General features: G+C 33.9%; 2 protein-coding genes and 3 pseudogenes across 4 annotated transcripts; 4 read left to right on the top strand and 1 right to left on the bottom strand.

The window, feature by feature from the left end:
• Positions 1-11,779: 11,779 nt before the first annotated feature.
• LOC134236662 (uncharacterized) lies at positions 11,780-13,719 on the top strand (annotated as a pseudogene).
• Positions 13,720-17,026: 3,307 nt separating this feature from the next.
• LOC134236653 (kelch-like protein 15) lies at positions 17,027-18,922 on the top strand (annotated as a pseudogene).
• A 7,045-nt stretch (positions 18,923-25,967) lies between these two features.
• Positions 25,968-31,762, bottom strand: LOC134236715 (THUMP domain-containing protein 2-like; annotated as a pseudogene).
• Positions 31,648-62,649, top strand: LOC134236740 (kelch-like protein diablo). 3 transcript variants are annotated; one of them, XM_062718926.1, is made up of 3 exons: positions 31,648-31,775; positions 34,698-35,008; positions 62,173-62,649. In XM_062718926.1, the coding sequence occupies exons 2-3, from the start codon at positions 34,720-34,722 to the stop codon at positions 62,613-62,615; spliced, it is 732 nt and encodes a 243-aa protein (XP_062574910.1). In that variant the 5' UTR covers positions 31,648-31,775; positions 34,698-34,719; the 3' UTR covers positions 62,616-62,649. The 3 variants fall into 3 exon arrangements, with proteins under 3 accessions (XP_062574910.1, XP_062574908.1, XP_062574909.1); XM_062718924.1 differs by lacking the exon at positions 62,173-62,649 and adding an exon at positions 39,192-39,951; XM_062718925.1 differs by lacking the exon at positions 62,173-62,649 and adding an exon at positions 39,192-39,951 and having other exon boundaries at positions 31,665-31,781; positions 34,713-35,008.
• A 2,942-nt stretch (positions 62,650-65,591) lies between these two features.
• LOC134236643 (kelch-like protein 21) lies at positions 65,592-67,651 on the top strand. The gene is made up of 2 exons (XM_062718820.1): positions 65,592-65,847; positions 67,194-67,651. Exons 1-2 carry the CDS (start codon positions 65,592-65,594, stop codon positions 67,649-67,651), a joined length of 714 nt encoding a protein of 237 aa, XP_062574804.1.
• The last annotated feature ends 4,438 nt before the right edge of the window (positions 67,652-72,089 follow it).

Raw genomic sequence — 72,089 nt, 5'->3', positions numbered from 1 at the left:
ACAATTATCAAAACAAAAGTTGAGTTTGATGATATTAGTTTATTAACATTTGTGCTGTAAAACAATTGAATCCAATCAACCAGACCATTAGAACCCTATCATATAAAATGTGACCAATTACTTGAATATCATAGTATTGACACTTTTTCTATCAGTTTGTAAAAGTAGTCGTCATCAAAAAGATTTTTTTATTCTGCATATAGACAGTTTAAAAAAAACTTGTAACAAGTAATACTTAAAATTGCAAATTTTAAATTCTATTTAGTTCTTAGGTAATTACTACCCATCTGCATTTCTTTGTTGTCTTGATAATTAAAATTGATGTTTCTAAATGTTTTACTCTGTAAAAATCACCAATCCTACCATGGAAAAAAGATTAAAGACACATTTATTAAATCATTAAGATAGTATCTTATTGAAAGTAAAACTATATGCTCTGTGTTTTAGTCTTAAGAATTGCAACTGATCAATAGAAAATCAATGAAAATAAATCAGATTGGTAGTAGTGTATTATCATTTTAATGTTCACATTTACATATCAACAGAAATATGTTATTTACCTGCCTAATCTTTGAAAAAATGAAAGCAATAAAAAAATCAATCAAATCAATCAAATTCTGAAAAAAGAAATTATTTTTGAGTGAGGCCAAAATTGAAGCCAAAAGTTTTTGCAGAGGCCAAATTTGAGGCCAGGCCAACTTTTGAGGCCAGGCCAAAATTTGGTTTGAAGCCAAATTAGAGGCCAAAATAGAGGCCAGGCCAACTTAGAGGCCAGGCCAGGCCAAAGGGGCCAGGCCAGGTTTTAGAGTATGCCGAAGTGGAATACACAATTTCTACCTCCGGATATCTTGAGTAATCATCAATTACCACAAGTAGATATTCCCCTGATGGAAATGGACCGCAAAAGTCTACACTTACTTCTTCCCATGGTTTGTCTGGTAACTTTGACATTTTCAAAGGCTCTATGTTGTTTGCGGGAACAGATGCTAGACAGGGGATACAAGATTTGCAGAGATTTTCCACCATCAAGTCGATTCCAGGAAACCAAACTTTTTCTCTCAGTAACTGTTTCGTCTTAACAATGCCTTGGTGTCCTTCGTGAGCTATATCGACTATTTTCCTCTGTAAGAATGATGGAATCACAAGTCTAGAACCTCTAAGAAGAATTTCTATATCTTCATATTTACCAATGCACAGCTCGTTTCTTAGTTTAAAAAATGACTGAATGGACATGTTTTCAGATTTATTTTGCCATTTCCCCGTCCTAAGGCTACGAATTGCCTTCTGTAGGTTTGCGTCATTTAACGTTCCTTCTGCTATTTCCTTCAAAGTAACAGTTTTTGGAACTGCATACTGTGCAACAAAGTTGACAAATTCTTCACCTATTTTCTCTTCTTTAGATTCATTGGTTTGTTGATCTGGATGTCTGGACATATAGTCAGCCGGATTGTCGATTCCTCGTTTGTATCTGACTTGAAAATCATAAGCTTGTAAACGCAATCGCCATCTTTCAATCCTTGCAGGCGGTTTTGATTTAGGATTGTTGAATATGCTTTCAAGCGGCTTGTGATCAGTAACCAACGTAAATTTAGATCCATATATGTACAAATGAAAATGTTCACAGCTCCACACAATGGCTAAAGCTTATCTCTCTGTTTGCGAGTAACGTTGTTCTACCGGAGTAAGTGATCTGCTCGCGTACGCAACGATTTTTCCTTCCTGGGAAAGGATAGCTCCGAGACCAACGGGGCTAGCATCGACGACAATTTCTGTAGACTTGTTCTGATCGTAATATGACATAACCGTATCACTAGTAAGCGATTCTTTTAGCTTTTCAAAAGCCAGTTGCTGTTTTGATTCCCACTTCCAAGCCATATTCTTTTGTGTCAGCATTCGTATTGGTTGCGTTATTGTTGAGTAATCTTTGATAAATCGAGACACGTAATTTGTCATCCCAAGAAAACTTTTCACTTCACTTGTATTTGTTGGACATTTTGCTGATTTGATTGATTGAACTTTAGCTGGGTCAGCTGATATGCCATCTGCAGAGAATATGTATCCAAAAAATGATAGCTTTTGCTTGTTGAATTCACATTTCGGTCGGTTCAGTGTTATGTTACGCTCCCTCAGTCGTTCCATAACTTTTCTTAGACGCATATCATGTTGCTCTTGTGTCTCACCGTATACAATGATGTCATCACTCATATTCTTGACACCTTGTAAACCTTGAAGTGATTCACTGACAGTCTCTTGGAAGATTTCGGCAGCTGATGAAATTCCAAAATTGAGACGTTTGTACCTGCGCAGTCCTGCATGAGTTGTAAATGTTGTAATGTACCTGGATTGTTCATCTAATTCAATTTGGTGGTATCCTGCATTCATGTCCAATTTTGAAAATATTTTGGCTCCATTTAAATCATGAATGATGTCATCCACAGTAGGTGTAATGTGTCTTGTTCTTTGGATCGCCTTGTTTGGTAGACGCATATCTACGCACATTCTTATTTCGTCGGGTTTTTTCGGTTTTGGTGCTACCACGATCGGTGAAACCCAGGGTGTAGGGCCTTCTACTTTCTCGATGATGTCAAGATCCTCGAGCCTTTTTAATTCTGCTTCTACTTTTCTCCGTAAATGAAAAGGTATCCGTCGGTGTGGCTGGACAGTTGGTTTTACACTATCGTCAACATGGATTTTTACCTTTACATCTTTTATCTTCCCGATTCCTTGAAATAGGTCTGCAAACTCATCACATATTTCTCCTACATCTGTTGACAAGCGGTTGATTGTAGGAATGATACCTAGCTCTACGGCACTTTCGTATCCTAGAAGTGTACCCGAATTTCCTTTCACCACATAGAATTTTCCAGTAGCTATTTTGGATTTGGTTTCGATTGTCGCAATGAAAAATCCTAGAGTTCTCAGGTCGTTTTTGCAACCATAAGCAAAAATCTTGGTATTTGCTTTTCGTAAGTCAGGTTTATGATGAAGTTTGGAAAATGTGGTTTCGTCCAAAATATTTACACTGGATCCCGTATCAATCAACATTTGAAAAGTTTGTCCATTTAGCACAACATTTGACTTTGGTTGCTTGGTGGATTTGTTTTTGACACTAAATACATATTCGTCATCCTCCTCAAAGTTTTGAATCTGTTTGACATGTTTTCCTTTAAACTGGGGTTTTGGCTTGCAAACGGCAGCAAAATGATTTTTCTTGCCACAATTATTACAGGATTGTCCTTGTGCTGGGCATTTTGTTTTATGGGGGAATTGACCACCACAGTTAAAACACTTAGAACTTTGCCTACCTTGCGCTTTTGGTTCCGAGTTCTGTCTTGGTTTCCACTGAGGAGTTCTTTGTCCTGTCCTTTTATGGTGTACTTTGTTCACACTGGAATTGTTATTATTTTCAATTCCCGATGCTTGTTTTTCTGCCAGTTCTAGAGTTCTCGCTGTTTCTAGAAGCTTGTTTAATGTCATATCCTCACTAAGCGCTTTTCTTCTTAGTTTTGATGAAGTGCAGCTTTGTATTATCTGAGACTTGATTTCACTATCATTGTCTCCAAATTCACATTTTGCGGCGAGTTGTCTCAAGCGGGTGTGGTATGTGTCCACCGTTTCCCCATCTGATTGTTTCGTTTGTCGGAAAACGTACCTCTCGTATTCCTTATTTACTTTTGGCTCAAAGTAGTTTTTCAACGAATCTTTGGCTTGGTCATAATTTTCATCATTCCCAGTATCTGACAAAGTGTCGAAAATATCATAAACTTCCTCACCAGCGTAATGAAGTAATAGAGCACGTTTTCTCTTATTGTCTGTAATCTTCATTCCAACGAATAAGTTCTCCAGACGTTGTACCCATTTCCTCCAACGAGTACCTATGGCTCCCTCAGCATGGACAGAAAATTTAGGAAAAACTGATAGCCCTGATTCTGCCATTGTATAATCCTTAAATTTGCGTACTATACTACACAGAATTTAAAGAAATCCTCGTCGCCATTGTAAAATTGCTATTTGTGAGGTATAACACAACACATCTGATCGGTTCTAATGCTATATTTATTCTCACTAAACTTTCACACAGAGTAAAACTTTCCCATGCTTTCCAATTCATAATATAAACAATATTGGCTTTAGTTTCAGAAACATAAACATAGTGTAATTAGAGCAGTCCAGTCCAATACGAAAATTCGTAATATTACGAAAAAACGTAAGATTACAAAAAAGCATAATATTACAAGTTATCGTAATATAAAACTTATATTACAATTTTTCGTAATGTAGTTAAATTACGAATACGCATAATATAGCAGATTGTAAGAGACTATATTACGAGTTTTCGTAATCCAAGACAAATTCAAGCATTGCAAGAAATTGAGTGGTGGGTAGCAAAGTATGACGTCAGTAATATATCAGATTCCACATCTACTGATAGCACGCGGTCAGTTTGGTCAGTTATGCTTATCAGAAAGCATGGAAATTCAAGAAGAAAGTACCGCCAGCGATGGGTGATTGGACAATTTCTTTTATTATTCTTTTATAGGAATTTTCCCAAGGATAAGATCAATTTTCCAGTAAATTTCAATATTCGCTTAAGCATGTCGCATTGGTCTGTATCACCCGAACTCCCTACTTTTCTTGCGAAGTCTACCCTAAAAATTACACCCTCGTCTCATAATACAACTGTTCGTGCAATTCTTATTGAAATACACAGAATTCAAATCTCAGTAAGAGTCGTACAAGTTATCGCCCGTGATATCTCGTAGTAAACGTCATACTTTGCTATCCGCCACTCAATTTCTTGCAATGCTTGAATTTGTCTTGGATTACGAATACTCGTAATATAGTCTCTACAATCTGCTATATTACGCGTATTCGTAATTTAACTACATTACGAAACATTGTAATATAAGTTTTATATTACGATAACTTGTAATATTACGCTTTCTCGTAATCTTACGTTTTTTCGTAATATTACGATTTTTCGTATTGGACTGGACTGTAGAGGGTAAGCACTTTATGGTTAACTGTCAGATTCAATTACAGATAATGATTTCAGTATGAATAGTTTCAATGGACATTACACCAGGGGACGATGCCTCTTTGCCTCTGCAAGGTCAACATTACTGGCAAATCCGTACCCTAACTACTGTATGTGCATTTGAAAAAGAGGGCTTCATTTTTAGAGGTTTTGGCGTTGAAAACAATGCGCTAAGAAATTATTTTCAAATACAATACTACTTTATGACTGCGCCAACAAATCCATACCCACGGCAGTGATTGCATTAAATTTTGAATACGCAAATTTATGTACACATAAATGTCGAAAGGCCCTTCCCTTCCCGCATTTTACTGCAGTGTAATGAAACCTCTCCTCTTAATGTTATCCAAATTTTTATGTGGAGAAAAGAGTTTGAATCTTAACCCCTTCCTCGAACACACACGCTTTCTATAAGGGTTTTTTTTTTTAGTGTTTCAATCGAGAATTCATTTGGTCTGTATGTGTGCATAATCTTTTAATAAAACGCATGAACATTTAATGTTATGCCGGAACATCAGAAAATTATGAATCGAAAGCCGGATAGGATCATATCTGAGAAGAAAAAAAATATTCAATGAGTTAGCATCTTGTTACAAAGAGTTAGTATCTCGTTACAACAACTTATTAGTTATCTCGTTATAACGAGTTACTTATCTCGTTGTAAAGAGATAATTTTCTCGTTTAAACGAGATACTGAAGAAGTTGCCCCTCGAAATTTATAAAGCAAAATAGGAAATTAAAATTGCTGTGATTTTTACAATGTAATGCCATTGAATTTTAGAAAATAATTATCAGTCGTACTTATCTTTAAAATTGATAAAGGGTTGCAAATTTAATTTGCGATATGTTTTATATGACTGTGTAAATATGATCCTGAACTCTCTTGCTGTCAATAATCACAATTTGATACGTACAACAATTTTTAGGGGAACACATTTACACATTTATTCGTGCGTGCCTCCGAGCACACAATATTAAAAAATATATATATTGCCAAATGTACTTGCTTCAAAGTTTTGCAATTTATTTATGACAACTTTCTCCGATAAAACCACTTAATATTTTTTTCTGTTTTGCATGACTTATAAGCCTTCATTATCAATGAATTAATTAAGAAATAAACAACAATGTTAAAGTTCACTGGGAAATAACTTTTAGTTGGTCACGTGATCAAATCCTGTGAAGCCCGAAGGGCTTCTCAGTAGATTTGATCACGTACCAACTAAAAGTTCATTTCCCAGTGAACTTTTTAACTTTGTTGTTTATTACTGGTATTTACATTAGAAACGAATACATTTCGATTTAAATTGTATTCATTACACGAACGGGTCAACGTATTGCTATGTAGTGACGCGCAATGACCGAGAAGTTGTTTGGTCAAAATATCACATCGCTCTGGGATCCAAATGAAAATCACACAGAATTGAACTTTATTTTTCTTCAATAGGTTCATCTTCGAAAGATATTTGCAAATGTAAATATTACATTATATTCGCAAGCGTTAAGGGGGATGTACGGCCACCTTTGGTGCAGTGAGAACAAAATGTAAACATTTCTTCAAATGGCTAAAATATATCATATTTTGATCAAATTTTAAGTCCTTATGATAAAGATACAATAAATATTCATAACTGAATGCATGTTGTGCATATATAATCTATACTTTTGCAGAAAAATGCTTTTGATATGCTCCTTAGAACTGCGCAGCTACAGAATTCAGCAGAGCCTTAAAAAATCCAAAAAAATATGCAAACTGTGCATCAATGTTCTCTCTACAACCATTTGTTGAGAAAATGTCTAAATTTTGCAATTTTAAATGATAATTTCAAGTTCAAAACAAGGTATCGTTGTCTTCAAAAAGAGTGTAAAGAACCATGAAAGTAGTTCATGGGTAGCAGCACGTGGTCTATTTTTAGCACAGAATTTTGTTTTCCAGACCTCTTCTTAATATGGAGGGACATAACAATCTTTAAATGTAGAAGAGAATTACAGTTGCAAAATATTTCAAATAGTATGAACACTTTTAAAAGAGGAAATGTGTTATAGTATGGCTTGAAGTAATATATTTAGTATTATTATCGAACAGTTGTTAAATAATGTACTTATTGATATCAAAGAAAAAAAATCTTAAACTCTTTGATTCCAGGTAAGGAAAAATGAGCACCATCAAAGTTAAGAAGTTTGCCACAGATAACTTATAATATATATCAAAATTTTAATTATCACCAATGAAACACAAAGAAATTAATCACATAAAATCGATATGAATGACCTTGATTTAGTACCTACTAGTACGAGGGGTGATCACAAAGTTCGCGAACTATCTCTATATCTACAAAACCACAATTCAGATTAGAAACAAATTTGGTGCACACATAACCAAACACAAGTTCTATAAAATAACATATGCTGAATAAAGTTTTGCTCATAATGACGTCATTATGCAGGTACTTGTGACGAAAAATGGTTGCCTCAGTAGAACTCGTTTAACAAACGACTAAAATATGTATGGTATATCTTAAAAATGCCTTTGAAGTAGCATAAAAGAATTTGTTCATAGTTTATTAAGACAAATGGCTTCCTACAAATTCAATCAATGATTGGATAGATCGTTTTAGTGAAGGAAGGCAGATGGTTAAATATGATACTTGTTATATTGCCCAGTGATATATTAGCAAGTTTGAAAAGGGATATGTGTTTTTAATTAAGCAATATCCTATCAAAGACCTCCAATTTACACTTTGAAAATCAAAGACCTCTAATTTACACTTTGAAAAATACTTGAATATTTCAACAATGATATACTGTAAATGTATTATATTTGGCGTGTACGATATTTGGCGGAAAATTGAATTATCAACAAGTTGGCGTAGATTTAATTTACATGTAGCACTTTTTGAATGTGCGTTACATAAACCTTTATACACAAAGCATTTAGCGATGTACTTGATTTAGCGGAGGCTGCTTTCCGCGAAAGGCGATAAAAAGAATACACAGCCAAATGTAATATACAATAATAATATATAATGTTACTTTTACAGTAACAATATAATAATAATATAATATAATATAATATAATATAATATAATAGTAATAATAATATATAATGTTACTTTTACAGTAACTATCAAATACCTAAGATATATCGTTTACTTTTTGATCCACCCTCGTATACTCTGTCAAATAAACATTTACAATTTTGATTTTAGCGGAGCAACATTTTAAAAGGAATGAAATCATTCAGAGTGGGTTAGGAGATTTAATGAATAAAAAAACTTTTTCTATTTGCCCTTTTTGTCAAAATTACAATTTTACAGAGTAAAGAAAATAAATCAACATTAATAAATATTTTATACCATCTTTAAAATGACGTTCGGTGGTCCTCCCAACTCAGGGAAAAATTATTGGGTCCGTATTTATAGGTGAGAAACATATTCGTTGACGGAAGAAAAAAAAACATGTAATGGGATGGCAAAAAAATTGAGTCGGGCCATTTCTAGGCAGTAGATCGGGAGAGAGGGCAACCAAATATTTTTATAGCAAATTGTCTTATAAGGATATTACATGTTCCATCATATACTTAGTAATGCAAATTTTTGAATCTTTGGCACTATTTTGAAAAACAAACATAGGATTTTTTCTAAATTTCAAAGAAACAGCTCAATATATTTTATCAAGCTTCGTATGTTCATTGAGCGAGAGCTTACAATGTTGTCAACATAATGAGACATGATACGTTTTTATGTCCAAACATTACTCCATACAATGTGTGGTTCATTGCAAACAATCTAGCTATTTATGTGAGGTGCCTGAAGGAAATCCTATAACTGCCTATTTTTTCTATCTAACTGCTAAACAAAATAGACACATGTACCAACTTTTCGAATGTAAGACATGTAATTACAATTTGTTTTTCATGCACCGCATATTGTTTAACATTTTCAAATTAAATGCTAAGCATCCTCCTTGCAGTGCCCCATTTGAAAATAACTTCTATCGCCACAGAAAAAAGACCCACCGTAATCACATATGTTTAGGACATGTTTTATCTTTTTTCTTGAGTTTTAAAGAAACCAACAAATCATCAAGACTTGTTCCATGAAAAATTAAATATAATCATTGTAATAAACGCATTTATCCACAGCAGATATATGCACATTCCAACCACGTGCTCAGTGGAATGATATTATCGAGGAAACTCGAGCTGTAAACTTAACAGTTTTTCCCGATTTGCTGAAGTGGGGTTAAAATAGCTTTTTTCAGTAATCAGACGATGCAATGCAACAAATAAAAGTAGTAAGTAATATAACCTAATGATAATTACTTAGTAATTTCTTGTCTTGATGTTATTATGGTCGCATTTATTCTAAAACCAATGTTATTCGTACTCTGTGTGACAGAGGAATGGCGGACGAAATAAACACATGGCCTCAGGAAGACACCCATATGGAAAATCAAATTTTCAAGAATTATGGATAATGACAAGAAAAAAGCGAAACAAATGGTTGTAGCCATATTATCAATGAATCAAACTAACACTATATTCAATGCATTTTTCATCTCGTGAATGCTGTAGCTGCGCAGTTCTAACATGATTAATTTCCTCCTAATTAAAACAAAATAAACTTAATCATTAACTGATTTTGGTCTCTAACAGTAGGTAATTAGTGCATTGGCACTTTGAGTAACTTTGGGCTAGTTTAGTAGAGTATTAAGCGCATTCTTGGTATTTCTTATTTTACACCAACTAGAGCCAATATGGCTTGTACATCCCCCTTAATACAACATAAATTATATACACTTATATATTATTTTGAGAGTCAGAAATGTTTTAAAGACGTGGGATATGGACACATCAGCAGTTAGATCATAGTGGTAGCTATGATAGTGTTCGGGGACTACCACCTACTCTTAACATCAAGAGGCAGTCATAAATTTCGATCCGTATACATTTGTCTTCGATCTTTTAAATAAACAATACAAGTCAGCTGCATAAGATTAAAAAAACAAGTTTGTTGTTTTTTCAATAAAATCTTTATCATACACACTTAAACAAACTTGATAGTTGTAACGAGTTTGTTATCTCGTTAAAACGAGCTAATTATCATGATATACCGAGTTAAATATTTTTTATCTTGTCAAAAATGAATGTATCCGGCTTTCGTAGAAAATAGCTGTATATCTAGCTATATTTTTATGCCTCCGTAAACGAAGTTTCGGGGGTATACTGTAAATCACTTTTTATTCGCGAGAACTTAATTTTCGCGTAATTACGCGAGACAGTGTGATCGCGAAAATTTAATTCTCGCGTATAATAGTTTTCTGTAAGATTATAAAGAGCAATAACCACAATTAGTGAAAATTTTGTCTAGCCAATTAAGAGATATTGACTATCTCGCGAAATAAGGTGTCGCGAAAATTAAGTGATGTACAGTAGTTTTGTCGTGTCCGTTCATCTGTCTGTCTCTCTGTCTGTCTGTTTGTTCACAAAAACTTTAATCTTGCTCATATTTTTTTATTTAGAGGAGCTATGACTTTGAAATTCATATTCCTTGTGACAAGACCTTTCTTTGGGTACCAACAATTTTGACCTTGGAGTTTGACCCACTTTTACACAAAAGTTTTACTTTGGTAATATTTTTTGAACAGTAGATACCACGGCATTTTTACTTCACATTTGTAATTTTTGTGACAAGACCATTCATTTGAAACCAACAGTTTTGACCTTGACCTTGGAGATTTCCGTACTTCTGAAAAAACTTTATATTTGGCCATAACTTTTGAACGGTGAGGGCTAAAGCTTTCTTACTTCTTATGTAATCCTTGTTAAAAGATCTTTCATTTGATATAAACAACTTTGACCTTGACCTTGGAGTGTGACCTACTTTTAACCAACTTTTACCAAGGCCATAACTTCTGTAAAGTAAAGGCTACAGCTTTCATACTTCACACATGTAATCCATGTGACAAAACCTTTCATTAGATATCAAGAACTTTGACCCTTTGACCTTGACCTTAGATTTGACGTACTTTTTACAAACTTTAACCTTGGCCAAAACTTTTGAACGGGAAAGGCAAGGGCTACTTCCCATATGAAATCTTTAAGACAAGGCCTTTCTATAGAAATCAACAACCTTGACCCTTTGATCTTGACCTCGGAGTTTGTCCTAACTTTAAAAACGTAAACCTTGGTCATAATCTTTGAACAGATGGGGCTAGGGTTTTATATTTCACATTTGTATTTCTTTTGAGAAGGCCTTACTTTAGGTACCAATAAATTTGATTTGCATTTGAGAAAGCTTAACCTTCGCTATGTTGCCATACGGGGGCATCAGTGTTTCACACACATCTTGTTTTTTCTGCTCTTAAATACTGGTATAAGTTAAAGGGCTGGGGGTTGTGTCCATTTTCAGACTATTTTGATCTCCTTAAGAAGAAGAGCGCCATATAAAGATATACAAATATGATCAAAATTCAAAACTAAAATGTATGAGATTTTTATTGCCAAATAATAGTTGACAGCTTCAGATATAATATCTTAAAAATTAAGCTTTATCTGGTGGTTAATTTGTTGACACCCCTCCCACCAGCCTCCTGAAGTATTGTATTTATTTCCATCTTTTCCTTGCCATAATATTTTGTTTCAAAATCATCTCTAAAAATTATACATGTAGATGAATGCATTGTGTCAAAGAAAAACCAATAAGCTTTTTTCCTCTATCTAGACGTACCAAGATAAAAATGTCATTGTCGTCAACGATTGAAAGAGAAGGGAAAAAGGACGATGAGAGCAACGACAATAAGCTGTTAGATCTAAATTTTCCTGAAACAGATGTGACTTTGGTTGTGGAGGGTAGAAAAATTCACGTTAGTAAGACTGTCCTTTCTCAACATTCACCTGTGTTTAAAGCGATGTTTTTTGGACATTTTAAGGAAAGTACACTAAAGGAGGTGCCACTTCACAACAAAAAGTTTCAAGATGTGGTAGAATTTCTTCGAAGTTTTTATCCCAACATGAAACATGATGTCACAGGTAAATGGCAATCACCACCATACTATTGGTATCTGTATTTGTGAATTTCATAGTCCTTGGATCAGTGTTTCTGGTGTTAAGGTGGGGCTATAATGATTATATAGTGAAAATGCATAAATTCTTTCAAATTTTTTCCTTTGTTCATGGGTACATGTATTATGCAAATGATCTTAGTACATATTTATGATTTTAAAAAGGCACTTCTTCAAAAATGGTTAATTTCAGGGCCCCTGGGTCAGTGGTACTGGGAGGTGATACATACTCTGAAAATAAATTATTGCTTTGAAATCTGCTCTTTGGTATTAATCCACAATTCATAATGAAATACAATTTATGATAAAATTTCTTAATTTTTGAAATAAGTGGCCTCAGTGTTAATGGTTTCTGTGGGGTGGGGTTATAAAGTGGAAATGCATTTTCTCTTTGTTAATCTACCTCTGGGCTTTAATTGACCAAAATAAGCATGCTAAGTTTAAAGTTTGTGAAGCAATGGTTCCTCTTTCAAAACTGTGAATTTCATGGCCTCTGATTTAAAACACGAACAAAATTTAATAGCTGGAAGGTCGTTACATGATACTCATATGACCTATAAGGCTCGTGGGCCTCAGTTTAAAAAAAGACATGTTTGTGAAACACTGATGTCTACGTATGGCAATAAGGGTTGAACTTTCTGAACTGCAAGTCAAACTCCAAGGTCAAGATTTAAATGTCAAACTTGTTGATATTATTATTCTAAGGAAGGTCTTGTCATAAGGAATAAACCTGTGAAATATGAAAGCTACTTATTCAAACTTTAGGATCGAGATCTAAAGGTCAAAATATTTATTTTTTGGAAAGATCTTGTCATAATGAATACTCTTGTGAAGTATAAAATGCATAGAACTAAGTATTTAAAAGTTATGTCAAAGGATAAAGTTTGGTAATTTAGCGTAAAAGTGAGTCAAACTCAAAAGGTCAACGTCAAGAGGTTAAATACATGTATATAGTGCTACCCGAGGTAAGGTCTTGTCCCAAGGAATACATGTTTTAAGTATGAAATCCATAACCCTACTCACACAATACTCTTAGTTATGAGCAAAGTTATATTTTCCTGACAAACAGACAACTAGACGGACAGACGGCAAAAAATGTATAATTATACCCCTGAATCTTCGATTACAGGGGTATAAACGGTCTATAATATTTCAAATTGATAATTATTAATTGATCAAAGAAAAATTATTTTTTTTTGGTACATTTGTAGAAAGAAATGTACTGCAAGTATCAGTCTCCACTTGTTAATGATTGTGAGAAGCTGATGACAGATTTGTGTAAACCAGGAACGAGTCTGACAGTGAACACACTACTGGATTACATCATAGCAGCTGAAAAATATGACTTAAAGACGTTACTGGATGCTGCAATAACGTTTTGTGCCCATGTAGACTATGATCTTCTAAATGGAAAGACAACTGTAGAATGCTATGATTACAATGAGAGAAGATACTCATACAAGCAAGAGTTTAACAAATATATTTCCGACAAATTCAGGAGTTTAAAGATTAAAAATCGGCATAAAATTGCAGAAAAAAGGATAAAAGTTTTGCAGATGTATAAGAGAGCTAAAAAGAATGGGAATCCATGTACTGAAGATTACAGTCTCACATAAAAACATAATTTCAATCAAGAATAATTTTTGGGATTCTTGTACCACTATTACTTTTAACATATTTATTAATTCGATCGAATAGATCAAACACGAAACTTTTCTTAAAACTCCTTTTATACAAGTAAATGTTTTATAGTAGTTCAACATATTTGGTTTAAAGTTGACTTTGAAAATATATTTCTAAAATGAGTTTGCACTATGTTGTCGCCCTTTTCCAGTCAGCGTGTACCTTTGAAGTTTTTCAGCATTTGTTTTTTTTTTCGGTTTTCTCATAGAATTAAAGTGTAATATATTCCTGAAAGTAATTTTTAAAATGTATTTGAGTTTGTTTATTTTGTCTTTTGTTTTTATTAACAATTGTTCACTTATGCGTCAAATAAAAATGCATTTATTTAGAAATAAACTATGAACTGATCAGTTTTTTACTCCTGTAATATTTATTCATTTTACTTTGTTTGCCTTGAGGGATATCATGCAATACTCTTAAGGGCGTTTGAATGTATAGTGTGTAACATTCTAAAGACAATCTACCTAGTAGAAAAACTTGATTAAAGGATCTCCCATCTTAGCAGATAAAGTCTAATTGGTTGCCTCAATTCGAAAAGAGTGTCCATTAATTTTTGTGGAATCTATACCTACTCTGCTTTTAAAATTCAATTTAAAATAAAGTTTTTTTTATCCTGGCAGACCAACATTTGTTATCAAATATATATCAAACTTTTCATGACTTAGAATATTTTGGAATTTGCACTTACTAGCATTTGCATGACTTTTGTACACTGCTTTAAATTTGAACTTTTGCGAGATCTGCTGACAATCGACAGTTTACTTGTGCACCTGGAAAATATACGAATTCAAAGCTCTTTTGCTTTTGCAATATAAATATTAAGCTAAACAATCAATAAAACAATGAAAATGGGCCATTTTAAAACCAGTTTTATATTATCTAGGAAAGGAACGGCAACGATCCTACCCTCAATCACCTTCATTCTCACCTTGACAAACTCCTGCCAAAATTTCCTTCTGAAATACATGTATGTTTTCTTCTTTATTAAAAAATACTCAACCATTAACTAGTAAAGAAGATTATTCTCCTCAGTATTGATTTTTCATTGTTCGAAAATACTGTTACCCCAAAAGCATAACAGACGGTCGGACGAACGTGCAGATAGAGATAGAGATCCCGATTACTAAATACCTTCCAGCTTTACAAGCGGGGGTATAATGATTAAATGTATCATTAATTTTGTTTTATACCCCCGCTTGAAAATGGGAGGGTATATAGTGTTTGGAATGCCCGCCCATCCGTTTGTTACGCTTTGGGGTACCCATCTTTTATCCACAACTCCTCTCAAACCACTGAATGAAATTTGTTGAAACTCTCACAGAATCTTTATTACATATTTACATTGTGCACCGCCTATTTTACTTCTTGATCCGACACATATTTCGGGTTTCCCACAGCAAAACATGGACACTGCCATTATATTCATATGAAAGGCCGGGGTATCATTTAGTGAGCTAATTGCTCACAGTACCTTTAGTTTTCTATTTTATTAATTCTGTTTTTTTTTAATTTTCCTCATGCCTTATGGTACATCAGATAGTATGGCATAAAATATACAAAATGAACAGTGATGCATGATAATTTCACCACACTTCCTACAGTGCCTATGTCAAGAATCACAACCCCTTTGGCACTTAAAAGTTCGTTTCTCTGGAGTTTGCAAAATAGTAGGCTTACTGTGGCCCTCCAAAGAAATCAATACCTTGCAATAAATAGATTACATTATCAAACTAGATTATCCGCCGAAATATGGCTGAAAATTGGTGATATTGCATTAAACAAATTATCTATTTATCTATTCTTCGTGTTGTTTGAATGCTTCTCTTGATTTCTTTTAATTTCTTTCTGAATGTCTGAATAGTGAAGTTCCACTATTATAATAATAAAATGATTATGTTTAAAATTATACAATCCCAAGATATGTAATCATTTAGCATACTTATATACATATTAAACTATTTGAACAAATTTCTTTCTCGTAATATAATATACACTATATACAACGTTTTACTTCAGTTTAATAAAATACATTGTCTATCTGATGTTTGTGTTTAAATTCCAAGCCGCGTCCTCAATAGATGAATTGTTATTGAAAACTTGCTTGACAGATTGCAAAATAGATTGGTAATGTTTAAATGATCGATTCAGTCTGAGTGTGATAAAAAAAATAAATAGTCAGTTCAACGGTAAGTATTAAATTCTGTATCTCAGTTTATGACAGCTATAGTAAGAAATTTTTTTGTTTAACTTTATGTAAAGTATGTACTATAATATAGAAATTACACATAAAAAATTGAAACTCCTTCAATTAAGCAAGGCAGCTTGCATAGACATTGCTTCCACTGATTTTAGACTTGAATAATATCTACATTCTTTTTAGTTTTTTTTAATATCCATACTAAAAAAATTATAACTCGGCTCAAATTTGCTCAGGACTAGAGCGTATAGAGAAGTTTCGTTTTGATGTATCCGTCTGTCTTTACCTATATCATTTTTAGGTCTCTTTATAGGTTTCAAATGTCCTTAAAGGCCGGTGTACACGGTAAGATTTGTATGATAAGATTTGTATTATAATACAAAATCTTACTATGTATACACTATTAATACAGTGTATCATACGATTTTTCGATTCTTGTAAAACTGTATCAAGAACAGGGCAATGCTCTATTTCTTAATACAAGTCTTTACGTACCTTTCACTTTCAACCAATCAAATGTGTTCCCATCGGAGGTCATCCAATTTATATCATTACTAAAAAAAGCACATGGTACATAATAATGTCCGACTTTACAAGTTAAAACATCGAAAATCTGGTGGTTTTATGGGAAGGGGAAGACGACTTGTGGAATATGTCAATGCATTATGTGCACCAAGTATCTTCCGCCTCTGAATCCAGAATCTCTATTTCATTTTTTTCTTTTCGTTTTTTAGATTTAAGTGCAGTGCAAAGTACGATGATAGATACTGCTATCAAAACCACATCTTCTTTTTCAATTATTTTGACAGAGAGAGAAATTTATACATAGGAAAACATGTGGCAATACGTAGGTTAATTACAATCTTATATACGATTTGTATTAGCGTGTGTACAAGGAAGTATTATAATACAAAAGTATTATAATACTTGTATTATACTACAGATCTCATCGTTTATACCGGCCTAGAATAATATGAAGTAAAACAACTTTTTTATCAATTTGTGATCAGGAAAAATATCTTTTTTCTAGACACGCGGTAACATACAACATGGCAGAATCAGAAAGCGATGACAAAGACACTACTGGATTTCCAGAAACAGATATTACTTTGGTGGTAGAGGATCAGAAAATCCATGTCAACAAAACTGTCCTTTCAAAGCATTCGCCCGTATTCAGGTCCATGTTTTCTGGTAGCTTTAAGGAAAGCACTGCAATGGAGATAACTCTGGTTAACAAAAAGGCTCAAGATGTTGTTGAGTTTCTAAAATGTTTCTATCCAAACATGAAGTATCCAATTACAGGCAAATTTTCCTATCAATACTGAAAATATGTCTTAGACTATACAATGCCCAAAAACTTTGGTAATTTTAATATACAGTATTCAAAACAATGCATATAATCACCAAAAACCTAAACTTCGTTCCTTTCCGCATCGTCTCAAGCCACGGTCTGGAGTCTGCATCGATGGGAAAGGAGCGTACATTTTAGCCATGGTTTGCGACTATGTCTTTTCCGTTACTATGGGAATGGATACCGAATTTTTTTTTTCAAAAATGATCAGTTTTAAAATTTTTTGGATAGACAATGCAGCCATTGCAATACAACATCCTATATGATTGATTGATTGTATATTGTTTAACGTCCCTCTCGAAAATTTTTCACTCATATGGAGACGTCACCGTATGCCGGTGAAGGGCCGGTGAAGGGCTTCAAATTTTGACCTTTACTCGGCACTCAGGGCCATTGAGCAGTGAGCTAGGGATCTTTATCGTGCCAACGCCTGCCGCTGACACGGGGCTTCGGTTTTTAAGGTCTCATCCGAAGGATTCGCAACTTTCACTTCAAAGTGCCGAGCGCATGGCGAAGGAACAGTTGCTACCCATTTTTTATCGACTTAGGTCAGTCGCAGCCGAGATACGAACTCACGACCTCCCGATCACGAGGCGAGCGCTCTACCGACTGAGATACCGTGAACGGTCCCTATATGATTGAGGAAATTTTCTAGAATATAAATGTTTTTATAATAACTACTTCACCTATATATGCAATAATTTTGTAACTTAATTTTGAGAATGGTTTAAATATCCCAGTTCTAATGTAAGATTGAAAAATCAATATGGCGTATGCCTGTTTAGGAGTTGTGTTCAGCTTTTAGGACTAACGTAAGTTTCCTAGGAAGAACGTAAGGATCCGCCACACAGTGATGGAACTGTGAACATGGTGAAAGAAATTTAGAAGGAAACGTAAAAATCTTCATTGAGGTGGCTTTAAAAATGTAATCACGAAGACCAGAATTTTCCGAAAAATTACACGTCACTTCTCAATTACGATTTTAATATATGTAGTTATCATGATACAGAGGTAGAAAGCTTAGAATCAAAAATTGAAAGCTGGTGAAAATTAAACTTCTCGGGCAAAACCAACTTGTACCTGTTTTATGATTGATACGATATATGTGTAAAATTATGGTGATGGCATTTTTGATTTTTTTTTCAGAACAAAATGTACTACAAGTTCTACCTAAATAGCTCATGAATATCAGTCTCCTCTCGTTGCTGACTGCGAAAAGATCATGACAAATATGTGTAAACCAGGAACAAGTCTAACAGTGTCAATACTACTGGATTACATCCTAGCCGCCGAAAAATATGACCTAAAAACGTTACTGGATGCTGCGGTAGTTTTCTGTTCTCGTGTAGATTTTGATCATCTTCAAGGGAAGACGATTGTACGAAAACAGAAAATAATTAATTACCATTTTCCAATGTGGGATTTCGATGTTCAGGTCAACAATGATATTTCTTCAAAATTTTTTGAGATAGATCTAGAAACTCAGCTTGCAATTTCATTCAAAAGACTTGAAATTCTTGAAATGAATAAAAGAAAGGCGAAACATAAAGAACAGATTGTAGAAGATATTGAATTAGAATTACTGTAAACCGTCTTTTATTTGAGTGAGAGAAATCTTCGCGAAATTCGCAACAGCCCCAAAATCGCGAATATATTTATCGCCGCGAACCGGTCCTTTAAAGGGTTTTTATCACGCATCGAAATTTCTTAAAAATAAACACTATTATATTCTTGAAACATATAATTATCGTTTAATCATAAAATAAAGTTTTAGACTGTCGTATTTAAACAATAATACGTCCGTAATGTAAGGTCTTCTGATTGAAAATCTCCACTAATTAGATAGGGGTCACGTGGTTCTGAAACGTCATAGGTGTCAATGGGCAATTAGACCTCGTAGAGCGTATCGTAAGAAAACATCTACCGTATAGATATTTGCCTGAAATAAAAAGAATACACCACTAGGTTGGAAGAAATTTTGATATTGACAATATTACTTTGGCTATGGATGTTCAATCTTTTATGTTTTAACTTCTACAGCATAAAAATAAACAAAAAAATATACCGTGAAAAGAGAGGGCATTGAAGACGAAGCCGTTGACAACTCCTCTGGCTTCGATTGAATAGATCGCATTATTAACCTTTGACTTCTTAAATACTTATAAAAATGGTCATATGTTTTCTTTCTTCGTTATTATACCCCCCGCTTGAAAAGCGGGAGGGTATAAAGTAATCGTTAATTCCGTCCGTCTGTACGTCTGTCAGGCCGTCCGTCAGTCTGTTACGCTTTGGGGTACCCATCTCTTATCCGCAACTCCTCTCATACCACTAAATGAAATTTGATGCAACTTTCACAGATTCTTTATTACATATTGCCATTGTGCACCTCCTATTTTACTTTTTGATCCGACACATGTTTTCGGTTTCCCGGTCACAGGAAAACATGGACTTTTTCACCAGTTATAACCATATGGGAGGCGGGGGGTATCATTTAGTGAGCTCATCGCTCACAGTACCTCTAGTTTTAATAAATTATACATAAACAGATCTTGTGTATCTTCTATCTGTTCCAGCAATGAACATCATTTGATAGAAAGGACACTTCAATCTTCAATGGCGCCGTATGACATTACGAACTTCACAACACTAGTCTTTGTGCATGATGTCTGTGCCGGACTTTTAAAATGCATGTTGAATTTTTTTTTTTTTTGGAAAAAATACTTTTTCCATTAAATAGATATTTCACATAATACAGAAAAATTGTGACCGTACATAAACGAAAGCTCTGAATATAGACAAATCCTCGCACCGACCAAGTCCCTGGCAGGTAAAAGAAACTTCCTAAAACCTTTCCTGTGCTGATTTTTCATCCAAACGCCACAAATTATTTATTATTATCTATTGATTAACCAATTATCATTTCTTAATTTCTAGTAGGGTTTATAGACGAAACCATTGGGTCGTTTTGTAAACACAATAAGTACTTCGCTTGACCAGGACTGACACCTATGACGTCAGAGCAATGGCGCGCAACATCGGCGATCAAAATATGCATATTGAGAAATTTAAACTTTGAATCGCTGGAACATCCAAAATATTAATTTTCTAACCAAAAAATTTTGATGGAGAATTTAATAGCATATAAAATTTGTTATTTATAAAAATCATGATGCATGATAAAAACCCTCTAAGTGTATGTGTCTATAAACAACAGATCAAAAAAGGCTTGATCGCGAAAAATAATCGTTGCGAACTAGTTTATCCCTTGTACATCGCGAAATAAAGTTGTCGCGAATAAAAGTTGGTTAACAGTATCATGAACTTTTCAAATGTACAGTGCATATTGGGTTAGAAAAACTGTGTGACTAAAAAATTAATACTGTTTTGGGTCCTTATCATGGAGTTGTTTCTTATATTCAAATCAATACGTAATTTAAATACATGTAGTATACTGTTACAAGTGGTTTCAGTGGTACATGTAAATACATGTATTCAAGATATTGCGAATTTCACTCAAAAACTTTAAAGCAGTCAAATTGTGGGTATGAATACATGTATGTGTCTTGTGTGTGTGTGTGTGGGGGGGGGAGGGGTCAGCTGGTTGTGAATTAAAAACTAAACTATGTTTTCCTGTTTTGGATTTTTTTAAGACTCTAAGATGGCTTCAAATTGAAACCTGTAATAATATATGACTTTGCAAATGTTATGTCTTTCTCCTTGACGAGTGATTTCCATATTTATTTGGTGTGGAAAAATATTTCATTCTAACGTCCAAAATATTTCACAAAGAGAAAGATTTGTAATGATTATTCATGGATTAAGGAGGAAGAGGTCACACATGCCTCTTGTTTCTCAACATGTTGTCAATCGATTGCCATTGTTCTACTTGAGGATGTCTCTGAAAACCCATTTCTCTGAGAAGTTTTGCTGAAAATAGTTGAGTTGAATGAAATTGCATAATTTGCTCTGTGGTAAGAGGCTTACTATTAGATGAGTCCTAACATTTAAATAAAACACACACACAGAGATATCTTATCCTTTATTCTTACAAGATTGTCAAATTCATGTCATATTGATAGGTATTTTTTCTGCTATTACTGCTAAATCATAGCTCTAACTCTTACCCTAACACTTTACTAACCATAACCTTTACCCTAGCTCTAACCCTAATGCTACATGTAAGCCTAACTCTGTTAATAACCCTAACTCATATCCTACTGCAAACCCTAACACCAGCTACCTTACTCTAACTCTAAAACTAACTCTAACCCTTGCAGCTTAAGCCCCGAATCTAAACTAACCCTTACCTGAGTAATAACATTAATTCTAGGTCCTACTCTAACCCTGGCAGCCAAACCCTAACTCTAAACCTAGCAGCCTATACCTAACTCTTGGGTTAGGGTAAGCAGTCTAACTCTAACTCTAAACCCAGCAGTAACCTAACCCTAGCAGCCTGAACGTAACTCTAATCCTCGCAGTCTAACCTAACTATAACCCTAGCAGCCTAAAACTAACTCTAACCCTACCAGCCCAACCTTAACTCAAACCCTAGTAGCCTTACCCTAGTAGCCTTACCTTAAATCTAACCCTAGCTCTTACCCCAACTGTCTAAAACTAACTCTAAACCTTGCAGCCTAACCATAACTCTTACCCTAGCAGACTTAACCTAACTCTAATCCTAGAGGCCTAACCCTAACTCTAGCATTCTAAACTTAATTCTTACCCTAGCAGCCCAACCCTAACTCCAAACATAGCAGCCTAACTCTGACTCTAAAATTAGAAGCCTAAATATAACACTAGCAGACTAAACCTAACTCTAACCCAAGCAGCCTTACCCTTACTCTAACCCTAGCAGCCTAAGCCTTTCTGCAGCCTAAAATTAACTCTTATCCTTGGAGCCTCACCCTATTTCTAACCTTAGCAGCCAGACCATAACTCTTACCCGAGTTCTAACCCAAGCAGCCTAAAACTAAATCTTACCTTAGATGCCTAAACCTAATTCTAACCCTTGCAGCCTAAACCTTACTCTAACCCTAGCAGTTTTACCCTAAATCTAAACCTATCAGCCTATCTCTAACTCTAAACCTTGCAGCAACCTAACATTAGCAGCCTAAACGTACTTCTAACCCTTACAGTCTAACCTAACTCTAACCCTAGCAGCCGAAAACTAATTCTAACCCTACCAGCCCAATCCTAACTCTAAGGCTAGCAGCTTAAACCTAACTCTAACCCTAGCAGCCAACCCTAAATCTAACCCTAGCAGCCTAACCCTAACTCTTACTCTAGCAGCCTTACCCTAATTCTAATCCTAGCAGCCTAAGCCTATCTCTAACCTTAACAGCCTAAACTTAACTCTAATCCTTTTAGCCTAACCCTATTTCTAACCCTAGCAGCCTAAACCTTACTCCAACCCTTGCAGCTTAAACCGAACTTTAGCCCTAGCAGCCTAACACTAATTCTAACCCTAGATGCATAAACCTGATTCTAACCATAGTAGCCTAAACTTTACTCTAACCCCAGCAGTCTGAAACTAACTCTAACCCTAGCAGTCTTACCCTAAATCTAAACCTATCAGCCTAACTCTAACTCTTAACCCAGCAGCAACCTAATCCTAGCAGCCTAAAGGATACTCAAACCCTTGCAGCCTAAACCTAACTTTAACTCTAGCAGTCTAACCCTTTTTCTAACCCTAGCAGTCTAACCCTAACTCTAACCCTAGCAGTCTAACCTTAACTCTAACCCTAGCAGTCTAACCCTAACTTTCAACCTAGCAGCCTAAACCTAACTAACACTAACAGTCTAACCCTTACTCAAACCCTAGCAGCCCAATCCTTACTCTAACCCTAGCAGGCTAAACTAAACCTGCCTCTAGCAACCTAACAATAATTCAAATCCTAGCATTCTAAGCCTATCTCTAACCTTAGCAGCCTAAACTTAATTCTAATTCTTGCAGTCTCAACCTATATCTAACCCTAGCAGCCTAACCCTAACTATTTCTCAAGCTCTAACCCTAGCAGCCTAATACTAACTCTTACCCTAGCAGCCTAACACTAACTTTAACGCTAGATGCCTAAACCTAATTCTAACCCTAGCGGCCTAAACCTAACTCTTACCCTAGCAGTCTAAAAATAACTCTAACCCTTGCAGTCTTACCCTAAATTTAAACCTAGCAGCCTAACTCTAAAATCAGCAGCAACCTAACCCTAGCAGCCTAAAACTAACTCTAAGCCTAGCAACCTAAACCTAACTCTAACTCTAGCAGTCTCAAACTAACTCTAACCCTAGCAGCTTAAAACTAACTCTAATCCAAGTAGCCTAAACCTAACTCTAACCCTAGCAGTCTAAACCTAACTCTTACCCTAGCAGCCTTACCCGAACCCTAGCAGCCTAACCCTCATAGCCTACACCTAATAGACTAAACCTAACTTTAACCCTAGCAGCCTAAACCTAACTCTAACCCTAGCAGACTAAACCTAAATCTAACCCTAGCAGCCTAAAACTTCTTCTTGCTCTAGCAGCCTAACCCTTATTCTAACCATAGCAGCCTAAGCCTATCTCTAACCTTAACAGCCTAAACTTAACTCTAACCCTAGCAGCCTAAACCCAACTCTAACCTTAGCAACCTAAACCTAACTCTAACTCTAGCAGCCAACCCTTAATCTAAGACTAGCAGCCAAAAACTAACTCTTACTCGAGCAGCCTAACCCAAAATTTTAACCCTAACAGCCAAAGCCTATCTCTAACCTTAAAAACCTAAACTTAACTCTAATCCTTTCAGCCTTACCCTATTTCTAACCCTAACAGCCTAAACCTTACTCCTACCCTAGCAGCCTAAACCCAACTCTTATACTAGCAGCCTTACACTAATTCTAACCGTAGATGCATAAACCTAATTCTTACCCTAGCAGCCTAAACCTTACTCTAACCCTAGCAGTCTAAAGCTTTCTTTTACCCTAGCAGTCTAGCCCTTACTCAAACCCTAGCAGCCCAAACCTAACTCTAACCCTAGCAGCCTAAACCTTATTCTAGCAGCTTAACAATAATTCAAACCCTAGCAGCCTAAGCCTATCTCTAACCTTAAAAGCCTAAACTTAACTCTAATCCTTGCAGCCTCACCCTATTTATACCCTAGCAGCCTAATCCTAACTATTCCTCAAGCTCTTAGCTCTAACCTTAAAAAACCTAAACTTAACTCTAATCCTTTCAGCCTTACCCTATTTCTAACCCTAACAGCCTAAACCTTACTCCTACCCTAGCAGCCTAAACCCAACTCTTATACTAGCAGCCTTACACTAATTCTAACCCTAGATGCATAAACCTAATTCTAACCCTAGCAGCCTAAACTTTACTCTAACCCTGGCAGTCTAAAACTAACTTTAATCTAGCAGTCTTACCCTAAATCTAAACCTATCAGCCTTACTCTAACTCTTAACCCAGCAGCAACCTTACCCTAGCAGCCTAAACCTTACTCTAACCCTAGCAGTCTAAAGCTTTCTTTTACCCTAGCAGTCTAACCCTTACTCAAACCCTAGCAGCCCAACCCTAACTCTAACCCTAGCAGCCTAAACCTTATTCTAGCAGCTTAACAATAATTCAAACCCTAGCAGCCCAAGCCTATCTCTAACCTTAAAAGCCTAAACTTAACTCTAATCCTTGCAGCCTCACCCTATTTATACCCTAGCAGCCTAATCCTAACTATTCCTCAAGCTCTTACCCTAGCAGCCTAGCACTAACTCTAACCCTACATGCCTAAACCTTATTCTAATCCTAGCAGCGTAACCCTAACTCTATCCCTAGCAGACTTACCCTTAATCTAAACCTAACAGCCTAACTCTTAACTCTAAAATCAGCAGCAACCTAACCCTAGCAGCCTAAACTTAACTCTTACCTTAGCAGCCTAAAAGTACTCCAACCCTAACACTACTCTTATCTGTGCATCTTATTCTCACCCTAACTCTCACAGCCTAACCCTAACACTTGCAGGCTTAGTCAAACCTTAGCTCTTACGTTCAGCTGAGCTGGTCCAGGGAGACAAGAGGCTTGCTCCCCTCCATGGCCTGTGCTGTTCTGTCGAGATGGTCGAGGGGAGAAGGGCGGACAGCCGGCGGTCTGCTACCCCCACAGCCTGCTCTTGATTGGCTGATAAAGTCAAAGGGATAAGGGTGGCCTGCCAGCGCTACTCTCTGGAGACGGTCAAGATCTGTCTGACTTTGGAGGAAAACTTTTGCGCAGAAATGAGGATTTTGGCTGTTTTTTGGAAGGGGGGACCTAAGTGAAGAGAGAGCTCTGCACAAACTGTACCCTCTAAAATTGGACAGAACATGTTCCTCCGAGTGAAAGGGGTGACTATAGCGCAGAGAGTTCTGCACAAAACATTTAGACAATGGAACTCTTAACAACCAGAAGATAGAGCTAGTGATGTATTAATGCTTATTATATTAGTGGATGTTTAAATATTAACTTTGCATGAAAGTTATTGTATAGGAATCATTCTTTATTCAAGGAGATATTTTTGCAACACCAGCATAACATTTAGTGCATCCATGTATAGTTTCAATGCAGGCTACCAATTTTTTTTTATATTGTAGATACATGTACTAGAAAAACACTCCAAATTTTATTATCTTCAACAATTTATTTAATAAAATGAAAGAATTAATACTACTTTTTTCTCAGTACAAAAATAAATGAATTTGTTTCTCCCAGTTTAATGTAATGGTCACATACATGGTTAAACTTCTGGAGAATGGAAGGCAATCTTTCTTTCACATCTCTCTCCACTACATCACAAGTTACATCACAATTTCTTTTCACAGCCTCCTTACAAATGTCTGTCAATCCTTCATCCTTTAAAACTGAACTGTTACTCTGTATAGTTTTCTCTGCAGCTTGGGAATGTAATTTATGAGGTAACAAAGGACTACTTGTGTGAGATTGTAATTTTTTCAATTTTTTTCCCAAGATTGTTTTAGCATCATTCACTGCTGGGTCTGAGGAATCAACAGTATTCACTAAATTCACAGTATCTACATCTAGGGATGATTTTGATTGATCATCAGGAATACACCAATAATCATCTGTATCTACATCTAAAGATGTTTTTGATTGGTCACCTGCATCACTAGAATAGTCATCTGTATCTTTGCTTTGTTGCTTGTTGTCTTCATCTGTATACTTGCTGGGATGTACACAATGTTGATTATTTGAATTTTCTGCATTTTTGAGGATGTTGTGCATTTCTTCACTGACCAAAAGCACAGCTGTTCCGTTCTTCTTAAGGACTCTAGAACAAGCACACAAAGAGAAATTAACAAACATTAACATGCATGTACCTCTGAGTCGTGTATTTTTTATGATTATAGTTAAAATAAACCCTGTGAAGTAGCCTTGTTAAATATTTTGTATCTGAATTTGTTTTATATTAACATTTATTTTATGAGCAACATATGATGAGAATTATACATTATTTGTGTAAGAGTACCTGTACATTTCTTGGAGTAAAGAAGCATGAAATGCAGTCGATGACTCTCTGACACTGTACTTCTTTCCAAATGGGGTGTCACAGACTATACCATCCACACTCTCATTAGTTAAAGGCAATGCTGAAAAAAGGGAGGGGGTCTGTTAAATTTTTAATTAAATTTATGCTTTCTTTTATATTGTGTGTGTGTGTGTTAGTGTTTAGAGACTGGTACATGTACATTTTTTTTGGTAGTGGTAATGATATTGCTCCCCCCCTTCAAAAAATTTCCTGAGTTTATTGTGAATTATTTTGAAGACTTTTGGATATTGAGACAAAGTCAAGTTTTTCCAAGACCTTTGAAAACCCTTGTCATCATGTATAATTGCTGAAATAGAAATTCCTTTCTTACCTCTACAATCAGCCTTGATTAACTGTAGTCTGTCATGTACCTCCCCAAAGGCAATATTTTCCTGAGCCAATTTTAATTGATCATCACTGATGTCACAACCTATACAAAAGACTCCCTGAAAATTACACAAAATATACTATACAAGAAGAAAATTACACTGATGGTGAAATATACATTTTGAAATTTATAATTAATTAAGAGATTTTTCCAAAACACTTATGCCCCCCTCCCCCAAATTATTAGAATTTTTCAAATCCAAGGGCCATAACTTTTTCCAAAATGGATCAAACGTTCCCAAAACTAAAATTGACCTAGATATTCTTATCATAAATCTGTATATCAAATTTTAGTTCAATAAGTGCAACCTCTGAGAAGAAAATGAACGGAAAGAGATGGTGGATTTACAGACCGACCAAAGGACAGACAGCAGCAAAGCAATATGCCCTCCCTTCTTCAAAGGGGGCTTAAAATGCATGATCACTCCATAAAAGGTTTGCTGCAAGAATTTTTAAAGAAATTAATTTATTTGTAAAACTGTGGAAAATTGTACATTCCCTGAATGTACAGGGCACATATTGAATAACAGATTCTAATCTTTAACATTATGTAGTATTACTGAGTATTGAGAGGGGTTGGAAAAACAGAAATAGAATGTTGGAATTTTTTACCTCTATGTGTTTTGCTGCCTCAAGAAGAATAGTGGCTTTTCCACACATGGGATCCAAAATTACACTTTGATTCTGAGGAGGGGAAAAACATTATAATTAATATGCTGAATTGAAGATATAACTATGAAAAACAAATATATTCTTTAATAAGGGTAAATTATAACAACAGATGGTCATTTAATATTCATCAAAATAAATGCATGTGCATCATTAATTAATTTTTTAAAAGCATGTTAAAAATACCTTGATTTCCAGCAAATTTGACATGATCCATGTGACGGGTCCCCTTAATCCATGACATTTCACATAATCTCTTTTAGATAATGGAACTCTAAACAACCAGAAGAAGGGGCTAGTCATATATTATATGCTTTATTTAAAATTTGTATATGTTTAAATGTTAACTTTGCATGAAAAGTTATTGTACAGGAATCATTCTTTATTCAAGGAGATATTTTTGCAACATCAGCATAACATTTAGTGCATGCAGGCTGAATGAAATTTATATAAAGGCAGAGAAAAATTATTCTGGTAAATTAATTTTGATAGTATCCTCACAAAACAGTGAAAATCATGATGTGTGTAAATATGTGCAATATATAATACATACCTGGTCAATGGAATGCCAACACTAACATGTACATCATTCACTTGTATGCAAATCTAGTAAAATACAAAAATCAGTTTGAAAATTTTGAACAATTACATGTATAATGAAATGAGAAAATGAACTATCTTTCTGCATTACATTTTATAGTGTGAATGTTAATTTCAATCCAATTTAACATGATTACTTTGCAAACACTGTGTTACTCACTTCAATGTCTGGATCCTTGAAATTTACAATCCATCTCATCAGCTGACTAAGTTTGATTCCAATCTGTTTTGCCAGTAACTGAATGAAAACAATTTTCAAATTACATTATTTTGTTTTTGTATTTGTTCCCCCTCAAACAATGACATTACAGCAAAACTCGCTTAGTACGAACACGGATATTGTGAATTTACCATACATGTTAACTCTACCGATTTAGACGGGAGTCTACCGCTTTTTCACTCAAACTCCCGCCTACCGATTAATTCAGAAATCTACCGCTTTTCTACAAAAGTTTCGTCTAATGTATTTTTGGTTCGCTTGGGTATCCATTTTTGAAGCCACTCTCATAAAATCTCGTTTGATATCGCGTGATTTGACTCGGAGGCATACAAACGCTTTTATTGTACCGATATGTACAAAGATTTCAAGCACGAATTTGACAACGACAACAGCACAAGATTACCAGTGATTTCTTTGGTTACGATAAATTAAGTCAACATCACTGCCATGAAAAAGGAGATACAGCTTTTAAGAATTAGATGAAAACGTTTGACGTCGTCTATAAAAGCACAGGAGCTCCCAATTTTATCGATAAAGTCAAAAGAAATCACTCGATTGACCTTGGCAAGACATGTGGCATATCTCTACTTTCGTTTTCGATCATCGCGGGAAATCTGATTTATATGACGAAAGATAGGAACTTTTTTTAGGCTATATCAGCAAAGATCACTCTTCAAAAGGCTTAGTTAAACAGCCAATCCAAGCAGAATGATGAGCATGAAAATATTTGAATTTGTACAATTTATATCAAACTTAAGGTGTTTCTGTCTTCTTATATACATGTATATTACATGAAATGTATCGATAATCCAAGCGTAAAACAACGCACGCGCAATGCTACCGCTTTTGAGGTCTGAATCTCCCTATTTTTCATCACAATAGGTTAACATGTATGGAATTCACGGATATAGTGAAGTTATCTTGGATCCCCAGCTATATAAATTCCTGATACAGATATGATGAATTACGGATATAGTGAAGTAATTTCATAAGTCCCAGTGACTTCATTATAACCGAGTTTTACTGTATATATGATTCCACAGTATGTTATCCCTAGTTACACAGTGTTACTTTATAGAGAGTTTTCTTAGCCAGTGTAAAATTTTAGCATTTTGTCTCCTCAAAGGTTTGCCAATAATTTTGGCGTAATTTATTTTAAAGGTCACTAAGAAGAGCAATGAATATTTCAGGGATTAAAATTTTTGCAGGCTAATATCAAAACGTCAAAAGAAGCCAAAATGAGCACCCCACTAAAATGACCCACTATACTGTATGTTATTAACATTCACACAGCAATACCTGAGCAGTGACTTTTCTTCCCAGAACACCAGAACATTTACAAGACACTCTGAAGCTGAGTTTCCTCTCCTGCTTGATTTTCTTGCTGGGAGGACCTTCCCCATTTACAGGAATTGCCTCCCTTTGTAAAGTGCTAGATTGTCTGGATTTCAGGTATTCTATTACACTTTTGAGGTCTTCGTTCTTCCAGGAATCTTCATTTAGGATATCTGTCCTCAGATTGTTTTAAAATGTTGCTCTATCAAGATCTGCTTGTAATAAAATTTGAATAAATTCTTATTGAGAATAAACTGAAAAGCAATTCCTTATCTGTTGTCTTTTAATCATATCATAATTTTCCTTTTTTTATTTCTTGTAAATTTTGATATAAATAAGTCTTTGTAATTTAACTTTGAGGAAACTAGTGACTAATTAAGTACCTACATCGGTCTATAATTTTGAAATAAAAGAAAAGTCATAAAAGAGAATTAATTTATAGAAAGATGTACCTTTGTATTTGTTCGAGTCTCCATGCAAGACCAGTGCAAATGCCCTCTCTACAGTCTTCAATTGAAGAATTTTCTCTACTTGGTTCACATTGCCTTCAAAATACACTCTGCCTTCAGATTTGGGAAGCTGTACATAAAATGATACATCTCTTACAAATAAAATCATGAAGGATGTTGATAATAGTTGACATTGTAAACAGTCTTTACAGCTGTGTACTATACAGCGACCCATATACATATATGTATATGTATACATATTGACCTTACTGGATTTTATCTCAACAGGTTGGGACCAATTGCCCAAATGGGATATAATAGTGCGTTTGGGATATAATATCCCAAATGGGCTATAAATTTACAGTGCAAAAATTGAAAAATTTTATTTTGGCTATAAATATCAGACAACACTTAAAAAGGAATAACTTTTGGTTGACAAATTTTCCTGTATGCCCATTGTTTAGGAAATTGATCCCTCAGAAGTTCCTTAACTTCTTGGGGATCAATCTAACAAGTGGTAGCTATAGGGTTTCAGAAAAACTTGCTTACCAAAAGTTATTCCATTTTAAGTGTTTTGATCACAGGTACTTGGGTCGTGGTTTATAAATATTTATAATGTACCTTACTGATATGTAAAAAAAAAAGTATTTTTTTTACATATCAATTAGGTACATAATAAATTTTTATAAACCACGACCCAAGTACCTGTGGTTTTGATGCGGATCGATTTATGATATCTATTACCAAAATAAAAATTTTCATTTTTTGCACTGTAAATTTATAGCCCATTTGGGATATTATATCCCAAACGGACTATTATATCCCATTTTGGGCGATTGGTCCCAACCTGCTCAATAAGTGAATTTTTAATTTTTCAACATAAACAAACGTTTTACAGCCTTTTTATGCTTCTTCTTATACTAGATATCGATAGACATCCTTAAAAAACAATTATTACCAAATAATTACATATATTACCAAATTATTACATAGATTAAACTCTTTGCACACTTCTTGACAAGCAAAAACCTCTGTTCCTCTACCAGCAGTACAAAAGAAGCGCATGATTCTACTTTCACTTTTCAAATAGCTCTTCAGTGTAGGAAACAACAAAAAGTCTAAATTGTATAAATAATGCAGCAAGGCATTGATTTGGCAATTTCTCTCCAAAATTGTAATTAAGAACCATTTTCTTGTACAGTTTGCTCTTATATTCATCAAAGTCATCGTTCCAAGGAAGGTAATAGTAAAATTATTATGAAAATTTTCAATTTAAGGCGAAAAACGTTAATACAATTTTGTGTCTCTATTAGCTACGGATATTTGATAAGGAAATTCTGTCTTAATTCTGCATTTAAGTTTGAAGGAAGTATATGACTAATAACAAATTCAGTAAAAATATTAACAAACATATTTTTATGCTAAAGAATATTGACTGACAAAGCATAAATAGCGACAATGCCCTAAATAAGTATTGTAACTTGCAACGCGGCCGAGCTTGGTATTGGTGATATGTCTTGTATCACCGAGGCGTTACACTCAGGTTCGTTAACCTGTTAACTCAGGTTTTTTTTACCAATACGATTATAATCAAATATATACAAATACTATGGGTTTCTTCTTGATTGGACAACCACTAACTGTGGTCGACGGGTGTCTCCCGCAATGAATTTCACTAGTCCTGCAACTCCACTAGTACTGCTGCATCTTGGCACTTCCCCCACTTCTATTTGTGGTATGCCATCTCTCTCTACAACCAAGTGACTGCCTTATTCAGGTCTTACGTGCTTTGGTATACTGTGAAACACTTAGCTTTTCATCCCCTACAACCGTCTGCCTTATTCAGGTCTTACGACCGTATGTAAGAGAAGAAACAAGCTAATGTTTATCCACTCCGTCAGCAGAGAGGTCCCCTGAGTTCCTGTAATACAGCATGTATTACCTCAGTGCAGCCCTAGTACATAGGCAGTTTCATACAACTTGTATGATCTGAGAATTAATATTTTTTAGTGTTTAAGAATTTATATAAAAATGTAGGTCTAACGTTTATACGAAACTAAACAACAACCATTTCCGTTTCATTACCCTCCCCTCAAGATTATATGCGTCCCGCATATGATTAACTATTTACAATTTATTTACATATGTACAAATTTTTTTATGCCTGACAATTTATGACATCTCCCTAGGCATCTATGAATGCATCTTTACCCAGAGTTTCTCGCACATCACCAGGTGCTGATGCGTAGGCCAAATTGGTGAGTCATCTAATGGCCTGACCTAACTCTGGTATGGACTCAGATGCTCTTTGTCTTCTTTCTTTTAGCTGAACATGATACAAATTTGTTTGGATAGGAGGGGAGAACCTCTCCTCAAGGGATCTCAACAGTGTCTTATAGTGCTGACCAGTATCGCTTGGCAAGTCACCTAACACTGATTGTGCTTGGCCATGCAGTGATACAGCTAAGTAAAGACCCTTCTAATCCTCTGTCCAGCCATTTACAACAGCGCAAGCCTCAAAATGTGATTTGTAGTCAAGCAAGGAACTGGTTCCGCCGTACGTAGCTGGCTTGATTATATGGCCTGTCTTGGCGTTGTCCGTCCCAATTGACTGTCTCTGTGGTTTTGGCGTGTCAAACAGATGGCCTGTCACAACGTCGTCAAACCCAACACGTGGTGTATAGCTTGGTTTGCCTTCGTCTGGAAATCTAACTTTAGGTCGTGCGCCGTACTCGTCAAATGACACATCTCCTGACATACCGGCCAGTTGATTATCAGTTCTGCGTGTCGCATATCCAGACTCTTGGCTTGCCGCATTTGTCTGACCATCGTCGCTGGTTGACATTCTCATATTTTCTAAGAGTTTCTCCATCCGCTCTATAGTTTTTGACACCTTCTTAGATGAATCCATGGTTAACAAAATCCCACCACTGCCACCAAATAATGTAACGTGCAACGCAGCCGAGCTTGGTGTTGGTGATATGTGAGTCTTGTATCACCAAGGCATGTCACTCGTTCGTTAATCTGTTAACTCAGGTTTTTGTTGACCAAATAAAATATATACAAATACAATACAATAAATCAACAGGTTTTTTTTGATTGGACAATCACTTACTGTGGTCGACGGGTGTCTCCCGCAATGAATTTTACTAGTCCTGCCACTCCACTAGTACTGCTGCATCTTGGCACTTCCCCCACCTCTAATTGTTGTATGCCACCTCTCTTTACAACCAAGTGCCTGCCTTATTCAGGTCTTACGTACTGTGAAACACTAAGCAGTTTATCCCCTGCAACCGTCTGCCTTACTCAGGTCTTACGACCGTATGTAAGAGAAGAAACAAACTAAAGTTTACCCACTCCGTGACCAGAGAGGTCCCCTGAGTTCCTGTAACACAAAATGTGTTACCTCAGTGCAGCCCCAGTACATAGGCAGTTTCATACTACTTGTATGATCTGAGAATTAATATTTTTTAGTGTTTAAGAATGTATATAAAAACATAGGTCAAACGTTTATACAAAACTAACAACAACCAATTTCCGTTTCACTGTAAAAGGTTTAATGTTTGTTTTTACCGAAAATTTTATATCTATATATATTTTGCTGTTATTTGAATATAATTAAGCCTCATGTGATTTGAACTACCCTACAAAAATTTACTTTTGTTAAATATAGTTATTTAAAATTAACTATCTATAGTTTATACATAGGTTTTTTGATTTATTGTGACATTTTAGCCCTCTGGCTAGTGGTGGCGTCTCAAAATAAGTGATTTTTTGCTAAAAAAATGATTATGGATAATTTGTATATTATAATTTAATATTCAAGTTATTTTTCTATTAGTATTAGAATTTAGAATTTCTACAAGTACTAGTAGTCAAACTCTACAAGTACTAGTAGTCAAACTAGTTTGTTTAAAATAGAAAAAGAAAGGAAACTCATTGATATGCAAATGAATTTTTATAAATTATATATTATATAGTTTTTTTTAAACTTTTGATGCATTTGATTAATTAATTTGCAATATGAATTTATTTATTTAGAAAATTAAAAACTATGTATTTATTGCACACTCATTCGATGAATGATACGAAGTTACACACATACTTTATACATGATATAATATACATGTAAATCAATTAAATATTCTTTTCTTTTGTTTAGTTGTAACAAACCAAGAATAAAAATGACATCGTCGCAAGAAGTTGAAAAAGAAATCAATACGGATGATAGTAGCGCTGACGGTCAATTAGATCTTGAATTTCCAGAAACAGATGTGACCTTGCTTGTGGAAGGTCGAAAAATTCACGTCAGTAAGGCTGTCCTTTCTCAACATTCACCCGTGTTTAAAGCCATGTTTTCTGGTAACTTTAAGGAAAGTAAGCAAAAAGAGGTACCGCTTCACGACAAAAAGTTCCAAGATGTTGTAGAATTTCTTCGAAGTTTTTATCCAAACATGAAACATAAACTCACAGGTAAAGAAAGGACATCTTCCATACTATTATAGTCACATGAATTGTGTTTCCAAACTGTAATCTGAACTCCAAAAAATGGGTGCCACTGGATTTTAAGCCCTATTTGGTATCTTTTTGAGAGTATTTGATTATATAAAGTAGAACATTTGTACAAAACAATGCCTTGTTGCCACAAATCAAAATAGAAGCAACGTTACATGAGTGTCGCTGTCCGAAATTCGACATGTACCTGGGTGGTTTTCGGACTTTGTAAGCCGTGGCTATCCATCGGCGTCATTATCCACATGTCCCTCTCTCTCCCTCCAGTACGTGTATGGTATATAATAGCAATGTAAAAATGAAACTTAAAGAAAATGTGAGACAGGCAAAGTTAGAACATACATTTTTATAGTAATTTTCTAAGTTCTGAAAATGGCAACCAAACACGTTCCATCACGTGATTAAGATCGAGGTCAAGATGAGGAATAAAATGTAACTGTTTTCTCGATACAGTCGCAGGTGAACATTACGTGATGAATTGCAATATTCAACAGGTCAATCGAAGTCAAAATCATGGTTAATTCAGTCGTAGCAGTGGAATCAAGAAGTTTGTTTTGTACATGATTTTGGCTAATATAAGTATGAGCGCACGTTTGTCGGCTCTTCTACAGCTACAGTTATCTTAAGAACAACCGACTAACAATTGCGATGACTATGTATTCAGAGGATTGAAAGCGCGAGACCCTGATCATCTTTTGATATGAAACATATGGAGATACCCAACTGTACTCAAGAAAAAAAGTCCATAAAACAATACAAAACAGAAGCAGAGGAAATAAGGACCTCCAAAACATCAGAGGTTGGATCAGGTGCCATGGAGGAGTGAACATCCTCTGCCGGCCTTAGGCCCACATGCCTCCGATTTTTTAAAAAGTTTTCCTAGAAAAGAGTGTTATAATTTAAAATTTGAACGATGAATACATGTACACGGTTAAGATATCGGGGGTTTAAAAGACGGAAAGAAATAAAACATATTATGAAACTTTAAATTTACAGCATTTTTCCTGGGCAGTGAAGTCCACCCATTCTTTGCATCAATAATGATTTATTGACAAAGTGGACAGGCTATGCCATACAAAATTTCCTATCCTTGCTCTCTATGGTTCAACGTGCAACGCACTTCTGTTATTTCCATTCTTATGCCGGCACGATATACGAGGGTTGATCCAAAACTTCGTGGAATTTCTTTCTAAAATTTTATCGTGATTTGATGAAAGCAAACAACAGGCATATTCATAATATAGAGTCCTAATGCAACAAGATTGGAAAATTTCACCACTTTCCACTCACCAATAGGGTCACACAAGCTTTCTGAAAATAGATAGTTAGGAAACCCGGGGGAGACTTCGACGTAACGTCAAGTTAGATATGTCACGTCACGTTATAGAAGCATCTCGCCCAAATGTCCAATTATAATACGTAATTCTACAAAATGCTGTCTTTTTCTCCATTTTTTTTTCTCAAGAAAAGCCTGGGTATCCCCTCGCACCAACTTCATTTTTTACTCATATTTCAAAATACTACCCATCTTTCCATATGATTTCCAATTTCAGTAGCAATGTCAAAATAAGAACGGCAGCCGACAACGTCCATTAACGCTTTTAATTTGTCTAGGGGATACGTACTTAAACAGAGCCTCTTAAAAGGGACCACAACTTTTATCAATGTCCATGGAAGTTCCAATTTTTCTTAAATTTCTTATGCCACTGGAAAACCAGTGACTAAATGCATTTTTCCCCAGCCTATGTCAATAATATACGCGTTTAAGATCGAGTGATCTCGAGATTTTCACAAAACGTGTGACTTGACCAAAATTTGACGTTAACTAACAACTTAAAGATGAGCAATAAATCATCAACTTATAAACTAAATATCCAGTAAAATCAGTAAAACTCTCACACAAAGGTTTATAAAAGATCAAGCAATCGTAATAATGACATAATTTTCCTTTTATATACCACATAGGGCGGTTTAATTCTTATTTCACGAATTAAGAATTTAAATGATAATAAACGCGTTAATGTCTCCCCCGCATTTCCAAACATCCGTTTCTATGGCAACTGCCATAAAGTTACTATCAAAGATATTTAAAATGTTTTTAAATTTAAAATATTCCACAAGTGTCTTTATTTTTATTTGTAATTTTGAACCAATGCCACTGAAAAATAAATAAAATATTAAGAAATTCCACGAACTTTTGGATCAACCCTCGTATGTAGGCGAATTTGAAAAAAAAAGATACCAAAGGGTCTGAATCATCTGTTTCATATTTAGATATTTTACTAGAGAAAGACAGTAATGGTAACCTAACTAAAATCTTTATGATAAACGTGAAGACTTCAACTTTTCAATGGTCAACTTCACTTACCTATGCTGCAATATACCTTTGTCATCTTCGTATGGAGTTTATGTCTCTCAGTTGATTCGAAACGCAGGAGCGTGATCTACTTTTGAATAATTTCTAAAACGAGATAATTTATTGACAAAAAAAAGTGATGAAGCAAAAATATCAGCAATCTCGTCTAAAGTAATCTTTTCCAATTCGTAAGTTCAATGGTCAGCAAATACAATTTATCACTGAGTCAAATGCTGACTTTTTTATATTAATTGTTAGTCCATTATTTGTACACTGAATTGATGACGCATTTTCCCGTTATTTTCTGATAATAACAAGGAGCACACGGCCGGTGTGACCAGTTGGCAGGAGATGCTCGCTCCTGCATGGCACTTAATCCCACCTCTGATGTTTTGGAGGTCCGTGTTTGCAGTTTTCCTATTTTGTATTGTTTTATGGACTTTGAGATTGAATACTGTTTGTTATCTTCATATCCTTCCATTAATTAACTTTTGAGCTCGGACATTGTTCGTTATCTCCATGTATTTCATGTACATGGTTGGTGTTTATTACAACCTCGACAACTTTTACACTACTCATGGAAAATAAGTTGGTAAAATTTTACAATGATTTAGATAAACACCATGCTCTCTACCGATATTATGTTTATCAGGTCATGACGAATAATTAGTCACATGAGGAGTACAATATACACCTAACACGAAGGATGAGATGAATTTTGCACCCCTAAGGCTGCTAAATTATAATATCAATTTATAAAGAAACATAAGTTGTTGTTTTATATGTTTCAATATTTAAATGACATAAACTTGTACAATCTACATGTATGCCGCCCTTACATTAACTTTATTCTAGAAAAATCAATGATTAATTGTACATGTTGTATGTTGTTTTACATTCCATTTGAGGTATTTTTACTTATATTAAGACATCACCTTACACCTTTACTCTGTATCTTGCGAACGCCTTAATTGACACCGGCCATGGGTTTTTAAGGTATCGTCCAAAGGACCCACAACTTTCATTTCAAAGTGCTGAACGCATGGCAACGTAACAGTTGCTAACCACCATTTATTATCGACTTAATTCAGTCCCTGCCGAGATTCAAACTCACAACACCCAAATCACGGAGTGAGCGCTCTACCAATTGATCTACCGAGACCGGTAACAAATGAATGAGAGAGGGAGAGGTGAGATCGATTTTTAATTTTGGGACATTTCAAGGAAAAAGAAATTGACCGAATTCCGAAAAAAATCTTCACTATCTCCCAGAAAGAAAAGAAAATTTTCCAATTTCATGTTTATGCCCCCGTAAACGATATTTTGGGGGTATATCGTTTGCGCCTTGTCCGTTTGTCGATCTATCTGACTGTTTGTCTGTTTCTCTGCAAATATCTCTTCAACCTTGCCCATAACTTTCAACTGGATGGGACTATATATGGCTTTCATATTTCAAAGGTGTATTCCTTGTGACAAGACCTTCCTTTGGATACCACCAAATTTGACCTCTTCACCTTGACTTGTAATTTGACACACTTTTACTTCAAAATTCATTTTTTTTACTTTGGCCATAACTTCTGATCGATTGGTGCTAGGACTCTTATACTTTAAGTATGTGATCCTTTTGACAAGACCTATCATGGGATACCAACATCTTTTACCCTTTGACCAGTCTCAGTACTTTGATTACAACATGCTGTCATAAAAAGATTTTATGTTTGATATTGATCACATTTATTTAATGATAAATCAACAAAAAAGTAATTCGTACTATTGTTAAATTTACAGAGCACAATGTTCTACAAGTACTACCTTTGGCACATGAGTACCAGTCATCTCTTGTTGATGATTGTGAAGAGTTCATGGTAGACATGTGTAAACCAGGAACGAATCTGACCGTGACAACACTACTGGATTACATCATAGCAGCCGAAAAATATGACTTACATACGTTAATGGATGTTGCGATGACGTTTTGTGCCCATGTAGACTATTATCTTCTAAACGGAAACATAATTACAAGAGATTATGATGCCGTAAGGAGAAAATACCTTTACAAACAAACGACTGATACAAGTATTTCTACGAAATTCAAGAATATAGGACTTGAACATCGGCATAAAATTGCAGAACTAAGAGTTAAGTTTCTGGAGATGTATAAAAGAAAACGAAGCAGTGGGGATCCAATTACTGAAGATTACAGTCTTATGTTGTCAGAAAAATCCGATCAGGAATAATTGAGTTTTCTGCATAATACTTCTAACATGTTTAAAAATTGGTTTACCACGTATTAATGTCGGTATCAAAACGATAAACCGGGCTTTCTGACAAACACTTTTTAATGTTGTTTCAGGTAATTTCAATATGCAATATAAATTTGAATTTAACTTCGAAAATGGGAGATCTCTTTAAGTTTGCAATATATGATAGCTCTTTTTAATTAGCACATAGAGTGCCTTCATGTTAATGTGTTGATTTGTTTTGAAAACATTTTTACAAAATCACTTTAAAAATTTAATGTTTTTCTGATAATTTCATAAATATTCATTATTCATTCCAAAATTAGGGAATATAGAAATTCGATAAATTTTTGAATTTCTCTGAAAATTGAGTCTTATATTGATCATTTATGTTTGATTTGAATTTTTTACGCATATAGTAATACATGTATAATCTCTTGTTTCTTGTTATGAAAATATTTTAATATACTGTAGATGTACTTTTTTCCACGGGGTTATAATTCCGCGGAATCTCAATTTCTGTTTAATTCGCGGGTAGAAAATTACGCGGATTTTCTAGACTGTCACTATAAGCCTTACATTTATATTAAGTACGCTTGGACAAATTTCCGCGGAAAATTTGTGACCGCGTACATACATGTAGCGTAAATTAATACCACGCGGAAAAAAGTACTTCTACAGTATTTCAAGTCAAAATCACTCATCAAGTTTTGTAAATTTCATTTAATGTATAATTAATATTACTTTGATAATTTTCAATAAAATAATTCGCTTAAAGCAATATAAGCTGCATTTTTGAATTTCTTTTGCTGTTAAAACATGTTATTATGATATATTTTCCAGTATACTCGTACAGTTTACTATAAGAAAACCTTTTTGTACAGGACGACATCTTCCATCGCAAATATGAACAACAGAAGTTTATTAACGATTTATTTCAGCCATTGAAATTGTTATTTGCAACAAAAAATTTCGACATCAAAGTTGCAGCTCATATTGTTCTTATCTTTGTTTCACTGCAACAAGTACGAAATCCCTACCGCTGGTACTTTATCAATACATGTATTATCAAATATTAGTAACAAACAAGAGGCCCACGGGCCTTATAGGTCACCTGAGTATTGTGTAACAACTTTCAAACAATTAAATTTGGTTCGTGTTTAAACCGGAGGCCATGAAATTCACAATTTACAATTTTGAAAGAGGCACCATTGCTTATCATAATTATTAACTTAGCATGCTTACTCTATTTACTTAATACCCAGAGGTAGATCAGAGTAACAAAGAGAAAATGCACTTCCACTTTATAACCAGTTGTGCACCTCACCCCAAAGGAACCACTGACCCAGGGCCATATATTTCAAAATTTTGCAAATTTTATCATAAAATGGTTGATTAATACCAAAGAGCAGATTTCAAAGCATTAATTTATTTTCAGGCTATGTAACCACCCCCCCCCCCCTTTAACCCTGGGGGCATTAAAAACCACTTTGCTAGATGCACCTTTCTTCATCATAAATATATATATATACTTGGATCATTGGCTTAAAACCCAGAAGCAAAGAAAAATATTTACAAAGAATAAATGTATTTTTACTATATAATCAATAGAGCCCCAACTTAACACCAGAACCCCTGACCCTGGGGCCATAAAATTCACAATTTTGGAAGAGGCACTCTTGCTCATCATAACTATGTGCTTAGTTAGTTAATCTAATACCCAGGAGCAGAGAAGAAGATTTTCAAAGAAATAATGCATTTTCACTATATAATCTATAGAGCCGCGCCCTAACACCAGAACCCCTGACCCTGGGGCCATAAAATTCACAATTTTGGAAGAGGCACTCTTGCTCATCATAACTATGTGCTTATTTAGTGTATTTAATACCCAGGAGCAGAGAAGAAGATTTTCAAAGAAATAATGAATTCTCACTATATTATCTATAGAGCCCCGCCCCAACACCAGAACCCCTGACCCTGGGGCCATAAAATTCACAAATCTGGAAGAGGCACTCTTGCTCATCATAACTATGTGCTTATTTAGTGTATTTAATACCCAGGAGCAGAGAAGAAGATTTTCAAAGAAATAATGCATTTTCACTATATAATCTATAGAGCCCCGCCCTAACACCAGAACCCCTGACCCTGGGGCCATAAAATTCACAAATCTGGAAAAGGCACTCTTGCTCATCATAACTATGTGCTTAGTTAGTGTATTTAATACCCAGGAGCAGAGAAGAAGATTTTCAAAGAAATAATGAATTCTCACTATATTATCTATAGAGCCCCGTCCCAACACCAGAACCCCTGACCCTGGGGCCATAAAATTAACAATTTTGGAAGAGGCACTTTTGCTCATCATAACTATGTGCTTATTTAGTGTATTTAATACCCAGGAGCAGAGAAGAAGATTTTCAAAGAAATAATGCATTTTCACTATGCTTTCACTATATAATCTATAGAGCCCCGCCCTAACACCAGAACCCCTGACCCTGGGACCATAAAATTCACAAATCTGGAAGAGGCACTCTTGCTCATCATAACTATGTGCTTAATTTGTTTATTAAATATCCAGGAGCAGAGAAGAAGATTTTCAAAGAAATAATGCATTTTCACTATATAATCTATAGAGCCCCGCCCTAACACCAGAACCCCTGACCCTGGGGCCATGAAATTCACAAATCTGGAAGAGGCACTCTTGCTCATCATAACTATGTGCTTAGTTAGTGTATTTAATACCCAGGAGCAGAGAAGAAGATTTTCAAAGAAATAATGCATTTTCACTATATAATCTATAGAGCCCCGCCCTAGCACTAGAACCCCTGACCCTGGGGCCATGAATTTCACAATTTTGGTAGAGGACTCAATGCTCATTACATTCATGCCAATAGTTTGCCTGCTTGATGTCCAGGAGTAAAGAAGAAGATTTTTAAAGATTTCATTAATTTTAGTGGTTTTGGCCCCACCCCTCAGGCCCCAGGGGGGCGGGGACCATGAAATTCACAATTTTTGTTCCCCTTCACCCATAGATGCTGTATATCAAATTTCGTTGAAATTGGTTCAGTGGTTTTAGAGAAGAAGCTGAAAATGTTCAAATGTTAACACACGACGCACGACGCACGACGGACGACGACGGACGAAAACGGATAGCAATAGGTCACATGAGTTACTCAGGTGACCTAAAAAGCTTAAATTTTGTGACGAAACTCTACCAATGAATTTCTTTCTACTCCTTGTTTACATTGAAAATAGAAGAATCCTATACAAAATCCAAACTATATGTTTTTTCTGAGGAATTCGATTATTTTTAATAGAAAATAACTCATTTATAAACAATAGGTGTTGCCTGATCTCACCATATATCCTATAAGAAGGCATACTACTCATTCGATATCATGAAGAAATGCCTGTTTGTGAGCATGCAATGGAAGATAGAAAAGAAAGCAAATAAAACTCTTCCATTGTTTTAATTTGTAGTTGGTAGGCCTAATTGGTAAAAAAAAAAATAAAAATGGCTTCATGGTCAATTTAAATTCATAATCCCTACAAATCCCATGTTCATTTTAGTCGTTCATAAAACAAATGTCACTTTGATTGAGGAAGATCTGAAAATTTAGGTAAACAACGCTGCTGTTTCTAAGTATTCACATGTATTTAGAAACATATCTTCTGGAAAATATTTGGAAAGAACTTTAAAAGTGATACCGCAACAAAAAGTGCTTGAATGTTTTTGGAGTTTTCTTGATTTTTTTATCCCAATTTCAAGCATAGTATAACAGTTAGATAAAAAGACTTTTGTCATATACAGATATTGTATACAAGATTATTTTCGCCTTTAACACTTGCTTACAATTTTGCCCTAGATTAAAATCCACTCAGTTCTGTCCATTTGCATTTCTGACCCAAAGATGAATTTGGTGAATGAACTTGCCGCAAAGTAGATCCAATTTCGAAAAACTTAAACCACTTTTCTTCCCAATCTTTTAAGAATGATACGTCCAGAAATCAACAGTAACAAGGATATTGGTGGAAGAAGATGAATTTGGTAAATGAATCCAATTTCGAAAAACTTGAATCACTTGTCTTCCTTTCTTTTAAGGATGATAACGTCCAGAAATCAACACTAGCAAGGATATTTTTATGCTTCGTCGGGTAAATAGATTGGTTAAAATATGGGAGCAAGTGTATATTTCGAAGTAAATTTAATTTTACCCAAAACATACATACATTAACGCTGCATAAAAGGATACACATTAAAAGAATGTTATATTTGTAGTAATATATACAAGCCAAATGGATAACGCGCCATCAAAGAAAATAGTATTTTTACTTTTTATGTTTTCAATATATGACTACGTTACCAAAGTAAAAGACCATCGCGGGGCTCGTTACTGAAAAAAAATTTACACCTTATATATGCGCCGCTTGCTCCTAAAAGTGCAGACAGTGCTGCTTAAGGGAAATTAAAAAAATAGAAATATTTCTGCTTCTAGTAAAAATTTTTAGAAATAAATTAAGAAAAATAAACAAGTTTTCTATAGATGCGTAACTATACCAACGGCATTGACACACGGAAATTTCAAGATACTTAGGCACTGGAAGATTTTTAGGTGACGTAATAAGCAATCGCAATTTTTTATTTGATTTTCAATTCATCATATAAGAGATTGCTTGAATTTTACTTTGGTAATCAACATCTTCACAACTTGGCAGAACAGTGGAGTTGGGAAATTGATTTTCGAGCAAGCAGCCCATTTAATTAACTAAAAACTTAAGGGTCTTGTCATGGCACCAAAATATTTGGCAATTCCACTGTATCGGACAAGATTCCATATTAGATGTACTAGTGTGCCGATTAGGCAAATGTTTAATTAGACAAATGATAATAACAAGTGGTGCGTTAGCACTTTTACCTAGTGCACATTAATATCTTTTAAATCTATTCGTTGAGTTCAGCTGTGTAATTCTTGTATGTTTAATAAAAAGGTTGAGATTGTATCAGTTACTCATAAGTAGGTCTTCATTCAGGCAGGACGCATTTATTGGATTGTATTGCATGTAGATCAATTGATCTAAGGAAAAATCATTTAACAAACATCAAGACGTTCACATATACTGTAAGAGCGGAGGCGGAAATATGGATAGTGTTGACGACATTGGTTTTCCAGAAACGGATGTAACTTTAGTTGTAGAAGATAAGAAAATTCACGTTAACAAAGCTGTCCTTACCCAGCATTCACCGGTGTTTTACGCCATGTTGTCTGAAAGTACTGAAAGGGAGATAAAGCTGGAAAACAAAAATGCTAAGGACTTTGTTGCTTTTCTCGGATGTTTTTATCCGAACATGAAACATACAGTAACAAGTAATGTATACTATTATATATATATATATATATATATATATATATATATATATATATATATATATATATATATATATATATATATATATATATATATATATATATATATATATATATATATATATATATATATATATTTCTTCATTGATAAGTTCGGTCCTTTCAAATGCTCACTATTTCCATTACCCAAAGCAATATTTTCTTTTAAAATATTTCTTTTCAGAGGAAAATGTGCTAAAGATATTACCTTTAGCACACGAATACCAATCATCAGTGGTTAGTAAATGTGAAAAATTCATGCAGAGCATGTGTTGCCGAGAAACAAATCTTACAGTAACAATGCTACTGGATTTCATCTTAGCAGCCGAAAAATATGATCTGGAGAATTTTTTAGACAGGGCAGAGAAATTCTGTGCTGACGTGGAATTCGATCGTCTCAAGGGAAAATCTATTTACAGAGAACAGTTTTACAAGAATGTTAAATATACAGAATCAATTGACAAAAAAATCTCTTCAAAATTCTTAACAATTAATCCTAAAACTCGTCTTGCTATAGCAGAAAACAGACTCAAAACTCTTGAAATGCGTAACAGAAAGACAAAGAATGGAGACTAAATAGAGGAAAGTGATATAGACATAGATTTAGATACATTCGGTTTTTAGTTTTGAAAGAAAATTAAAACATAATTTTTTTAAGAAGAACCTTAAACAATTTTTAAGCTGTTACAAAATCTACGCTTGAGATTTCTCCTCAACTTTTTTCAATATAATTTAATCACTATATGCAAAAGTACTTAAAAATGTTATAAGGACATACCAACGTACCTTATCTACTGATAATTTTTCAAGATATTCTTAGGTTTAGATTATAGTTCTATAAGATGTTCATAGACAACAAATCAGTATGCATTACCAGAGTGTTTTTTTTGAAAGATATCAATTGATGAAAATTCTTGGATGATTCAAAGAAAAATAAAAAAAAAATACTAGATATATATTCTATATATATTTCCATTTCTGATTTTTTTTCTCAGTGATAACTCTTTGAAAGCTGGAGGAGTTTATTCTGGATAATTCTGCCGGCATGTAAATTAGGCAGACCGATAGGTCAGCAGCTTAGGAGGCCTATTACGCATGCAAATCTCGTGTGCATCTGTCTCTGTGTCTGACGCTAAGGAGGGCAAATATGCCTGTAAATCTCGTGCAGCTTCCTTTGTGTTTGACGTCAGTGTGCGAGGACTATTGAAATTGGCATGGAAGTCCTCGTGTAATTTAAATCTATGACTACATTTTTTCAAAAGTTGATTCTACTATTTTATTTCACAATGAAACGGAAATATAAGGAATCACTGTCTAGTTTGGAGAGTATGCCAGGGACATCAACAATCGTGGGAAACATGGGATAATTTTAGCATAACGGGCTTCGGGTAATTAAATTTAAATAACACGATCAGTATGTACTGATAACAAAGCAGGTAACAAAATTGTCTTTGTTTTTAAGACTTATTTCATTTTTTTTTTTTTGGAGGAACTAACCTATGTCGGAAAAGTCTTTGTCGCAAGATTTTCAAACTTTTCAAAATGATAAATTGGCACTCGCTTATCAATCAGTCAAAAGCACATGACATGTTTCCTTGTAATTAAACAGGTCGAGGAAGCTACCTTATATGGATATTGTTGCGATTGCACACAGAGGTACTCACAGCAAACAATGGTTTAATCCAGTGAATGAGCCGAAAAGCATGATGGTCTACTACATGTTTATTTTTACTACAAACACGTGGGTCAGGGAAATTTAGGACGTGATTTCAAATGACTGCAGGAAAGTCAGCTAACATTTTTTTGAAATGTGTTTATGAAAAATACAAAGATAAGGTACTAATTAAGATTCTCCATGCTCACATTAACAAACAAAGTCAGTTTTCCTTGTTAAAAAAAACACAAAAAACACTTAAGTTGCACTTTTTTAATTTACCTGTCATATAAACCCATTTGCATAATGATCATAAAACGTGACTAGCATGTATTTCGAAGTTGTATACGTTGTAAACAATGTCAATACGCGAGCACACCTCAGACTGGATTGTTTTTGAACCAAGAAATAGTCACGTGAAATTGACTTTTCACTGAAAGCACAGCACGGGGGGAAACTGTCAACAAACGGATTTGTACAATGGAGTGGAGAAAACCCTTATTTTAATCATTGTAAATCATTTGTATATAAATATGAGCATGGAATTAGTAGATAATGATGTTCATAGCGTATTAAGTGTGTAAAATGCTTGGGAAAATGCATCACATTTTTCTGAGAGTGATTTAAAATATTGGCTTTTTCAAAACACATATGTGGTATTTTTGTAGTAGCCCATAATGCTACTCATTGAGCTGATTGGTCGATTTGTCAGTCACGTTGGTTCCCCACTTAACATGTAAATTTAGGGAAGTTTCTAGTATGCCGGTCCCCAGAATCACGCGATTGCGCATGAGCAGTTATTTCCCTTGCCGTTGCTATGCAGAATGTAAACAAACCGCAATTTCCCACTCGCTTCAACAAAACGCATCCGATCGAGTGATTAGGATTAGGTTATATAGTTTTTAAAATTGGGTTTGTTTTATAAATCCAGTCTGTAATCTTTCTGACTTTGGGCTAATTTATGTAATTTTTGCTTACAAAAGGCACTATGAGTGCCTTTTGTGACCCAAAACTTGCATGAATCAGCCTGTCGAATCGTGCTGATATCTTACACTTTGGTTTAGTTCATGACATGTTTGCTTTACAAAGGAAAGTTTAAGAAATGAAAGTTCGAGTAAATCAACTCTATTGTCGAAACATGACGATTTTCAGCGCTGAGTTTAGGCAAGTTATTGTAAAAGCAACTTACCGTTAACTGCAGCTCGATATTCTGACCTCCTAATCATGTCCAAATATTCAGAATATTTTCCATTTCAAATCGATAATGATGCACAATTCAATCCATCGATGACTAATCATTAGCTAACATTTGTTAAATCCCTGTATTTCTCACAAAAATCACGCAATTTTAATAGCATTGCACTTTGAGTCCTATCAGGCATTTCTTCATTACGTCAAAACACAAGTGACGCATCTCATGAATATTTATGAGATTACGTCAAAAATTGATCATGTGACTGCATTCCTAAACAACGCAAGATGGAGATTTACTTCCTAAACAAGAACGTTATTTTACGAAATCTTTTAATTCTCATTTAAAAAACTGTGTTTAAAAACCAGTTTTTTAAACCCAATTTTTCGCAAGGAACACGAATTTGAGGTCAAATTTGCAATTTGTGGCTTCTTCTTCGATTTTGTCGATCGCTCACGCGATCGTCTATATACTGTACACCGCCTTCGGCGGCAGCTATTTTAGCGCCATATTTATGGGGACCGGTATACTTAACTCGACCTGTTAAATGTAGTGCAGCCTGTGAAACATGGAATGGTATTTACATACTGCGACTAGACATTTTCAGTCATTTTTAGGGGAACTTGTCATAAAGAGAATACGAAAAATCTCAAAAATACTTATTTAAACATCTTGTTCTTTGACTTTATAAACTGAATAGTATTAAGCATTATTTCTCAATAATAAATTCTTATTTTATTTCATCGATATAAAAGATTAGTCCACATTTAAGAAAATATAGGCAAATGAACTCTATTATATTTAGTCAATTTTCGACCCTAAATTTGTCAATATTTTTCAGAAGTCTTTGTCACAATTGTTTCAAACTTTAATATGATGAAGAACATACCCAAATGATTATAAAAAGTGATTGAAATATATACCTTCCGCCCCTTACAAATGAGAGATAGGTAATTTACCGATCCTAATTTTCTTGACCTTTTTGCACTTACACGGGATTTAATTATTAAATGACTATTTGGGGTTACTTTCAGATCAAACCTATCTTAAATTGTAATTTTAATTCAAAAAATCATATTTAATAGAAATATTGCAATCAAACACCAAGATTATGAATAAGTTACAAATAATTATGAAAAGGAATGCACATCATTTCATGATAGATATCACAAAAAAATATACACACGATCACACGATCTACAACAAGTATATCTTTGACTTGGACACATTTCATCAAGATATTACACTATTTAGTTGGCAACTGAAGATTTGTTAGGATTTTTGCATTCCTTATAGTTATATATCATTCACATTTTTCCAGTAAGATGTATACAATATACATTGTAATTTCATTACACAGGATAATCTTGGATTTGTCAACTTAATTAATGCCAAGTTCTAGTAAATGAAAGGTGACTATAAGCATCTCTAATTCCAGAAATATATACTCATAAAGCATTTTTACCAAAAAATATATAAATTGAATTAAGATTATTTTCGGCATGATTTTGAATTGTGTGAATTTCAAAATGCAGCATTTTCTACTATTTTATTGAAGCTGTTAAGATAGGATTCTTCTCACATTTATTATATTCAAAAATTAATGAAATTTTCACAGAATCAAGAGGACAATATCACTAAGTGATGGTATCAGTGAGATTAAATTTGACCGTTTAATATTAGAGACAAAGTCAGGTCAAGGTCATTACCTTTTTCCTGTACATTGAAAATAAAATATTACTGTTTCCAATTGTGCGATCCCTACTTGTTCTTCAAAAGATTGAATGTTTTTCTTTTTGCATAAAAAGATACTACAATATAGGGCCTATAAGATGATATTACCAAATTGACATGGCTAATTTAAATAAAATGGATATTTGCTAATCCGAATTTCCTCTACTTTTCTTATATTTTTAGGATTTATTAGTTATTTTTATATGCTTCCTATGTTTAACTTTTTCCAATTTTCACATATTGTAAAGTTGTCACATTAAGATACATAATAATACTAAAACTAAAAGTTTTGATCGTTTACTAAGAGAGAACTAACACTTTTTACGGATTTTTGGCTGAAATCTGTACTTAGATTTGAAGCATTTAAAAGCCAACATAGTTCTAGTATGTGTGAAAAATCTTATTTATTTGATATATTTTGAAACTTTAGTCCCTTATTATTAATTTAACTTACATTCGAAAATTTCATCTAGTCTTTGATTGCATAAAAATTATAACTAAATTCAATGATCTATAATAATTTTGAGAGGCAGAAAAGATGATATTTTCATACCATTCCGCCAAAAATATAGTCCCTGCTAGTTTTCAAACGCAGTTTACCATTTCTATTTAAAGTTGTATAATTGGGATGAGGAAAGAAAAATATGGTCTTTTAAATCTCTTACATCTACATACGGAAAAAAGTGACATTGAATTAATTATGACGTCATAATGGATCTAGCACAGGCTAAACACATTCACCAGTTATGATGTCATACGACATTGGTTCTACGTTATCCTACAATTGATTAACCAACCTATACGCTTAGCTCCCTTTATAAGGTGGAAATTATTCAAAATCAAATGTTAGTTTAGAATATTTTTAATATTCCCAAAGACCATTATGTTTCATAACCACATCTTTTTGGATTCCGAAACTCCATAAAATCCTTACAAACAAAGATATATAAGGGGTCCAGTATCTGATCTTCCAAACCTCTTTTTTTCACTTAAATATACAGTAGTATAACACAATTAGCCAATGTGTTTGGATTAAGAAGACTGAAGACTTTTGTAAGTTTATAGTTTTATTATAAAGTCAAAGCAAAGGTAACAGACAATGGTACATGAAAAGTTCAATTACAAAGATCTCGGAGCCAAGATGGTGGAAGCTCACACTGTCATTGTTTCACAAAGGTTTCAGAGCTCAGTTCGAAAAGGTTTTCATAGTTCATCTCGGAGCTAGGATGTTAAAAGCTCTCACAGTCCGTCTCGGAGCTAAGATGTTAAAACCTATTGATACTCAGTGCGCACATCTTTTGTACAAGAAGCTGTATCGTAGGGATCACATATTTGGTTACAGCAATTAGTGTGTTCGAGTGTTACTTAATTCATTCATATTAATATAGTCCGCCCTCACTGAAGCTCAGTCACACATCTCCTTATTGGCTACGGCAATGTCCAATATTTACATTAACATTTTGTATCTTGCACTTTCTTCAGTTAATAAGATGGCTGCAGCTTTGCACAAAGGCTGATTGGAGGTGTCATTGTTCGAGAACAACACATCGTAAAAACAAATTGTCCGTCAAATGAAGACGCTCTCTTACTGTTTCCAATCTCCAAGAGTTTGTAAACAAGTTCGTAATTAAGATATTATTGTCCGACGCTCTAAACACTGATAGTATCAATTATAATTCATAACACAATATTCAAACACAGATAAATGTACTGTACAAATTAATATATCAATTAAACTTATAAAAGTATAAAACTCAGAAACCGACATAAAACTCTAGAAATGCGTAACAGAAAGAACATGAACAAAGACCAAATAGTTGAAAATGTTAAAGACATATACATGTATATGCCATTTGATTAATATATTTATGGATTTTCGCGGGTATGTTAAGGAAGCATATAAGTAATTTCTCGGGAAATTTAGACTTTTTAAAGAAAATTTAGTTTAATAAATACCAAAACCACTGATAAACGTAAACTGTTATTTACTATTGCATACAGATTAAAGCGTGTCTAACGCAAAGACGTGTATCACCGCCACGGCATCACGTGACTTCTATTAATAGCAAAATTTTCCTTAATAAAAAAGCTTACAGAACAACAATACCCCGGAGTTTGATAATTTCTTTGAGTATGTTATATAGCTGAAAAACATCTATTTTGTCTAAAAAGTGCTGCTAGAATCCCACTATCTTGTTCGTAAAATATTTATTCCACACATTAGCACGAAACCTTACCCTTTGTTTTGAATTTCATACATATAAATCGAGATTTTTCGTACAACCAAGCTTCACTCGGGATTCTAGCAGCACTTTCCAAGTTTGTCAAAACGCAAAATTTCAATCTGTACAAATTGTATGTTTTGAAATATCCAGCTTATTGCTGTTCTGTTGCATTTTTTGGTCAAGAATGACGGACGATAGGCCGACCGGAATACGTAATATAGCTGACTGTCTTCGAAAGAGAATATAATCGATGAAAATAAACTAGCATACCTGTTTAACTAATTGAATTCCATAGGAATTTAAAACAATATTTCCGATATTTCCTTGTAAACTCCATTTTACATTTCTTTGAACATGCCGTCTTAGCCAAATTCTCTTTACACGACATGATCAATTTCCAAGTTACTTGATGTACACATATGACGTCATCGGTGGTAGATTTCAATCATAATGACTGTTACAGCATAACAAAATAAAAACATTTTATTTTTGTTAATGTGTACACGTTTCTAATCATTTTCTAGAGTTAAATTACATAGCTAAATACCAATATTACGAAAACATGATTTCTAAAATTGACGTCATCTTGTCTACTATGACGTCATAATGCAGCACTGATTTAGCCCAGGTAGAATATTTTGTATGCTTCCTTATTCCCCCTGCGTTATTATCTTTATATATCTTATGGTTTTTGGAAGAGGGCTAAAATAGGCCCAAGTGATCTTTTTCGATCAAAATATATCCCTTGTCATCGTCGTTGTTTTCGTGTTTGTCGTAATTAACTTTTCACAATTTCATCTTCTCAAACACCATAGGGCAAATTTCAACCAAACTTGCTACAAAGTATTCATGGATTAACGGGATTCTTTTCTTTCCAAATAAAGAGCCACGAACTCTTTTTAGGGGGCTAGGTGGTCAACAAATAATTCTTTTGATTTACCACCAGATACATGTATAACTTAATTTTTTTAGATATGATATCTTAATCTATCACTTGGCAAAAAAAGTTTACAAATTTTAGTTTTAAAATTTGATCATTTTATTATATCTTTATATGGAGCTCTTCTTCTAAAGAATATCAAAATAGTCTGAAAATGGCCACAACCACCCAGCCCCTTTAAGAGGAGATAATTATGAATAAGTAAAATATGAATGACATCTTTTAATTAAAAAACTTCTTTACTCAAGAATCACTGGGCCAGGAAAGAGATCAATGAAACTCATGTGGAATCATCCAAAAATAGTGTAGATACAAGTTTAATCAAATCATGACCCCAAAGGTGGTGCTACAAAGGCCGATTAAAGGTATACATAGGAATATACATGTATAGTGAAAAAGCTATGATAAAAAATTCTTTTCAAGAATCAATGGGCCAGGAAAGATGAAACTCAAGTGGAGTCATCCTCAGGTGGATTCAATTTTTTTTTTCAAATTTTGGCCCCTTGGGGTAGGTTGGGGCCACAATGAATTATCAACGATTTACATTATAATATATTATACTTTCATGTAAATTAGTTAAATCTGATTGGTCGAGAAACATTTGTTAAAAAACACTATTACCCGCTGAAAAATGAAGCCACGCCCTCCAGCGTAGCAACAGTCAATATTGCTTGACGACGGGTGATATTTCAAAAAAAAAATAGCGACTGCGCAGAATTTATGCGCGCACGGTTCATTGTTATACGTATTGGTATAAAACATTCAGTATAATATAATAAATATTGCATGTAGTTGAGTGTTACATTGGAAATTTTCACCCCTCGAAAACCATTGTCAACCTCGGTTGACAATGATTTTCTTGGGGTGAAAATTTTCAACTACATGCAATATTTATATAATATATAATATTTTTTATAAATAATCTTCTCTTCAAGAACAGCAAAGCACTGATTTGTGATATAAATCTAGAAGTATCTTCAGGAAGTTTAAATTCAAGTTTGTTCATACCATGACCCCCAGTGGTAAGGTGGGGCCACAATGGGAAATCAAAGTTTTACATAGAAATATAAAGGAAAAATCTCAAGAACAACAAAGCCATGATTGGTGGTATTAATATGTAAACATCCTTTGGTATTGTTGATTTAACTATTGTCGACAATGTACGTAACAGTTGATAAAGTTTTAAAATGCCCTCTTTCTGTTTAAAAATAATATCAATAGTAAATTACATTGTATTGCAAATAAAAATCAATAATTTTTCTTTTTTGTTTTTTTTCGGTTTTTTTTTTGTTTGTTTTGTTTTTTGTAACCCTCTTTACGGAGGCCCGTTGGTGCCATGTACGAAAAATATTTTATCTGGCGGCCGCAAATTATTATTTGGCGGCCGCCAATTGTATTTCTGGCGACCGCCAGATAATTATGTGGCGGTCGCCACTTATTTTTTGGCGGTCGCCACTTATATATCTGGCGGCCGCCACATAATTTTTATGGCGGCCGCTATATAATTTATCTGGCGGCCGCTATATAACAACTGGCGGCTGCCAAATATTTTTCTGGCGGCCGCTATATAATATGTGGCGGCCGCCACTTATTGTTTGGCGGCCGCCACATAATTTATCTGGCGGCTGCTATATAACATCTGGCGGCCGCCACTTATTATTTGGCGGCCGCCACATAATTTATATGGCGGCCGCCAGGTAACACCTGGCTTCCTGATGCGTGCACATATTTTAATGTGTGGTTATAGGTGGATAAAGTGTAAAAATTATAATAGCAACATCAATCAACCAAACTTTTAAGAGATTTATTATGAACCAACACTCCAATCCACACTTCTAGTAGATATGTTTTTGCATTGAGCAGATTAATATTTGATTTAAATTATGCAAGTATTTGAAGAGTGTTTCGATTATCAAGAAGCCTCATCAGGGGTCACGGACATAAATCATGGTGTTTGCTGTAAGCTATGATTGGTTGAGAATTAAATAAAGTTTTGCATTTTGGATTTCCAAGAATGGTGTTTTAATATTTCAGAATTCGTTTTCTATCATTTACTTTTTTATCAATAAACAGCGGTTGTGTCACCATCCATCTTCTTCACCAAATAACACTCACCTTTTGCAAAATAATATATGTGGCGACCGCCATATAAATTAAGTGGCGGCCGCCAAATAATAAGTGGCGGCCGCCAGATATATAAGTGGCGGCCGCCAAATAATAAGTGGCGGCCGCCAAATAATAAGTAGCGGCCGCCAGATAAAATATTTTTCGTACGTGGCACCAACGGGCTTCCGTACTTCTTAATAAGGACTTCACAACACTAACCTTAATCTAACCCCCCCCCCCCCCCCCACACACACACCAAAAGAACCAGACATGCAAACGATCGAAATCAATGAAACGGAACAATACAGAAGCTCCTTCTTTATTCAATAGAACTAGAAGAAACTTCTTTTCATAGATATATTTTAAATTTTCTCGACAAATTAACAATGCCGACAATAAAAACAATGACAATTCTGAGTTAGCCTCTGACTTTCCAGAAACAGATGAAACAGATGTGACACGTTAATATAAAGATTTTTTTCTTATAAAGATGATCAACCTTTCAAAAAATGTTTGAAAAAATATTTTACCATTTTTATTTTTTTTCATTATTTATCTTTTTTTTTTCCAAAAAAATTATTTTCCTCTGTAATTTAAATTAAAGATCAGAAAAGCTGTACAGACAAGACTTAATGACGGTTGAAGTTTCATATTTTAATGGTTTTTAGGGATATGTTGAGGCTAACTTGGTACCATTTACAGAGAGATCAGAAATGATTTTAAACGAATACAGTTTCTTCCACCAGAAAAAATTCATAGTTTTGACAAATTATGTTTTTTTTTAAAAACATACATGAACATAATAACGGGTATAAAAAAAAATAAATAAATATTCGTTTTTTAACATAACAAAATTAATCATTGTTCTTATGTTGATTTATTTTTTTTTAATATAATAATATATTTTTTTATATATAACTTCCAGAATTGGTTATGATGATTAGTCGTTTTTCAGAACAAAATGTACTACAGGTACTACCACTGGCACACGAATACCAGTCGCCTCTAGTTTCTGATTGTGAGAAGGATTGATTTGTGTAAACCAGGAACGAGTCTGACAGTGACGTCACTACTGGATTACGTCATACAGCCGAGAAATGTGACTTTGACACTTTACTGGATGCTGCTGTGGAATTTTGTGCTCATATAAATCCATGTTCCTGGAATTAACTTCCAATTTAAAGAAATGGAATTTCTCTAAGAAATTAAGCATCTCCTCAAAGTTCTCAAAAATAGGTCTTAAAACTCGGTATGCGATAGCAGTAAAAAGACTTCAAGTTCTTGAGATGAATAAGTGTAAGGCAGATGAAGGAGAAGAAATTGAAGATGATTTTAAAAAATAAACTTAATATAAACTTGATCTGTTATCGCTGTAGGGATTAAAATCGCGTGTATCTAATACTTAAAAACCGTAAAAACTTATATTAACAGTTGTACATGTAAGCATTAACTGTTTGAGATGTTTACAGGATTTTCATTAATTATGTATTAACATTGGGTGTAATTATGAGCCCTTTTTCCGGGACATTTGTTACGATACCATATGTAGCATTTCATGAGTCTATTGTAAAATGTAAACACATACAAAAATTTTAAGTCAATCTGTTAAAACTGTAAATAGTAAGTACATTATAAAATAAATGATCATATGTATAAACAAGGCGTAGACTTACACCACCCTGTATATATTCAACATAAGTATAGGAAACATGTTTGAATAAATGATACAAATGAATATTTTAGTGCAGTAAAAAGCAAATGTCATTAAACATGTATTTTTTTGCACCTAGTTAGATGTCGTCGTACAGCGGCATGGGCTTTAAAGTTCTATCGGCATGAGGGTTCTTTATCGAACCACCACTGAACAACCTTATCTGGAAAGACCTGAACTTTTAAACAGTTTAAGAGCCAAGAGCTTGATTTGGACATTATTATCGACATGGATTTATAGCGGCTAGGGATTTCGGTTATGGAGCAAACGCTCTACCGTCTAAAATATCATGACTGTCCATCTTTTCTCATATTCATGATATGAATAAATGATTTTTCTGTTGTTTCCATTACGTTTAATATGTTATGGAGTTTCAAAAGTGTTGATACATGTTTGCTTAAGCTCGAGTTACGATAAATTATTTGTATAAAGCAAAAAAAAAATCAGTTGTTAGATGATTATGAAGTCGGACAACAAAGCGTTTTTATCTGCTTAATAAATTAAGTATACATTGACTCCTCATTATACACACCAAAAGTACGGCAAGTTTTAAATTTTCGCGTGAATGTGTTTTAACCTATCATATTTTCAGACATCATTACCTTTTAGTTTCTAATGTTAAACCTGCGTGTGTTTCTCGAACGTGACTTACAATGAAATACATGTATATGGATAAAATAACGACAGCATTCAATCTCAGAATCCCATTCAAACAATACAAATCAGGAGAAAACATAAACCTTTAAAAGATCTTATATTGGATCAGGGACCGTGGAGGAGTAAGCATCCGCTGCCGACAAGAAACATCTGTCGTGTGGTCCTAGCCATGGTCGTGAAATAACGGAAAAATCCGTCGACAATTAAGTGTGTAAATAATAGACTAACAATAAGCATGAAAAATGTCAATCAGAATTTGACTTAATGATAAATTGTATTTGCTGACAAAGTCAATGAATCGATCTATAAATATAGACCAATCCACACCTTGTAAAAGTTGTTTCCCTTTGCGGGGTCAACCAAAAGGTCAATGGGGAAAGAAACGTCATTTCTCCTCTTTATGCTACCAAATATTTGGGCGTGCTCTGATAAATCCATTGTCTTTCAATATGTGGGTAGCCCCATCTTGGGGCAATCAGTACACAAAAGTCAGCGCTTTTTAAAAGTCAAATGACGAAGTTACGAACCTGAAAACTACAAAGGCTTCTGTATGGATTGTATGGGTTTATCCCTAAGATTGCGGCCAAGGGAAATAACTTTTGAAAAGTGTGGATTCGTCTATTGCATTTCTGAAATACTTAATAAAAAGATTTTTCATTATCTCAGGTTCAATGAAATTGAAATATAAATAGGTTAAATATTCTCTATATATAGTCGTCTGAGACATAATTCTCTACACATTTTATTACTATCAGCATGGGACAGATGGTAAACATCTTTAAAAAAAAAAACTCAGTTGAGTTGAGAACAAAAAAAAGTTTCAGAATTGTTATTTCAGGATTTATGGCTTGAACAATGATGCATAAGTATATTGAACAGTCTAGTTAGTAAAATGAATATTTTGTTCTTGCTTATACATGTACATATTAAATGTAAAATGCATCTTCATACATGTATTTATTTAAATAAATTTGTGATAATCACAAAACAAGTTCAATGTTCAATCTCACAATGTGATCTCACACGTTTTGAAAATTTTAATGAGTTTTTAATTTACAGTTTTCTATATCAATTCTTGTCTGCTGCGCATAGCACTACTTGCTTTGTTAGTTGAGTTTAAATGGATTTATTCAATAATTTATAGGTATACTGGCTTTTGAAAATTTAAAAATATAGAAATAGAAAGGAAACAAAAGTTTCGATGTTTATTTTACTTTACATTGAGCAATTTGAAATTGCAAGGAGTGTCCTGAAGGAAATAGTAATCGATGATCACAGTTTGAAAACTTGGTAAACTGCAATATTATTCGGTAATGTGTGAATGATCGATTATTTAAAAAAAAATACAAAAATCAAATAAGGCAGCCCAAACGTAAGTAGAAAATGTTGAGCTTTATATTTTAAATAGTTAAAATTATTTATATTTAAAAAAATCTTCACTGATTCGATGACTCAACAAGTAATTGTTTGAAGAGTTACGTAAGATGGTTTTAGTTTGAAAACTAAAATAAAATAAACTCTTATTTTAATAATATGATACCATGTTTAATTTAGATTGACTTAGAATGTACACCAAGTTAAGGAAAAATCTGTCACCTTGGAAAAAAAAGAAGTTCATTGACTATTTTCAGATTAAATATTGAAATGCTAATTTTTCTGAATTCCAATAAAATTCATAAATACTTCAATGTCAATTATTTTTTGCCATAATAAAGCCTGGTAAAAATATAATAGATATTAAAGAACCTGATCTACAGTTAAAGAAATTAAAATGCAAAAATGTCAAGTTAATTGTACTAAATAATGCTCAAAAAGACGCTTACAAATTGTGGATTTTGAGTTAAGCAATATTATTGCAATATTATAGATTTCTCGAAAATCTTCAATACATGATTTGTCATGTCAGCAATGACTTACTAGTATATTAATTAAAATTTCGTAAATCCCTTTTTATGTAAAAAAAAAAATCTACAAAAATTTAAATTGCCTCCAATTTCCGTTTTGCTTAAAAAGGGCCGATACTTTTCCACCCTGTGTTTAATTTCTGCAAAAATAGGATTAAACTGGCTCAGTAACTCTTGCAGAAATAAGACTGTTAAACTTAAAAAACCACAGGCGTACATTTATCGATTTGCATTCTGTAAAACATGCATATTAAAATGAAAAGTGTCATAAACAATTCACTTGTAATGACAATATGTTATGTAATCTCTTTTAAAAACCTGCTTGAAAAACAGTTTTCTATTTCATTTTGCTGAAAACGTCATGCCAAAGAAAAGAAACCAGGACACTAACACAAGCCAGACCTTGAGAAGTGCTGCTGCGAGGACCGAAAGTGTGCAACCGGCGCAACCGCTTTCTGTTGCAAAACAAGATCAGACTAATGTGGCAGAAACATCTGTTCCGGTATTTATGGAACAAGCAACGCAAGAGATCAGTACATGGCCCTCAGAACTGGAATCATCTAATTTTTGTCAAGGTAAAACACAAAATCTTTAGTCTGATCCTATAACCAAACAATTACAAAAATAGTTACGATCAAAATGTGCTTACAAAAGTGTTGAGTCCACACTGCCTAGTTTAACATTTTTCATATCAGAGTTGTGAAGAAGCATGTTCAAGCAAGTTCTATTCATGGTTAATTGATCACAATTTGAATGAGGATTTCATATTTTCCAGTCTACCATGTAAGATTTATTAGTATAAAATTTGTAAATGTAGGCAACATAGTTCAAAACAAACCACATTCTGGCATCTATACCTTGTCACTCGATATGCAAAAATGTAGAGCCCACGAACATAGGTTTCCAGACTGGTGAAGTTTTTCATACGCTGCAAGAAACCAAAGGAAATATTGAGAAAACGAACAAAAATCAAGCTCAAAAGTCTATTAAAACCGAACGAATCGAGAGCAGAGTATATACCCCCGTAGACCTCTGAAAGCATCAGAGGTGAGTCCAGGCCCCAAAACCATAAGACTTTGGTCAAAATTTCAAATCAATATACATGTACTTTTTGAAATAATTTTGATAATTAAATTTAACTTTCAACATAATGTATGTTTGAATTGAAGTATTTTGCACAGTTACAAACTTTTAAGCTAATGGAACTAAAGATATTAAACATTAAAATTTTGACTTAAGTTTATTCTCAGTTTATGGCTTTGGGGCCAGGTTCCATGGAGAAATGAGCATCCCCTGTCGACCGGAACACCCATCATGTTCTCGTTCAAATTAGTAATAAAACTGAAAAAATCCGTTGACAATTCAGTATGTAAACAATGGCAAAATAAGTAGTATGAATACGCCAGTATATATATGACTTAATGTTAATTTTTACATTTATTTGCTGACACGGCCATCGTATCGATCAGTGAAATGTTTCCTTACACGGGACTTTTGATATTCTTATTAAATCGATGTGTTCGTCAATAGCTTGCATGCTTGCAGAAATTGTTCATATGTAGAATTGAACTGCGTCTTGAGACAACTGGGCGACATAGAATTGTTATGATAAGCGTATACCGCTACATAAATAAAATTAAGGAAGTTGTCGATAAAATGTTTTAGTCATGACGTTTATGTTTTGTTGTTTGCGAATCTTTTAGTGCATATAAAATTTCCAAATATGAAACAGATGTCAACAGCTGTGGATTGTTTTTTATTTCAGGTATATTTGAATATATTGAGTAGACCTATGAATGAAGAATCAAATTAAATTACTGTTGATAATAGCAGTCGACATACCTACATGTAATTGTTCTGGGCCACAATAAACATTTTCTTCTTCTTCTCATGATAGTGTCCTGTAGAAAATTTCATTTTATTCCGCTCATTATGAATACAAAAATGGCTCTTCTTAGAAGGAGGTGCAGTAGGTACTACATGTAATAGGAATTCAGACAGATTGGTGGAAGACTTGTACAATCAAAATGTTTCAAAATAATTATTTTGTAAATGATACCCATTGGCAAAGTAAGTTGTTCATAATGTCAACAATCCCCAACTAGAACATATCGTAGGGAATGGTTGTATAAAACGTTGAAAAGTAGTGGGTTTTCATGTTATATTGATTCTTGTAAAATTGGTTTGTTTTAAGAATTTGAAAGTAATATATAAATTTGCACTGCCTGATGTTACTGAGACCGAGTCTAATTCGAGTACGCATGATTTTGCGCACCTTTTTAATTTTAGTTTTAGAATTTGTTTTATATTTAGTTCAGTTACATGTACTATAACGTTTTCTGGGGGACCTTCAAGTGTCCATTTATATATTTTACACCCAGGTCTACAACACTGGTATATCTTATTAGGTTTACGTTGAAAAAAATATGAAAACCTTTATAAATGTTATACTTTGTGTGTATGTGAGAGTGTGTGTGTTGAAAATTTGTTTAGGAGTGTGTCTTTAAAAAGAGATTAATCAATTCTTGATCTAAATTTTATCTCTACTTTTAGAAGTAATAACGTCAGAGAGTGTGGACTATTTTGACGACATTGGGTTTCCAGAAACAAATGTAATTCTAGTTGTAGAAAATAAGAAAATTCACGTCAACAAAGCCGTTCTTTCCCAGCATTCACCGGTGTTTAACGCCATGTTTTCTGGAGGCTTTAAAGAGAGTACTGCCAAGGAGATAAAATTGGAAAACAAAAGAGCTAAGGATGTTGTGGAGTTTCTTAGATGCTTTTATCCAAACATGAAATATGCAGTAACAGGTATATCTATTACAACATTGGAATGGCATTTTATTATACATTTTAACATTGAAATGATTTTGTAATATCACGCATCGAGGAATCAGTGGATTTATGTTCCAATTTGTAATTTTATCTAGGACAAAGACATTGGAAATGTAAATATATTGTAATATTAACGTATGCTAATAATGAAATTAATTCATTTCTTCAGGGCACAATGTACTGCAAGTACTACCTTTGGCCCACGAATACCAGTCGCCTCTTGTTGATGATTGTGAAGATTTCATGATAAGCATGTGTAAACCAGGAACAAGTCTGACAGTGATGTCACTATTGGATTACATCATAGCAGCCGAAAAATATGCCTTAGAGAAATTCCTGGATACTGCAGTGGAATTTTGCTCTCATATTGATTTTGATCTTCTCAATGGAAAAACATTTCAAAGAAAGGCGAAACCGTCTAACTCTGTAGGTCCGAACACCTGGATTTATGGAGTGCAGGAAACTAAATTCATTTCTGCAAAATTTTTTGAAATAGATCTAAAGACACGGCATGCTATATCAGTCAGAAGACTTCAAGTTCTTGAGATGGATAAAAGAAAAATGAAAAATAGAGAAGGAACCGAAAAAGAATATGATATACAATTATCATAGCCTAATCCAATGCATGTAATACATAAACTAGTAATAATACAAAAGGAGTTACTAAATCATTTGTACTGTACCGTGTAAATAATATAATTTTCAGTAGACTTATCTAAACGTGTTTAACTCTATAAGTAGATAACATGATGCTGTTTCGATATGTTTTCTTGTTATAAGGTCTAGTGTGAATTTAGGTTTAATACTGTTACAACTGACTCGGTGACGAATATAAGGATTCGCTGTACCTTTTACTAAATAACAAAATTCATTGCATTCTTAAAGGTAAGCAGATGGAAGTTTATGATTAGAAATGACATGTTAATTTTTTTTTTATTTTATTTTCTTTTTATTCAATTGTGGATCAATCTGGTGGCTTTATTTCAATAACATGTACTATATAGCATGTAAAATTTCCTTGACGTTCTTTTAATAAAAAAAACACTAAAACGCTTCATCAATATATTTCAGAGAGAGAGAGAGAGAGAGAGAGACATTTGAAACAAATGTCAAATGCGTATGACTAGTCATACCTCAGTGTAATTGGTAAAAAGAGTTCGATGGGCCTTCTGGTAAGCTCAGTAGCCTGGACGAGAGAAAAAATACATGTATGACAATTATCGCAGCTCAACATTGTTCATTACCAATAGTTCGTCTTGCACATAAAATAGATAATATAAAGGATTTTTCTCCTGATGACGTATACATTAGATATGCACTTGGACAGATTACTTTTTAAATATTCATCATAAGATTAGAATCTTTCCAAAAACTATTCTATACATTTTGAGTCCCATCATATTGTATCATTCTGATGCCTGAAATTCAAGCTTTGAAAAAATACTGGTGTGAATTTATACTCTCCACACTTAATTCCTACAAAATAGATACTCGTATCTGTCAAACATTGATCTCTTTTTTACCTATCGAGATGAATAAATCAAAATTGAAATTTTCCTCTTCAGTAATGAGTAGTTTACTTTCATAATCCAGAGCTCTTTGAAATATTATACATGATTTTGCTGTAAACTAACTTTCTCGTCATACATCTTACAATTAATTTGATTAAAATAATGACTGATCCTAAGATATTTTTTCATTGTTCTACTCATGTCTAGCACTGTATCGATTCTTAAATTTAAACCATTATGCGATTCTTATCCATTGGCGAGGAGTCTTTTGTTAAATACAATAAATTTAATTATTATCAAGATAAGGTGGGTTTTTAAAAACATTCACAAACAAATTACATACCTTACCTATATGCACAAAATTACGGTAAGTGATTTGGTTTTAACAATATTAATTCCTTAAGATTATAAAAAAAAATGTGTGATCACAGCGTTGAAAATATGAACTTCGTCTTAGGAGAAGCAGATTATTGAGATATACAAGTAGAGCTTTTTAAAAAAGCTTACCGTCTTTAGCAACAATCTTAAACAGTAAACTGATCTACACCTATCAGGACGTATAATTCTTTTGAATTTTGTATTTGTACATTAGCTTTTTACTGGCATTAGCCCTACCACGGTTGTCGCTTGGTCATCTCCGTAAACTTTACTGGCCGAGAGCTTTCGGCAAACCTCGGCTGATTCCATTCCCTTCTTCAAACAAGAAAGGGGAAAAGAATAATAACAAATTGTAAGGCCTACAAGCTATAAAAATCAAATTTTATTTATAATGAAATTAAAGAGACCTTTCTATTTATTGCTATAAAAAAATACCATGTTATTAAGAATTAATTACTGCTGATTTTGCTGTTCGTTTTGTCATTTTTTTTTTAAGATTGGAAATCTTGCAAAATTGTTAAGTCGTACGAAAATTAGATCATCAGAAAGTTATCTCCCTTGCCTTGAACAGCATTTCAACCAATGAAATAATTGAAAATTTTCTCATCATGCAATTTCTACCAATCACAAAAGAGAGGAAGTGCATAGTCCGAAGACTGTGAAAAACTTCAACTATACAATACCGTCTTCCTTGGAAGACGGTAATTAAAAGTACGTCGATTTTAGAAATACAGTGCCTCTTGTTTTAGCATGCAAAAACTATTCAATCACGAAAACTGCCCTTATAGAATCAAGCTATTCGATATTATCCAGTATTTCTATACATTTTGTTTTCAACACCATCAGAAAAAAAGCTTATCTTACCCTATACGATGATGTAGACAAGTTGTGTTGAGTAACAAGATGCCCATGGGCCACAAAGCTCACCTGAGTAACTTTGGCCTTGTTGTTCTTCACCAGATTTTCTCTCTTGTGACCCCAACCTACTCTCGTCTATAAACTACATTTTTTAACAACATAGAATCTCATTTAGAATTCTTTGTGACAATTTTGGTTAAAACTTGGCTCAGTGGTTGAATTGAAATGTGAAACGTTTACAGACAGACAGACAAACTGGGCAAAACCAACTAACACTTCTGTTTAGTATATTTATTTTCAACAAACATATAAAATCTGCTGTATTTATCCAATATTATACTGTTGGTTATGTGCAGAGAACCAGTGGGCGTGGTCATAATGACACGAGAGAGCGTAGCTTAGTAACATATACCAAAATTAAACAAGTATAAAGGAATGCACACTAGCAGAATACTTAATAGTTACATGTAAAACTGACTCAGTGGCAATTTCTAGTATTTGTAGTGGTGTTCTACATATCTATTTAAATTATTCCTCAATGAGAGCTTTGTCAGATTTGTATCTTTTTGAAATTAATAAAATAAATTACGAGTTTCAAATGAGTACAACACAGTACTTTAACATAATTTTATACATCTACTTTGGGTATTCATCTGTGCAGGACGCATATTTAATTAAATACTTCATGTATTTCGTGTAGTTATCTGAAGATAAAACTCAGAAAAATCCATGAACAAACATCAGCACATTGTTCGAAAAAAATTTAAAAGAAATTAAGCATAAATTAATAATATCAGTCACTAGTAACAATAATATTTCAGTGGCCATTCTTTTTAGTGAAATGGCAGAGACAAAAAGCGAGTGTTACTCTGACGATGATGGCTTTCCAGAAACAGATGTAACTTTGCTTGTAGAAGATAAGATAATTCACGTCAACAAAGCTGTCCTTTCCCAGCATTCACCGGTGTTTAGCGCCATGTTTTCCGGAAGTTTTAAAGAAAGTACTGAAAAGGAGATAACACTAAAAAACAAAAAGGCTAAGGATTTTATTGAGTTTCTTCGATGTTTTTATCCAAACATGAAACATGCAATCACAGGTAAATTGATCATATGTATTCATTTGAATAAAACTACATAAATGTTATATATATGGAGATAACGAACGGTACTAGTATTCAAGCTCAAAAGTCCATTTAACAATACAACATTGAAACAGAACAATCACAGACCTAAAAAATCAAGGGTAGTATCAGTTTCCATGGAAAGGTGAGCATCCCCTGCCGACCGGTCACACCCGCCGTATGCTTCTTGTCATGATAGGGATATGATGGGGAAAAAATCCTTGTTTATATAATAGTTAAACAATAGTATGAAAAAGGTCAGTTAGCATTTGACATGATAAATTTTATTTGCTGTAGAGCATGCCCTTGCGTATCGAATCAACTGAGAGATATAAATAACGTATGTGGGTTATGAAGGAATATTACTGCATAAGTAAGGGAAGTTGACCATTGAAAAGTTCATAATGTTTATCATATCTGCCTGGTCCCTTATTTTTTGTTGCTGTAAGGCTTCGCACTGGCAAATTCCCGAATTTGGACAGTGAATAAGGTTCTTTTTTTTTTTTTTTTTGCTTGTTCGATTTATTTTGGAACACCCCTTCCCCCGCCAAGGCCCAAAAGAAATGCAACTGAAAAGTTGATTGCTTGTTTAGTTTAAAAACAAGTATCAGCGTACCAGAAGCTTAAAATGTTATTGTTTCATTACATGTAGATCGATTTAAGCACTAAATTCATTTTTTGGATGTCTTCGGTTCTGTGACACACCTGGTCTTGTCAACAAATTAAATACCGGATGTTAGGACCGACGACATCCCAAAATATGAATTCAATGCTCATATTAACATTCTCTTATTTAAAGTCTTCATATTTGTTTATTTTGTTAATCTTTAATGTGAATTTAGCGACCTTAAAACGGTGTGCTTAAAAGCCGTTTGTGACGTTGCAAAGTTTAATAAAATGCAAACGAACATTGCGAGGAAAAAAATTGAAAAAATTAATTTCAAACGTATGTTTGTTAAATAAATTTCAAACGCATATTTGTTGTATTATTACGTTAATTCATCAGGGTTTTATTTTCCATAAAATTGAAATAAAGCATTCTACATTTAGGTGTTCCTAGAGTTTTGAAATGCATTTAGTTCCTACTGTGTATTCTAACGCGATGTGACAAGGTTTGGCATGTGTTAAACTAGCCTGGTTCTCTGTCCCTCTTATGCTTCGTATACTCCGCGTCACTAGGCAAGGTTGAGACAGGGGACCAGGTTAGGCGTGTGTTAAAGAGATTTGAACGTCAGCTTTCTAATGGATTTCATTAGAAAATAACACTGAATGTAAATATATATTTTTAAGATGGCATGGTGATTTCTTTCTTTTTTTTTTAGAACAAAATGTGTTGCGAGTACTACCTTTGGCACACGAGTACCAGTCTCCTCTTGTAACTGATTGTGAGAAGTTTATGGCAAGCATGTGCAAACCGGGAACACGTCTGACAGTGACAACACTACTGGATTACATTATAGCAGCCGAAAAATATGACTTGAATACGTTCCTGGATACCGCAGTAGAATTTTGTGGCCATGTCGAATTTGATCTTCTCAATGGAAGGACATTCGAACGAAAAGAAGTAAAAATAGAGAGTCCTGCTTGGCCAATTTGTCCTATATCGGTATGGATTTATGATGTGCAGGAGATGAAAGATATTTCTTCAAAATTTTTAGAGATTGATTCAAAAACACAGCATGCAATATCTGTCAGAAGACTTCACGTTCTTGAAATGAATGAAAGAAAAAAGAAAAATCTTGACGATATTGAAGAGGATTATGTTATTAAATTATCATAGTCTAATCAGATGAATGTTGATTGATTGATTGATTGATCGTATGTAGTTTAACGTCTCTTTCGAGAAATTTTCAATATGTGAAGTCGCCACCACCTGCCAATGGAGAGCTACAATTTTGTCCTTTAATCGGCACTCAGAGCCTATGAGAAATGGGGAATCTTTTTCGGGCCAGCACCTATTGCACAACGGGTTCTCGGTTTATAAATACGGTCTCATCCGAAGAACCGGTTTCCACTTCCCACTGTGGAATTCGAACCCGCGACGTAAGGATCGACTCCTTACTTCGCAACGCTAGATCAGACGCTCTGACCACTGCACCACGCGAGTATGGAATGTAAAACGTTGCTTTATTCGATAATGTTGTGATGTTTATTCTAAATCTTGTGATGTATGTACAAAATCTTGTGATGTATATCCAAAATCTTGTGATGTATATTCAAAATTTTGTGATGTATATTCAAAATTTTGTGTTGTATGTTCAATATCTTGTGATGTATATTCGAAATATTGTGATGTATGTTCTATAATCTGGTGATGTATGTTCAATATCTTGTTATGTATATTTAAAATTTAAAGGGACCGTCTCAAAATCTCAAAATTAAGGTAGATTTACTTTAGGATTACAGAAAAGTGCCAATATTTTGCTTTTTTAAACCAAATTTTACAAAAACTTTAATACGTTGTTTGTTAATTAATAAAAAATGATGGGCAATGTTAAATTGTACATACTCAAAATTACGTAAAATACTCAAAATTCTATCGTCTTGTCTCCAGAAGGGCATCTGAAAATGTCAAAATTTAACGAATTTTCCTGTTTTTATGGAGTATTACAAAACATGACGAGTGCAAAGGATTTAACCAAGAAAATACATATGTAATGAAATGACTGAATGCTTTTACATTCTTGAGAAATTTATCTAAACCTATCTAATATTGGATTCTTGGCACAATTAAGTAGTGAATTAACAGCGCGGGTAAGTAAAAACTTTCTCTACATTTATATAGCATTTTGCATTTGTATGTTTTTTGTGTTCCACTCGAAATAAATGAAAATTACATGGAAATATCTGAGAAACTTTCTTGTAAATCCTGATCTTTTTGTGGGGAATTCATTACATATGAATGTTCATTGTATAGTTTATCTTCATGTGTATATCTAGTTTTGAAAATTTTCATAAGATATTAAAAATAGTTCTCTATATTTCTTTTCTCTTCATTACATAGCATTTCTTGCATTGTTTTCGTTAGACGAGTTTTGATGAATTTGTTCAATACAATGTATTTTATAGATTTACTGGGTTGTACAATTTGAAAAATATGGTGCATTGAAAGAAAAATTTTAATTGGTAAAGAAAAGTTTCGATTTTATTTTAGTATATATTGAGCAATTTAAAATTGCAAAGAGAGTCCTGGAGAAAAATAAAATTAATACAGTAATCGATGATCACAGTTCGAAAACATGCCAAGGTAAACTGCAATACGAGGCTCGTTCATTAAATAATGCAAACTGTTATATACAAATAGGTTAAATACGAGATACATATTCTTACTACATGTAGTTTCAATCTCTCAAGGCATCCCCGGTTACTGTAATACCCTTTTCACATGTCATAGGTCTTTTTATCCATGAACAGAAAACTTCATCATTCTCATGTTAAAGAATGCCCCAAAGACACTGGTGAATATCATTTTGCATGACATATATGATATTGTAACATCCTTTGGTTGTTTTAATGTGTTCTGGGGAGTAAAAGGAAACAGTTTAAGAATAAAAGGGCTGAGATCTAGCAATTATGGATGATTGAAAAGTTTTGTATGCTTTCTTTTCCTCAAATTCTTCTTTATTTCTCTTAGCTTATTATATTCCGCGCTTGAAAATCGGGAGGGTATTATAGTAATCGGGATATCCGTCTGTTACGCTTTGGGTACCCATCTCTTATCCGCAACTCCTCTTTTACCACTGAATGAAATTATATGATGCTTTCACAAAATCTTTATTACATATTGCTATTTTGAAACCTGTTATTCATTTCTTCATAGAACACATATTTTGGGTTTTCAAGAGCAAAGTATGGATATGGTCATTCTTTCTATAATATTAAAAGGTACCCATCCCTTTCTATATCTGCAACTCCTCTCAAACCATTGAATAAAATTTAATGATACTTTCACAGATTCTTTATAAAATAATGCAGTTGTGTACCTCCTACTTTACTTTTTGATATGGTACTTATTTTGGGTCTCTCTGAGCATCATGGACTTCGTCATTATTATAACCATATGGGAGACGGGCCGGGTATCATTTTGCGACTCATTTTTCACAGTGCCTGTAGATATTTTTCTTATTAAACCCCTTTTCACTCAGTCAATTGTTTTTTAACACTCTTGGGCACATACATATATTTTCATGTCAGTGTAGGATATTCTTGATCTTTTGAGGGATTCATTGCGTTGAATCTATGATAAATTAAATTGACAACTATTCTATATACAATGGTAAATTGTAACAATTGTATATAAATAAAAAAATGAAGTAGAAAATTTGAAAAAAAAAAATGATCCCGTGTCAGATGGGCCTTCGCACAATTAAAAAAAATCATAATGCTTCTAAATGGCCCTGAGTGCCACGTATAGATCTTAAATCCTTATGTTTATAGTATACTTGTGTGGTGTCACTTTTATAAGCGAAAGAATTATTTAATGAGATGTTCAACAAATATTCAATCGATATTTAAGACATTTTCATTTGTTCAAAGTTTCACTGTTTGCGCCCCGTTCTTGTTGAGCGATTTCAAATTGCAAATCACGTCTTTCAAAAAATAAAACTAATCGATAATCATTTTTTGAAAACGGGTATGATAGACTTTAAAATCGGTCAGAAGAAGTGACAGATCGATTATTATTTTCAAAAAATCCATCCAGGAAGCCAATCCAACGGTAAGTGATAAAATTTTGTTTTTCATATATCTGTACTACACTCCTTTACTTTTAAATTGAGTTTGGAAAAAATGTAATATAAAGGAAAATTTTTATTTATCTAATAACACACGACAAGTTGTATCATGTAAATTTTACCATGGTGTTTCGTAATTATTCGGAATTATTCCTTTAATTCAAGATCATGAATCAACATTTGGATTTTTTCTAAATCAAAAACAGTTGTATTGACCTGATGTTATTTCAATTGTTAGCTCACTTGAGCCTACGATCTAAAATTTGTCTGTTGTCTCTCGTCATCGTTGTTGTCGTTGTAAATTTTTCACATTTTAATCTTCTTCTCAAGAAGCAATTTCAACCAAACTTGTCACAAATTATCCTTGGGTAACTAAAGGGGATTCAAGTTTGTTCAAATGAAGGGCCATGCCCTCTTTCAAGGGGAGATAATTATGAATTAGCAAAAAATTAAAGGCATCTTTTAAAAATCTTCTCAAGAGTCACTTGGCCAGGAAAATTGAAACTCTAGTGGAAACATCCTCAGGTAGTGCAGATTAAAGTTTGTTCATATCATGACCCCTGGGGTAGGGCGGGGCCACAATGGCTGATCAAAGTTCCACATAGGAATATATAGGTAAAATCTAAAAAAAAATCTTCTTCTACCACCTTTCAGATGATAATTAAATTTTTGTATTCCTTTATCACAAAATTATCGAATATCTAAATACCCACAGACATAAATGGTTTCCCTCTTAGTTGTTTCTGTAATGGTCCACATTTTCACATTTTAAACACTTTTGAAGTAAATATGAAATATTGTGAAATCAAAAATTTTCGTGGGGTTTTAATTTTCGTTGTTTTTTTTTTTTTTTGGTGTATAATGAAAACCACGAATTAATGTCAACCATGAAATGTAAAATGTTACAATATATTTACTCAACAATTCTTCATTAATGAAAACAAACCCCAACGAACCAAGAGTTTTTCTGCAAACCACAAAAATTTGAATCCACGAAAGTATGTGGTTTAACAGTACACATACTGGGAAATACAACTGTAGGTTGTGAATAAAGATTATGTTATCGCGTAATTTAATCATGATAAAATACTTTTTGCATTTTTTTTTTTCAATTTGACTTTCAACGAGACTGCTGATATTCTTGTTTCTTGTCTCATCAACTTGTTGGTCAATAATTTATCTCGTTTTAAGAAATTGTTCATACGTGAAGCATGCTCTTACGTATCGAATCAACTGAGATATATAAACTCCGTATGAAGGTGATGAACATGCACTGCATAAGTAAGGGAAGTTGACGTTATAAAAGTCATCACGTTTATTATAGAGCTTGGTTGTTAGATTACCATTAATGTCTTTTTAAAGTATAATGTAAAATGAAACAGATGTGTCAGACTCTGTGGTATCTTTTATCTCAAGCTCCCCGGGATCGTATCGACATAGGAATAGAAATTATCATTGTTAATTGACAGTCCATCATCGATATAT

The sequence above is a fragment of the Saccostrea cucullata genome, unplaced genomic scaffold (assembly GCF_032062105.1).
Source record: "Saccostrea cucullata isolate Sc308-1 unplaced genomic scaffold, CSIRO_AGI_Scuc_v1 ctg2233, whole genome shotgun sequence".
NCBI lineage: Eukaryota > Metazoa > Mollusca > Bivalvia > Ostreida > Ostreidae > Saccostrea > Saccostrea cuccullata.
Note: the sequence above shows the minus strand (reverse complement) of the source record. Positions and strands in the feature narration are given on the sequence as shown.

Coding starts and splice junctions, on each gene's coding strand:
- LOC134236643 (XM_062718820.1), top strand. CDS start 65,592: ATGGCAGAGACAAAAAGCGAGTGTTACTCTGACGATGATGGCTTTCCA. Junction 65,848..67,193: donor CATGAAACATGCAATCACAG/GTAAATTGATCA, acceptor TTTTTTTTTTAG/AACAAAATGTGTTGCGAGTA.
- LOC134236740 (XM_062718924.1), top strand. CDS start 34,720: ATGACATCGTCGCAAGAAGTTGAAAAAGAAATCAATACGGATGATAGT. Junction 35,009..39,191: donor CATGAAACATAAACTCACAG/GTAAAGAAAGGA, acceptor TTAAATTTACAG/AGCACAATGTTCTACAAGTA.